General features: G+C 47.7%; 2 protein-coding genes across 3 annotated transcripts; both read right to left on the reverse strand.

Moving 5' to 3' along the window:
- Positions 1-31,055: 31,055 nt before the first annotated feature.
- Positions 31,056-52,151, reverse strand: JPH2 (junctophilin 2). The gene is made up of 2 exons (XM_021689214.1): positions 51,773-52,151; positions 31,056-31,855 (listed from the first exon to the last, which is right to left on the reverse strand). Exons 1-2 carry the CDS (start codon positions 52,149-52,151, stop codon positions 31,056-31,058), a joined length of 1,179 nt encoding a protein of 392 aa, XP_021544889.1.
- Positions 52,152-59,042: 6,891 nt separating this feature from the next.
- Positions 59,043-70,675, reverse strand: OSER1 (oxidative stress responsive serine rich 1). Of its 2 annotated transcripts, none has more exons than XM_021688955.1 (4): positions 70,543-70,675; positions 66,645-66,761; positions 63,643-63,756; positions 59,043-60,274 (listed from the first exon to the last, which is right to left on the reverse strand). In XM_021688955.1, the coding sequence occupies exons 2-4, from the start codon at positions 66,719-66,721 to the stop codon at positions 59,587-59,589; spliced, it is 879 nt and encodes a 292-aa protein (XP_021544630.1). In that variant the 5' UTR covers positions 66,722-66,761; positions 70,543-70,675; the 3' UTR covers positions 59,043-59,586. The 2 variants fall into 2 exon arrangements, with proteins under 2 accessions (XP_021544630.1, XP_021544631.1); XM_021688956.1 differs by lacking the exon at positions 70,543-70,675 and adding an exon at positions 67,646-67,681.
- Between the last annotated feature and the right edge of the window lie 693 nt (positions 70,676-71,368).

A 71,368-nucleotide genomic window follows, 5' to 3' on the forward strand; every position in this document is an offset into this window, starting at 1 on the left:
GGTGGTGATGGTGGTGGAGGAGGAGGTGGTGGTGGTGGTGGTGGAGGAGGAGGTGGTGAGTGGAGGTGATGGTGGTGGAGGAGGAGGAAAAAGAGGAAGATGAGGTTTATGACATCAAGACGGAGTGTGGTACATACATATCATATTTGCCTGCACACAGATGCGTGTGATTCAAAGTCCTACACTTTCCAGAAACAGTTCCCTGGAAACCTGAAACCCCAGGTCGGGGGGAGGAGGAAAAGGGCTGGGCAAACCCTCAAAGGGGGAAAATGTCCTTTTTTGGTAACACCAGCTGGATGGCACTTGCTTGTTTCCTGGCCTGGGAAGCTTGTTGCAGGACTCTTCCTAAGGCCGGAGCAGCAGCCTGCACACAGAGCCCCAGAAGAATTGGGGGGGTCAACTGTGGCCCCCCCAGCCCAGAGCAGCCAGAACAGGGGTGAAGCAAGGGGAGGCCACACAGCCCAAGGCAATGAGGGCTGCTGTGTTCAAAGGAAGCCCACTCCCCTTCCTTGTGTCCGTCAGTCTGGCCGATGGAACCCCTTACCAGCGCTCCCCCAAGTCTCTGGTCTCACAAATGGCTCCCAGCCTTGGAGCCAGGCACCCCAGTGTCCTCCTGCACCCTCCTCCTGGTCTCCTTGCCGCAGCCAAGGCCATGACTCACCAGGTCCCTTCTCCTACTCCTGCTATAGCTCCAGCATCTGCAGCCTCTCCCTCCTTCCGTCACTGCTCCTCCAAGCCCCCGACAGGCTCCCTACAACTGATTGCAGTAGGCGGGGGCTGGCTTTGTCTAGGTGTCCAGCGGCCTCAACTCTTGCTTAAAATCTTTGCAAGGCTTCCTACCACGCTCAAAATCAAGCCCAGGGCACTTAACACAGCCTTCCAGGCTCTCCGGATCCTCGGGCTGGGGCGTCCAGGGCGCAGCCTGGGGCAGCTCACACGGTGAGGGTGGGGGGCCCCCCCCGCTGTTGCCCAGAGGCTCTCCTAGGCCAGGGCCACTCACAGTGTGGCCCATCACCCTCCTGGCCCCTTCATCACCCGGGAGCTAGTCGGAAATGCAGGTTCTCAGGCTCCAGTCCAGACCGGAGTCAGACCCTGGGGGAGGAGCCCAGGAATCTGTGTGTTATAAGCCCTCCCGAGCCGCCCACCCTCCTGGCAGTTTGAGAAGCTTGTGCTAGCAGACAGAGAAACCAGCTCTATGTTGGGCAGCTCCCAGCCTGCCCAGCTCCCGGAGGAGCTTCGAGTGTTTCTCCTCAAGCACCAGGATCCCTCTCTGAGTTCAGGTCCTGCTAGGGAAATGCTCCCTGTGTCCTGGCTGAGGCCGCTGGGGGAGGGTCTCCGAGGATGGCTCTGACCCTCAGGAAAGGAAAGCAGCAGAAACTGGGGCAGTGGGAGGGGCAAGGAGCAGTCACTCTTCTTGATTTCATTCGGATTATCTTTGTCAGCAGGGTTAAAAATAAGGCTGGTGGTTCTGGGCTAGGGGCAGGGTGATAACTGGACAGAACCACTTCTGAGAGCATCCCCCTACCCCAGCCTCTTTCCCCCACCGCCAGGCCCCTAACTGCTGCTTCCAGTGGGGCGAGGGTGGCGTGCTGCCCGGCCCCCTCCACCACACATTGATGGCTTCACGGGCCAAAGGGGATGCCCGCAGGACTTACCCCTGACTCCATGTCTTCACTCGGGCTGTTCCCCCACCTGGAACACTCCTTCCCCTCCGTCCACCCTCCCAGTCTTAAAGGGCCAGCTCAAGACCCACTTCTACATATTGATTCATTCATTTAACAACTTTCTGGAGAGCCTACTGTGTGCTAGGCACTGTTCTGAGTACTGTGGGTACCAGAGCAAACCAAGCATCCAAAAGCCCCTTGCAGAGCTCGCGTTCTAGTGCAGGGGTGGAAACTGCAGCAGCAGGAGGCCAAATCTCGCCCACTGTTCCCTGCTCTATCACGTGAGCTAAGCCTGGGTTATATATTTTTGAATGGTTGAATGAAAAAAAAAACAAGAGTAATATCTTCTGACACATGAAAATTACATGAAATTCAGAGTTCAGTGTCCATATAAATAAAGTTTTATTGGAACCCAGCCACACCCATTTGTTGACACACTGTCTAGAGTAAGTAGTTGCCACATAGACTGTGTGACCTGCAAGGCCAAAAATATTTACCATCTGGTCTTTTACAGAAACAGTTTGCTGACCCCTGTTTTTTTCTTTTTTTAGATTTTATTTGTTCATTTGAGACACAGAGATACAGAGAGAGAGAGAAAGCATGAGCAGGGAGAGAGGCAGAGGGAGAAGCAGGCTCCTCGCTGAGGTGGGAGCCTGATGTGGGGCTTGATCCCAGGACCCTGGGATCATGACCTGAGCTGAAGGCAGATGCTTAACCATCTGAGCCACCCAGGCGCCCCTGCTGACCCCCGTTTTAATGCATTCACTCAATAACTGTCTCTTCTACTACTACTATTAAAACAATATTAATCTGTTATTTGTTGAGTTCTTTGTGCCCAGCTCTGTGTCACCTTAACACAAATGACCTCAGAGAAGTGGAGTCCCTTTTTCAAGGTCACACAGCTAGAAAAGTGAATCGGCCCAAGCTCTTACCCATTACACCAAGCTGTCACCCTCCTCCCACTGACTCTGGGCCAAGTCCTCCATGTGCTGGGACCAGGGATGGCGATGATTAGGACCCAGCAGCCACCCGAGGAACTCAAAGCCTAACGCAGCCCTGCCAAGTCAACCACAGGACATCCCTGAAAACCAGTGATGAACAGCGGCACAGAGCAAAGCCTCAAAACTGCTTGGTAGAGCATCTAAGAGGGGGAAACTCCAGTTGGGTAGCTTGGGTGTGGGGTCCTAGCTCTGCCCCTTACACCCTTCGGCAAGTCTGAGCTCCCTGAACCCCGATCTCCTCATCTGTAACATGAGGGTAATAACAGCACCTACCGGAGAAATGATGTAATGAATGACCAGTCATCTGGCCCTTGGAGCAGGGGCCAGGACACAGGAAGTGCATATAGTGCTTGTTAATAAAATAAATAAGCACACTTTTTTGGAGAAGACTAAAAGTCCTGGATGGACTACATGCCACTGATTTGTTAAATAAAAATTAAAATGATTTTTTCATTTTTAAAAGGAAAACAAAAATCTTCAGAACAAGAAAGCCATGCTGTGTGTGGAGGACAGAGGCGGATAATGAGAGTCCCCAGCTCCAACTTCTGCTAGCCTCTCTGGAGACCGCAGAGATGGCTGACAGGGACAATGCTGCCAAATGTCTTCCTGCGGTGGGGGATGCTTCAGATGCCACTGCCCTGCCCTCTCCCAAAATAGCCCCTCGCCCACAGCTCTGGCTGGCCATGGCCATTTCCTCCAGAACAATCATGGTCAGAGTAATCACGAGCAGGAACCACAGCTGGGGTGTTCAGACTGCCCCCCCCAGAGAGCTCCCTGGAAGAAAGCTCCCCACCCCCCAAGCATGTAGGCAAGGGCACAGTCAGGGAGTCCTGACTGATGGGGGAGCCTCCTCCTGACCCCACCGCCCCCCCCCCCAGGACTTCATTTGGCAAACTGGGCTAAGCGCCTGCTGGGAAGCCCCTCCCCAGAGGGGTTAAGGGCAGACACTCAAGTCCAAATAAGAGTCCCACCACATTCGACGTTATCTGACATCTCCTCCCTGGTCTCAGTTTCCTCAACTGTGAAATGGGGATAATAATACTTCACTATGCTACTGAGAGTCTGAAATGAGCATTTAACAAATATTAGCTTTCATTATCATGGTTTTTGTTACTATTATAACAATGCTGACCAGCAATTCCCTTCGGAATTCTATGGACTGCCCACAAATTGGGATATAAATATGCGTTCTTGTAGAAGGACATGTCATCCGAACCCTGTCTCAAGGTCCACCCATGTGGTAGCACGTGTCCGTCCTTCATTCCTCCCTACTGCCAGACATATTCCACCATGTGCAAAAACCAGACTGAGCTCACCTGTGCCTCAGCTGGGGGACGTTTGGGTTGTTCCCACCGCTTGGTTGCTATGGACATTTGTGCACAAGTTTTTGTGTGGTTGTATGTTTTCATTTCTCTTGGGTGCACACCTAAGAGTAGAATTTCTGGGTCATATGGTAACTCCATGTCCCAGGTGAGGAACTGCCAGGCTGGGTCCAAAGTTCCTGCACCATTTGACATCCCCCCTATAACATATGAAGGCTCCTGTTTCCCCATTAGACCCATCTTTTAAATTTTATTCATACTAGTGGTTTGTGAGGTGCCATCCCAATATGGTTTTGATTTGCACTTCTCAGATGGCTAATGATGTTGAGCATCGATTCATGGGCTTCATGGCCATCTGTATATCTTTTGAGGAGAAATGTCTATTTGGATCCTTTGTCTTTTTTAAATTGGGTTTTTGTATTTTTATTATTGAGTTTTTCCATCTGTAAAATGGGGACACGAATAGCCCTGCCCTCACTGGGTGGTTGGGATTATAGAGTGAATTACTATAGTAAAGCATTTGGAACAGGGATAGCATATAGCAGGCTCTATGCAAGAGTTTGAAAATTTTCGATAAAATGGTTTTGTTCTAGTTGGGGGGGGGGGGCTGTGCCACATCCTCAGGCCCTAGAGAACCTCCCCACCTTGGAAACCCAGCCTGAAATCCCCAGGCCATGGAGGTGACCTCTTCCAGATCACATTTTATAGCGACCTTTCTCCCCTTCTTAAAGGGGAGCCTCCAGGCCTGCTGGAAAGTCTCCTCTACATGTGAGCAGGTGTGTGAGACCTCCCCCCTCCCCCGCCAAAAAGGCAGAGGCAAAGTAGTAAGAGTTGCTGTTTACTGAGTGCTAATTATGTGCCAGACACTTGACCTATGCAGTCGGCTGAATAATGTTCCCAAAGATATCCCAGTCCTAATCCCTGGAACCTGTGAATGTGACCTTATATGGCAAAAGGAGCTTTGCAGATGTGATTAAGGACCTTGAGAAGCGGGGATTATCCTGGATTATCCAGGGAGGCCCTAAATGTGATCATGCGTGTCCTTAGAAGAGGAGGCAGAGGGAAATGGGATGGCGGGAGAGGAGAAGGTGAGGTGATGACAGAAGAAGAGTCTGGTGAGGTGTGATGTGAAAACAGAGGAGGGGCAGGGGCGGCTACTAGAGACTGAAAAAGTCAGGGAATGGGATTAGCCCCTGGAGCCTCCAGAAGGAACCAGCCCTGCTGACCTTGGCTGTAGTGTGGGGAGACTGATTTCAGACTTCTGACCTCCAGAAGCATAAAAGAATAAACCCGTGTTGTCTGAAGGCCCCACATTTGTGGAAGGTTGTTATGGCAGCAACTGGGAACTAAGACAACTTGTGTGATCTCATGTCATCCTCAAGACAACTCACTTTACGGGGGAAGAAACGCAGGCTCAGAAAATCATTTGCCCGAGGCTCATAGCTGGTGAGTGCCAGAGCCAGCTGGAACATGCTACCAGGGCCTTCTGGCAGCAATGCCTTTGCTGACCCACGCGTCCCCTGTGTTGCCTCAGTTCACGCCCACTTTCCAGAAGGGCCCAGTGGCTGCCACCCAGCCTCTTCCCGCAGGGACGGTGTGAGCCCTGCCGTCTGAGAGGGCCCAGGGCTAGTGGTTACGAGCAGTGATAACCCTACTTCCCCAAAGAAAGGCTAGTCTGCCGGGGCCTGGGAACTGCCCAGCTGATTACATATGACTGAAGTCTGGCTGCACTTCGGTGACTAATGCCATGACAGGGCGGGGACCTCAGGCCTCGCACCCCTTCCCCACACAGGACTGCCCTGCAGTCCCACCTGGAGCCTAGTCGCCAGCAGGGAGGCCTCTTCCACATGAGTTGGCAGAGAACTTCAGAACCCCCCTCACAGTCAAAAATCCAAGTATAACTCTGATTCCCCACAAACTTAACTACTAATAGCCTGTGTTGATTGGAAGCCTTACTCATAACATAAACAGTTGATCAACACCTATTTTGTATAGGTGTATATACTGTATTCTTACAATAAAGTAAGCTAGAGAAAAGGAAAGGTTATAATAAAACACATTTACAGTACCATACTGTATCTATTGAAAAGAATCCGTGTATTTAAGTGGACCCATGCAGTTCAAACACATGTTAATCAGGGGCCGACTGTACATATTTAGTCATTCAGATGACCAAAATATATGTCTCTTATATACTTGGCCTTCGTCCTTGGTTCCTGTCTTGCGGTTTCCGGAACTCTTGGAATTTCCTGATAAGAGCAATAGGAGCATCTTTTGTTAGAATATTTGGTCTCTTGGGGCGCCTGGGTGGCTCAGTCGTTAGGCGTCTGCCTTCGGCTCAGGTCATGATCCCAGTGTCCTGGGATCGAACCCCGCATCGGGCTCCCCGCTCAGTGGGAAGCCTGCTTCTCCCTCTCCCACTCCCCCTACTTGTGTTCCTGCTGTCGCCCTCTCTCTGTCAAAAAAAAAAAAAAAAAAAAAAAAAGAATATTTGGTCTCTTGTCCCCAGTTCCTAAAATCACTTCAGAGCCATAAAAACGAAATGGGTGTCTTGATATTCATAACAAACCCCTTTCCAACACAACTGAGTTTATGATAATGAGGTGACTTTGGGAAAGCCCCTAAGGATGGAGGCTGGTTGCCAGGGGAACCGACCGAGAAAGGAGGGTTGGAACTCTCAGTCCCACCCCATGATTTCGGGGGAAGGAAGAGGGGCTGGAGGTTGAATCAATCACCAATGGCCGATGGTTTAATCAATCATGCAGATATGATGAAACCTCCATAAGAACCCAAAAGGACGGTGTTTGGAGAGCTTCTGGGTTGGTGAATAGGTGAGCGTCCAGGAAAAGTGTCACACCTAGAAAGGGCACAGAAGCTGTGCGCCCCTCACCCTATCTTCTCCTACACAGCTCTTCCATCTAGTTGCTTCTGAGTTAGATCCTTTTATAATCAACTAATCATCTAGTAATAAGGAAATGGTTTCTCTGAATTCGGTGAGCCACTCTAGCAAATTAATTGAACTCAGGGGGTTGTTGGAACCTTCTCTCTACAGCTAGCCAGTCAGGAGCCCAGGTGACACTCTGGACTTGCAAATGGCACTGGGGGACCTCTTGTAGGACTGAACCCCTAACTTGTGGGATCTGATGCTATCTCCCAGTAGATAATGTCAGAATTGAGTTGAATTTTCAGACCTCCAGCTGGTGTTGGTGAACTGCTTGGGGCCTTGGGGAAGAACCACAACCCCTCTCCCCCGCCACATGTTGAGATTGGGTGGGGAGACCCCTTACCACCTCCTAGGGTTGCTATGAGAATTCAAGGAGTTCCTACACAGAGCAGCGGCTCACAGAGTGAGTACTAGAGGAGTGTTAGCTTCCGCTACTATAGATTTTTCACTGAAATAATTCTCTGTGTTTCTGTATGTTCGCATTAATCATTTCAAATGGCTCAGCGTTTTCCTTTAGAAATTTGGCATCGACATTTTTTTCTATGCCAGTGATCCCGCTTTGGGGCATCTGGCCAACAGGCTCAAAATGACGCATGTCCAAAGGCATTTATGGCAACACGGTTTGTAATCCCAAGACTGGAGACAACCCCAAAGCTAGCAGTGGGGAACTGGTTAACCTAAGTTATGGTATGGCCAGTTGAAGGACTTGATGCAGCCAGTACTAAGAATGAGATAGATCTTTAGGACAGAGTGAATCCTGATATGCCAAGTTACAGAGCAAGGTGTAAATTACTGGACATTGTATACAACACTCGTGCAGACAAACAAGTGTGTTTGCTCCTCTGTATATGGGCTATTTCTGGATGGATAGGTATGAAATTGGTCATACAGGCTGCCTATTGGGATGGAAACTAGTTGGCTGGGGAGGAGGTGGAAAGGAGGGAGATATCCACACACACCCCCTCTGAGCTGCATGCCCCATCTCCTCCCCCTGCCCCAGCACATCATCCTCCACCCTGCTCCGTGCCCTGGGACTGTCCTCCATGGTCTGCATCCACAGTGCCCTTGCTCTCTGGCTCCCAGCTGGCTCTGGCCCATGGGGGCACCAGCCAAGAGCTGGAGGATGGAGCGGTCAGGGTATTTATTCCCTGTCCCTCTTCCAGAGGGCTCTCTCCTCCACAGCTTGCACCCACTGACTCTAGTATAATACCACTTCCTCCTCTGGCCCTTCAGACCCAGGACACTAGTGGCTTCTCATCATCGCTGGCCCTGGGTAGCTCAACATCCCTTGTTAGTTTGCTGCCCACAGAGTACCAACTTCCAGTTAGAAGATGAATAAGTTCTGGGGACCTAATATACAGCATGGTGATTACAGGTAAGTATACCGTATTATATACTTAAAAGGTACAAAGAGAATAGTCTTAAATATTAACACCACAAAGAACTGGTAATTATGTGACACAAAGGAGGTGTTAGCTAATGCTAGGGTGGTAATCATTTTGTAATATATAAGTGAGTCATATCAACACATTGTACAGAGTGTTATGTGTCAATTACAGCTCAATAAATTAGGGGGGGAAAACCCAGTAGCTTCATGAAACTGTCTGCAATTGAATTCTCTGAATATACCCCTTCATGCCAGGACTCTGACTGATACCCTTTTAGATCTTCCCAATGTGCATATAGCATGCGTATTCCAAGATAAGCAAATAAATGCATTTTTAACAACCTAACATCTATGAGTGCTAGGACTTTTTTTTTTTTTTAAGATTTTATTTATTTATTTGAGAGACAGAATGAGATAGAGAGAGAGCATGAGACAGGGGAGGGTCAGAGGGAGAAGCAGACTCCCTGCCGAGCAGGGAGCCTGATGCGGGACTCGATCCCGGGACTCCAGGATCATGACCTGAGCCGAAGGCAGTCACTTAACCAACTGAGCCACCGAGGCGCCCTATGAGTGCTAGGACTTTTAAAGGTACGATTTAATTTATTCCCGAAAGCAAACCTAAGGGCTGGTACTGTTATGTCCACTAAACAGACAGGGAGCGCCACATAGCCAGAAAGTGCTCTAGACCCCAGGTTGGCCCGATTCCCAAGCCTGTGTCAGCCATGCAGGATGGGCCCTAGTGGGCATTCCAGGCTCCCCTGTGTACCCTGCAGGAAGAGGGCAAGGAATGGATAAGACCCAGGTTTCCTGAGCTGGTCCTGCTCTATCTGATGTTCTCCAGTGCTTTCTTGGAACTGGAAGACTGACTAAGATGTACGCGGCAGAGTGATATTAAACATATGGAGCCACTGCAATAGGGGGTGGGCACCAACCAGCGGAAGCAGCATGCCAGGCGGTTAACCACCGTAGAGTTGCCGGGTCCTGGAGAAGTCCGTCTCCTGGGCAAGAGGCCAGGTGTACAGGGCAGTAAAGGGAGGTGGGGAGCACGTAGGGAGCTCAGGGCAGCTGCTGGTTACAAACTGGTATAAACCAGAATATTTAAAAACTTTAACAACTGGCGTGATGTTCCTGGAGTGTCCAGCTGGATACTAACCTTGAAAGTAAGTTTTCCTTCTTACACCCCACCTGCTTCAGAAAGCCTTCCCCAGAGATTACCCCCAGTAAATGTGATCTTGACCCTCTGCGGAAGCCTCCTCAGTGTCTTTCCCATGCCTGGAGGATAACATCGAAAGGCATTATTACGCTATGCATATGACCTCATGATCTAGCCCCTGCCACCCCTCGGGTCTTAAAGCAAACCAGCCCTCCAGACAGGCAGAAATTTCCAGATCCACATGTGTGCCCTACTATTTCCACCCCCTGGGGCTTGTACCCAGGCTGCTTCCATTCCTGAGAACACTTGCTCCCCCCTTCATCCTTCTTCTCTTCATCTGGTGAACTCCTACTCATCCTTCAGGACCCTTCCTCAGGAAAGCTTACCCTGAATGTCAGCTCTCTGCTCTCGCAGTCCCCTGCACTTAGCTGCCAGGTCACTTTATCTTCCTCCAACCAGCCTGTGAGCCCCCCAAAGGGGGCAGAAGCCTCACTGTTGTGTTCCTACCACAGCAGAAGCAGGCATGGAGCAGGTGCTCAGTAAGTACGCATCGGGTAAATGCGTCTTACGGATTACATATTTGATTGTGAGACTCACGCAGCTGGAAGGACCCTCAGAAAGCATCTCTTCTTATTTAATAACAATACAGTAAGCAGATGGAGAAACTGAGGCCCAGAGAGGCCTATGTGATCCTTTTCAATAATTGAAAATTAATCCTGGTGATTGTTACCTCGGGTGCAGACATGTTAGAAGGGTCACTTACTATGTGACAGGCTCTGGTCTAAGTGCTCACACATATCACACCACTAAACATGAACAACTGGATGGGAAATACTTTATTATTATTCTCCTCGGTGTACAGATGAGAAAACTGGGACTCTGGACATTTCAGGAACTTGCTCAGGGGCACACAGCCGGCAAGGGATGGGAGTCCTGACAGTCTGGCTCCAGGATCTGTGTTTCTCCAACGCTCTGCTCTGCTGCCACTCCCTAGTGTGGCCACAGGCTCCTCGAGGGATGGCAGCAGCGACCAGCCCAGACCTGGGCACACAGTAGGTGCTCACGGAAACCTTGGGCAATCAAGCTGACATGAGGGCATGATTGCGTACTAGGTACTAACAGAGGGGAAAACCCAGACCCCTTCCCGTCTCTTGCTCTGGGAATCTGAAAGTCTTCAGACAGGCTAGGAATGGCTCTCTCCAGAGGGCCATGATCATCACGGCGCTCCAGCAGGGGACAGAGCCTGCTGGGAAATGGCGCCACCTTTTGTTCACTCTGCTTGGGTCCAATCCAGCCAGGAGGATGCTGAATCCCCTGAGACCGATCATCATCACCACATTACTAACAGACAATACATGTTGAGCACCAACTGTGTGCTTACCACGATGCTAAGACATCTGCATGTGTTACTCCACCTAAGCCTCACGATACTCCCCAAGGTAGGTATCACTATCGGTTCCTGTTTTACTGGTGAGAACACTGGAGATGGAAAGGTTGTATAATGGATCCTAACTCACACAGTCAATAAAGGGGGAAAGCCAGGAATCCCAGTGTGGCCGGCACCAAAATAAGAAGGTGGGAACATTAGTTAGTGTTGGAATCAGAGAACCTGGCTTCGAACCCCAGCACCCCTTCTTCCAAGTTTCATGACCTTTGCCAAATCACAGAACCTTTGTAAATCTCAGTCTTACCACCTATAAAATGGGTTAATAATGGCACTTAGCCACCACTAGAATTACTGTAAGGATCAAGTGAATTGTGGCATGTGAAGTGTATATTCACTCAATCATCATAAGTATTTACTAAGCACCAACTGTGTGCCAGACCCTGCACTAGATCTGGAGTGTGGCCATGAATAGGAGAAATTCCCCACCTGGAGCTTACAGACCGGCCTAGCCTAGTGCTCCGTGCATAGTAGGTATCCATGAACGGTAACTGCTATTTTGGGGATTATTACTTAGAGAGTGATTTTTCTCCCCAAGGGTTGGACTTCCCACCGGGATTGCCTGCCCAAGGGCCCACGGACTTGGCTCCAGGAGTGCTCTGCACAACCCCCGCCCCCCCCTCCCCCCCGTGTGGTGAGCCAGCCAGCAATAGCATCCCACAGGCCCGAGTCAGCAGACATCTCCTGCCTAAATAAGGACAAGGCACCCAGGAGGGCTTTCTGTGAGCCTGAGGAATGTGACAGCTGAGGCCTCCCTGCCCAGCACCCTCCCCCACCTCCGGCCCCTCCCCAGGTGGGGCTCGGGCTATGGCATTCCAGCTTTTTCCAGAGCAGCCCCCAGTGTCCCCAACACCCCCCTCATCCTACTCCAGGCTGTTCTGAAAACTGATAAAGAGCCTTGGGAAGGAATTCCAGGCAGCTACAACTGTTCCCGAGGGCTGGCATCTCTGCCACCACAAAGATGAGGAGGAGGGAGGGGCCAAACCCAGCCCCAGAGAATCACATCCCTTGGTTCAAAAAGCATTTCCAGAGATTTTATTTGGTCCAGGCGCTGTGCCAGGCTCCAGAGGGGAATCTGACCCTCTAGCTCTCTTCCTGTGACAAAACTGTGTCACAGCGGTCCTGACTGGGATAAGTCGATGGGGTGGCGCAGGGGGAACACATCCAGCCCAGAGATGGGATCAGGGAAGATCTCTTAGAAAAGTTTGTGCTCACGCAGTGGTTGAGTGGGAACATTCTGGCCACAGATGACCTGGGTTCAAAACCTGGCTCTGCTTCTTCCAAACTGTGACCTTGAGCAAACTCCTTTAATTGCTCTGTGCCTCACTTTCCCCATCTGTGGAAAGGGTGAATAACACCAGTCTCATAGAGTGGGGAGGATGACACGTGTTGGTATGTGCAAAGTGCTTAGAGCAGTGAGAGGAGTCGTGTCCTCAGGCTTTGTTTCGGGTGACTGGAGAGCTTATCCAAACCAGGGAAGCTGAGGGTGAAGGGGAGGCTGCTAATCATTGTACCTAGCATGAACCAGGGCTGGCCCAGGCACTTCAGGCTGTGTGATCGTCCCAGCCTTGACCACACACCAAGGCACCAACTGAGGCTGAAGACTGGCAACCGTGTCTGTCACTCTGTGAGCCCGGCAGCACTGAGCACCATACCCAGCGCACCGTAGGTACACACAAGGGCTGCTGAGGTTTGTTTAGTAGATCTGACCTTCACATTTCCCAGGAAGAAAAAAATCACCCACACAATGAAGGCATTTAAAACCGAGACTTTGTCCAGAATCCAAAGAAAAATCAAGGATTTCTAAGAACTGTTCATTGAGCTTTTCATGTGGTTCCATGCCCGGGCCCTGGGGTGGGGAAAGAGGTGTCTCAAGGGAGCAAAATAAAGAAGCAAAGGATTCCATTCCTGGTGGCCAACCACAGTTGGCCAGACAAGGAGGAAGGATCTGGAGACAAGGCCAGAGACAGAGAAAAAAGGCTGTCAGGGAGGAGTCAGGTTGCAGGTGGCCTGAGGGATGTGTGCACAGGAACAGATCCATTGTGGAGAGGGCACACTGGGAAGGGCATGGGGATCTGCCTGAGCAAAGGCAGAGAGGTTGGGTGGGAAGGGGGCCTGTGGGGAGGGGAGGGCATGTTGTGATGGCTAAGAACCAGGGCCTGGGACCAGATGCCAGGGTCCAAGTCCCATCTCCATCCTCTACGCACGGGCTGACTTTTGGCAACTCCTGCCACTCTACTTCACCTCACTTCCTGCAGCAATAAAATGGAGCTAACTAAGCTTTGCCTTTCAGGCTCGCCGGAAACCGAATGAGATGGTGCCTGGGAGATTCCACTCAGTAGGTGGCATGTTGCAAATATGGGAGCAAGCTCCACAAAGAAGGGATTTTTGTGTGTTTTGTTCATTACTGAATCCCCAGCACCTAGAATAGGGCCAGGCCCAGAGTAGGTGCTTCATAGCACTTTGTGGAACAAATAAACAGCAGCTGTTACTACGATTATCATCCTCATTACTATGCAGCGGTAGGCCTGCCCAGCTAGAGCGGAGGAAGATGAAGGAGCCTTGTGTACAGACGGAGAAACAGGCCCGGCAAGGTGAAGGGGTGTGCCTGCTGTCACACGGCCAGCAAGTCACAGAGCAGGAACTGCCTCCCTGAACGGGCTCTTCAACCCCACCTGTTCTACCCTTCTCTCTGCCCGCCTTCTGGAAACATTTCCTGGGTGCCTCCTAAGTGCGGGCCTCCAACAATGCAACGGGGATACAAAGAGCAGAGCCCCAGCCGTAAGAAGCTTACAGACTAGTAGAGAAGACTGACAGGAAAACAATCTACTTTGGAACTTTCAGGCTTCTAGACTCGGGAGCCCCGAAGAAACAAGGAGCTGACAACAGCTGGGCTACAGCTACACGCAGAGCGAGATGGAGGAATCAAGCCCTGGGTTAGCTGTGCATGGGAGCTGCTCAGCCAAGCTCTCTCTCCAGAGAGCCAACCTTGTCACTGCTCTTCCCAGCTCTGCATTGGGGGACAGCACTTCAGTAGCAGGAAATGGGCCACAGTGGCGGTATTTACACCACAGAGGTTGGCAGGCTCAAGGAAGCAGGTTCCCCACCTCCCCCCACCACCCGCCCCTCCAAGAGCTACTTCATCCGCATGCGACTTCTCGGATTTGACATGAACTATAAAAAAGTTAACTGAGCAGATTCAGACCCTTGCAGTTCACCTCCTCCCCTGGATAATTTCTGTGACCCCCTTTGAAAAACAGGTTACTAGCTTTCTTGACAAAAACTCTTGAAATCTGTCGTCCCTGACTACGGATCCCCTACCTATTGCAGGACAATCCGAGGAGCGGCGCCTTTGTATGAAAGGAAACCTGCAATCTGCTCTATGAAGGAGGTGGGGGAGCGGAAGAGGACCCCTCCAGGCTGTGGACAGGTGTCCCCTCTTCTTCCAGAGTGTAGTCCTTGGAAAATGACAAAGTCTTATTTTCAACTCTGAGGCTGTGGTCTTATTCTCTCTCCACATCCCTGTGAGCTGGTCCATCAGAGAAGACAGGAAAGAAGTCAGAAAAGGCTGTTCTGAATAGAGGGAACTGCAGGAGCCAAGGCACGTGAGCTGTTAAGACACACACACACACACACACACACACACACACACACTGTTTAAGAAACTGAGAAAAGTTGAGCCTGACAATGTCAATGTCATGAGTGAAGGAAGACCTAGGACCGAGGCAGATGATAAAGGACCTTGAATGCTATGGTCACTAAGCATGGCTGAGACCAGTTAGCAGTTCATCAAACCAGTTAGCTCTTCTTCCTGGGCACACACCTGCCTGGACTGTTCCCCAGCCTCCCTTGCAGGAAGGTGTGGCCCTGGGACTGGACTCTGGCCAATGGAAATTGAGAGGACATGACGAGCCCTCCTTCCTGGCCTGGCCAATAAAAACTACCTACTTGCATTTATTCTGGGTGTTTTCCCTTTTCACTGGCTTGATGCAGAAGAGCATGACAACCTTGGAAGCCGAGTGTTGAAGATGGCAGAGCCATAAGACGGAAGGAGGCTGGGCCTCCGAATCGCTTGAGAGAGCATTGCCCACCAATGAGGGCACTGATTTTGAACTTTACATAGTGGGAAGTAAATTTAGGCTTGGTCTGTTCTACAGCTGCGCGCGTGTGTGTGTAGAACATGTGAAGGACTGGCAGAAGTGGAGGCTGGTCCTGAGCCCCTCCCGTCCATCTGGGTGGTTCCTATTCCAGTGCTCCTCCAGCAAGCCTCAGTTGTGAGGTAAACCATTTGCCACATGAGGACAGAGCAAGAGGAAGGCTCTGCTCTTAGACAAGATTCAGGGAGGCACCTGTTCATCTGAATGCCCATCCTTTCTTAAGAGCCCCTCAGGCCCACTAAGACGTCAGTCACTGACAAGCATTTAGTGAGTGCCTACTGAGTGCAAGGTTGTCTTAACTTGGGTGCATCTCACCCAGAGCTCCACAGAATCTAGTTCCTAGAGCACAGACCCTTCGAAATCGGCTTTCCCTCTCTCTTTCTCTGAGGTTCTGGGAGGATGGAGAGGAGAAATCCGTCTCTTTAGGCCAATGTTTGTAACTGTGGAATACTTAGCACTTGGGACCAAAATGACAGGTAATACCGGGACATTCATCAGGTCACACTGTTCTTTTATTTTTTTAAAGATTTTATTTATTCATTTGACAGAGAGAGAGAGAGAGAGCACCCATACAAATTGGCAGAGCTTCAGGCAGAAGGAGAGAGAGTAGCAGACTCCCCGCTGAGCAGAGAGCCAATGTGGGGCTCAATCCCATCACGATCAGACGTTTAACCGACTGGGCCACCTAGGCGCCCCAACACTGTTCTTCTAAAATTAAAATTCAACCATCCTGATTTCATCAATGAGAAAGTCTCCTTTAGGGCTTTTATGTCTTTAATGAGTCTCTTATATTCCATTATTTAGCACAGAGAGAGAGCAGCAAGCAGCGTTGATCTGAGTTTTTAATGAGCAACAATCTGAGGGATGGTTTAATGATGTTTTTTTTTCCTTGTGTATGTGCCTTTTTTTTTCCCCCTAACTTTTTATCTGACACTGGATTTCTATTTATGGTAATGATGTAAAAATTTCCTTTATAAAAATAAATGTAGGTTTAAGAAAGTTAAAAATATTTTTAAGATAGTACAGAGATAAGTAACCCAGGTGGGACGTGGATACAGCATGGCTTAGGAAGGTACATCAGCGACTGGCATTTGGGAAACCCTGCCTCAGCCCATGCTGCCGCATCTCTGTGCCTCTGACCATGGTGGTCCCTCCGCCGGCTCTTCCATGCTGATCTCATCGGGCTGCCGTGGCCTCGGGTGGGGCTGAAATCATCTCCCAAAGGAGCTGTGGCAATAATAGCTGCACGTGGCAGCTGCATGTGGCTGGGGCGTGGGAAAGGCCACACACAAGGAGACGAAGTTCAGTGCTCCAGGAAACAGACACCCCCAGAGGCAGGGACTTGCCCAAGGTCATTCAGCACGGCAGCGGCAGAGGCCTCTCACTCTCGTTTCACGTGGATGGGAAGATAAAATGGGACAAGCACTACAGACAGCCTTTGATATAGTCATTGCCCCTTGGGGACCTTATCCTAGAGATATACTAGCCCACGGATGAAATGATGAGTGTCCAGCTTTATTTAACATACCAAAATTCTGGAAACTACCCTAATGATCATGTTCAGGCAAGAGGGTCCTGATTCAATAAATTATGATCCAGCTATATAATGGAATATGATGCAGGTGTTAAAGAAAAAAAGCTGATAAATGTCTTTACTGGGGAAGATATGGAAAGATCTCCAATGCAGACACAGCAGAGAAGCAAAGTTCAGAATAGTATGTGTAATATGCTACCTTTTGTGTAAGAAAGAGAAAATAGGAATCCAAGTATGCATTTGCTCGTGTTAGGTGGAACTGTATGAAATTGCCATTTTGTAGGTCGGACATGGTCAATTTCATGGGATGCACCTTCATATATATACACAGCGTAACTGGAAGGAAAGGAAAAACTGCCAACAACAGTTGCCCATGGGGTGTGGAGGTGTCCTCACTGGAGGACACGGAGGGGAGGCGGACTCTACATTTTTATAATGGTGGGGTTCTGAACCATAGGAATGTGTAAACTATTTCAAAAAAATAAGGGAAGAAATAATTCGGGCTCCAGGATGGCTTTTCTGCTGCAGGAGGAGCCCAGCGGGGCTGCCCCAGGTTAGCCTCTGATAAATCCCCTAATGGAGGACCCGATCTAAGGCATTTCTGACCCTCTACCAGGTGGGTCTGGCCAGGCTTCTGGCAAGGCTGCAGCAAGTCCTATGGAGTAGAGTTTAGGCAGCGGGCTTCCGTGACCTTGGGGTAATACCCCCCTTCCAGGTAGGGCTGCCCGAGCCAGGGCTGATGGGAACAGCACTCAGCAGTAATGTGATAACCCCCACAAGGGATGTGGCTTGGCCAAAGGTGGCTCCAGAGATGGATTCCACTGCACCCCTCCTTCCCATCTGCGGTGCCACTCCACACCCCTTCTCGAGATGTCAAGAGAGAGGCTCTCCTCGGAGTGACTGCTGGGACTGTGGAAACATCTTGGAGATCCCAGCTGGTGGAAAAGCGGACCAGACCCTCGAAAGCGGAGGCCAGAGGAAGGGCCTGCATCAGCTTAGGTCGGAGCAGAACCGTGAGGTGGCTAAGACAGCTTTTACAGAGCAGACATTGCTAGTTCCTCACCAAATATCCGTTTTCTCCATCTTCCCCACTCACAGAAGGCTAATCTTGTTTAGGAAAACAACATGTCTGGTTAAAAATACTCATCTTCCCCTCTCTCAAATAAATAAATAAAATCTTAAAAAAAAAAAAAATACTCATCTTCCCAGACTCCTCGCATGCGGGGAAGGCCACGCGATCCATCCTGGAGAGTAAAATGTAAATCTCTGGGGTGGGCTTCACTCCCCTATGAAGGGAAGCTGTTGTTTTGTGGTCTCTGCCCTGGGATGAAGAGGTGAAGCTAGGGGTACGGTGGCTGTCTTGGAGAACGACAGAGACCACACTTGCAGGAGAGTAGGAGGGAAAGACAGCTGGAGATGGGTCCCTGCGGGCATCCTGGGGCTGCTGCGACAGCCTGGCACTGCCTCCCTGATCTTACATGAGGTCCGCCCAGGGGTTAAGACACTAGAAGCAGGTTCTGTCGCCTGCAGCTGAGCGCCATTCTAACTAACCCGGTCCTGGAGCTAACTGGGCTAATGGGACCGGTGCTCAGAAGCTGCAGAGAGGCAGAACATTCTTCCGGTTTTAGCAAAGCCAAACGTCAAAGTTGGCCTGGACCTTCTCAGGAGGGGTGTCTCCTATGCCCAGAGATACAGAAGTGGTGACCGCAGGGCCGTCTGGCGTGGCTGGTGGGGAAGGCGCTCTGACGCTGGCTGGGGCTGGACCAAACGGCCTTGCCTGCTTTAATCATACCCACTTTGGGAGGTGAGGAAAGGACCCCAGGATGTGTGCCCAGTTATGTCTGGGCGAGGCCGCTGCCCTTCCATGCCCTGCAAGGCCCTCCCCAGGCACTGTCCTACAGGGCAGTCAGTGAGGGAACAGGTTCCATCTGCACCATCCCGGGGAGGCGGCGGCTTTCGGGCACTGGACACGTGCCTACCCCAACCAAAGAATGGAACTTTCCATTTATTTAATTTCACCTCATTTAAATGTAAATTGCCACATGTGGCCAGTGGCTCCCATGCTGACAGAGGGATCTGCCCCCACCCCAGCCCCACACTCGGTCTGGCCTCTCCCGCTGCCATCAGCCGCGCTGCCCTCCCCGTTGCTCCCAGAGCACGCCAGGCATGCACCCACCTTGGAGCCTTCTCCTCGCTCGGCTCTCTGCTGGGCTGCTCTCCCCCCCAGACATCCCACTGGCTGATTCTTTCAACTGCTTGGTGTCAACTTCTCAGCGAGGCCGACCCTGACCACTTAGGTGAGAAGGCAGCTCGCCCCCTCCCATATGCTCTATCATTTACTTATCCTGTCGGCTGTGTTGTTTGTCTCAACTAGAACTTCAACTCCACGAGGGCCGGAATCTTTAGCTTTTCTTCCCCCAAGAGCCTAGAATCCTACCTGGCCCAGAGGAGGTGCTCAATAAATATTTGCTGAATGTGTGTGAAGGCTTAAGTGAGTCGAATGGAGGGTGCTTCCTATCATGACATGTTTGGAACCTAACGTGACGTCCTGAGCCTCACTCTGTCCTGAGCGCTATGCCAGGCGCTGGTACCTGGCAGTGAACATGGCAGATAGGGTCCATACCCTCAAGGAGTATGCAACCTAGGGAAGACGGGATGAGTAGGGACAATGGCGGGGCACGGGTAGCAGTTGAGGCAGGGGCACCTACCACAGGGAACCCAAACTAGCAGGGAGCTCTGAGGGAGAAACATTTGCGCCGAGTGAGGCCTGACCAACGACAAGGTGTTAGCAAGCTAAAGATTAAAGGAAGACCACTGCAGGCAAATGGAACAGGATGTAGGAAGGACCACAGGCAGAAAAGAAAACAGCCCTTTGGAGGAACTGTGGCTGAAGGTGGGTGATGGGGAGAGTGGCTTGAGATGGCGCTGGTGGGGTAAGCTGGAGCCAGACAGGAAGGGTCTTACGGGCCAAAGTCAGAAATCTGAAATTTCTCCTAGAAGCAGACATCACTGACCCCACGTCACATCTCCTCAGTCTTCTCGTAATCTCACCCACTGCTGTGGAGGCAAGTTCCCCGTATGGTAACGTTCCCCTCGCACTGCTGGTGTCTCATACAGCACGGTCTTCTGCTTTCTGCCCAGAGCCTGCTCTGAGGCTACAGGAGGCCCATTCGGCCCCACCCCAAGTGCAAGCACACCAGGGAGTGGAGGAAGATTTATGTCCCCAGGGGAAGTCTTCAGTGAAGGGGGTACTGGAGTGGGGGTGCGGGATAGGGCTTTGTCCACCCACACTCCATCCTCCAGGTGCACAATCTGGGGGGTGTTCTGTATCAAGGTCCCAGCCCAATCCACTCCCTGCAGCCTACAGTGATGCCTCCATAACATGCACTTAGACTGGCTTTTCCTTCTTCCCTGTTTCTACTCTACCCACTCACCCCCCTCACCTTCTCCTTCCTGCATCACCTCCCACATCAGCTACCTGCACCCAAATCCTTGCCTCAAGCTCTGCTTTCGGGGGAACCCAAACTAAGAGCCCCAGGAAAGTTTTGCTTACCAGAGTGCATGCTCCGGCTTACATTCATAAAAGCTCACTCCAGCTGCTGTGTAGAGGAGAGTACAGGGCAGCAAGAGGAGTGAAGAGCTGCTGAGGGGCCCTTACAGTGGTGCAGCACGAGGGGTTGATGCCAGCACTCGGCTGGTGGCAGTGGAGACAGAGAGAAGGGGCCGGAGACACTTGCATCCCCCTTGGGACCAGAGGCTCGGTGACAAGTTGGGTGATGTGGAGGCTTGGCCTGTGCCTGCCTGGCTGTGAGAACCAGGCCCGCCAAGTTCCATCCCTCAAGTCCAGCCTGGCTCTGGAGCCCAGTTGCAAAGGCACTATTTTTAGAGAGCTGGGTGTTTACTTGAAGGATTTGAAGCCTGGGCTTTATTTTTAACTCCTCTCCCAATGGCAGGACTCACTGGTGTGGACTTAGGAAGTCAAGTGGAAGTTGGATTGGGCTTTGGAAACCCAGGGGAGAAAAGTGGCTCGCACTGGGCTCACCAAGGATGAGCTTGGAGGAAGAGCCTGCTGGCCCCTCCACGTTCCACTTGCCTGAGTTTCTGATGATAAAACAGGCGACAGCCTCTACTCACCAAGCACCTGCTGAGCGCCGAGACCACGCAAGCCCTCTACGCACATCACCTCATGGAATCCTCACTGTAACCCGGGAGGCAAGGCTGACGCTGTCCCCATTCTACAGATGAGGAATGTGAGGCTCAGAAGGACCAAGGACACGCAGCCAAGTAACAACGTGGGATTCGAACCTCAATTTCTCTGTCTCCCCAGCCTATGCTCTCAACTGCCCTGCCGTACAAAAGGACGGCCAGGCACCAAGGTCCAGGCACAGAATATCAGACTGGCAGGATAGTGACGTGAAATGTTCAAGTTGAAGGACTTCTTCTTCCAACTGTGGTTAAGGGGGAGGAGTCTGGATCTGAGAATTCAAAGCCTGGTTGTATCAGTTACGTCGGGCCTTTGGCCTAGTTTCCTCGCCTATGAAATGAGTTGTTTATTACATATAAAGAGCACCTCACTCATGAGGACTAAGTGAGATGACACACATAAAGGGCATCAGCACAGAGCCTGGCACGCGGTGGTGAGAACAGGCCCTGTCCTAAGCACTGTCCTCTCAATGCCTCACGAGGCAGGTGCTCCCATGATCCCATCTTAGAGACACAGAAAGGGGGGTACAGAAAGCTTCAGGGAAGTCACTTGCCCACGAGGCCAGCCAGTGTCTGGGACTAGAACGCAGGCAGCGCATGCCGGAGCTGAGCCCTTGAGCACTCACCTTATGACAGCCCCTGTCATTCTCATTCTGTTACTGTGATTCCAACACCCCGTATCCTGGCCCTTCTGGCACAGACCTACCTCTGAGTCCCTTGTGCTGCTGGAGCTCAGCTCAAGTACCAGGGTCAGGGGCCAAGCACTGGCTTTACGCGGTCGGACTTTCCACTGTGATGTAGGGAAACACTTACATTGACAGAAAGCACCATTTTTCTCCCGAACGTGCAGGCTATTGGCCTATCTATTCTCTGACTTTGCTACTGAGGCTAAAAAATCAAGCTGGAAAGGTTCTGGAGTGGGACCGGAGGCCCAGATTATAGGGCTAAGGGCTAATGCAGAGAGAAAAACATTCCTTTCCATCTTCCAGAGCCCTGTGCCCTTCCTAGCTGATTTATTAAATGTGACCCAGAAGTCCACTGAGGTTTCACCAGAGCCCTCCAGACATGCCCCTCTCTCTGCATGACCCTGGGTGGGTGGCCATCCCTTTCTAGACCTTAGTCCCCCCATCTGTGAAATGAGCACATTGGGCTGCATCTTCCCTGAGGTGCCTTCCAGTTCTGAGCAGCTTTTTCTGAGGAGTGATTGGAGCTCACTGGGTCTTTTCTCGGGTTTTCCACTCTCCAAGCTTGGAAGGTGTGGCTCCCGCAAATACACTGCCCCATAGTTTGAGCATCTTCTTGCTGCCAGGGGCCCAGGCAAGGTCTCCTCTCTCCCCAGACCACTCAGCTCAGAGACTGGCCTTGGAGTCACAGCTGGCTCTTGTATGTCACAAGAGTCCGACTCTGACAACTCAGGACATTCCATTCACCCTGGTCTTCATTCTCTGGGAGCAAAGGGATTTTGTCCACTGGCCACTCTCCAAGGAGGGATGTGATGGAGGGCAGGAACCGAGGGTCAGGGGCCTCTCCAACATTTCAAGGCCATCCTGGGGAGTTTAATGCCCCTCAATGGAACCCCATATCCAGGTCCAGGAGGAACCAGGAGGCAAGCCAAGGACAAGCTTTTGCCTCTATGAGCATGGGCAGTTGACGGTGGTCACTGGGTTTATGGAACACCTGAATGTCCTCAAATAATTAGGCAAAGATGCAAAAGACTAATACATGGTGTTGGTGAGAGTGTGAGGAAAGCCATCCTCCTGGGTACTACTGGTGTGAGCAGAAGGTATAAATTTGGTGCAACCCTTTAGGAGGTTAACTGGGGTTCTGGTAATAATGAAAACGCACATTCTTTTTGACTTGGCAATTCCACTTCCAGGAATTTAACCCACAGATGTAGATCTGTGCGAGCAAGGACAGGCAACAGGCTAAGGATCTGGCCCCCCTTGCAACAATTGTGGTGGGGGGACATTAGACAGGGGTGGCTTGGATTTCTACTTGTTTGTGTTAATCCATTCAAAGGTACTTGAGTACTTGAGTACTGGAGGAGAGAGACCACCAATTTACCTTTTGACAGTGAATACCAAGAGTCAGTCCCTTGCAAAGACCCAGGTGGACTGGCATCCTATTTCCAATGCATTCCAAGGATGGTCGGACGTCGCTGATGGAATAAGGTGCCGCTGAGCCATTCCTTTCACCAGCATACTCTTCTGTGAGCAAGAGTATGTGTCCAAGGATGTTCACTGCAGCTTTTTTGTAATCGTGAAAGCATGAAATGGTTTTAATCTCCATCAAGATAGATCTGGTTAAATAAATCATGATACTTCCAAACTATGGAACAGTATGCACCTGTTAAGAACAGGGCAGATACATGTGCATAAGACAAAAAAAAATCTCAAAACATATGAAGTCAAAAAAGTAAGCTAAAGTATATTATGTAGGTAACCCTAGTTACAAAAGAAAAGAAAATCAAAACCTCAGAATGGATAAGCAGAAGAGGGCTGTAAGTGAGTTCTTAACGTGGTTACACCAGAGCTATGGCTGAAACCGGAGTAGGAGAGGAGTTTGATTACTTATCTTTTATTATTCTGAATTTCATTGAATTTAACAAGTATGTTGCACTGAACAATGGAAAAAGAGAAAAAGAAGAAAAAAAAGGAAAGAAACGAGAGAGAGAGAGAGAGAGAGAAGCTCGCTGTATGTGTAGCAGCAGACTGTAGTGGCTGAGAACGCAGACTCTGGGGCCAGACTCTCAGCCCAGCACGGACTAGCTGTGTGACATGGAGCATGTTAAAGAAGTCTCTGTGCCATCATTAGAATGAGCTGAGAGAACGCAGCCAGGCACCTAGAACAGTGCCCGCACACAGTACGTCTGACACTCCTCAAGCTGGCATTCACAGCCCGTCCTAGCCTGGCCCTCGGCGGCCTTCCCAGCCTTATCTCTACTCTCTTCCCCACCCGCTCCGGCTCTCCATGACTCACTGCTCCCAAAATACACCACACACATGCCTCCCGCCATGCCTCTACCTGGAACGACCTTTCTTTCCCTCTCGTCCACCTGGCAAACCCCCAACCAGCATCACCCACCACTGCAGGGAGCTTTCCCAGACCACCCCTGGGGCAGCTGGTTGTTCCTTCCTTGGGCCTCTCTGCCCCCCATCATGGGCTGTGTTGAAGCCCTGTCTGTCTTTTTGCCGCTAAGCTCCGAGTCCCCGGAGGATGCTGACCACACCGATGGGCTGTGTGCCGCGTGCCCCGGCACATGCCTGGCACAGAGTAAGTGCTCATTGGTTTGTGACAGAAAACCTGCCAAAGGTCAGACAATGGTCAAGAGCATTCTAGAACCAGGTCCCCCAACTCTGCCATTACTCAGCTGAATTATTTGAGATACTTAACCTAGCTGTGCCTTGGTTTCCTCATCTGTCAAGCGGTAATAATTTTACCTTTGTCACAGGGTTGTTTTGAGGATGAACTAAGTTACTACATGTAAGAAACTTAGAATCTTGCCTGGCTCCCAGAAATAAGGACTATATGGATGTCTGTCAAATGAAAATCAAAGAAACAGGTTCAAACATGGGCAACTGCTACGATCCCCACTCACACCTTGTCCAAAGCCAGGCCCTTCTCCCCCTGGCTGGTCTGCATACCCTGGTGGGGCTGGAAATGAGGGTTGGCAGTGCAAAGCCCCAGCTTAAAACAGCGCCAGACCCCTTCTTCTTGTTGGTTGAGGACAAACCTCGGCCAGGTGCATATAGGTCTTTCATACCTGGCAATCTCTTGCCAATGTCTCTTTTTAACAAAAAGAGAGCAGATTTTGGGTTTAGAACCTTTGGCATTAACAGTCTGACTTCTGTTTCAGAACATGATACAGGTTTCCCACTTTCAACAGTGATTAGAAAGTCCTCCTTTTCAATAAATGTGCATAAGTACTTTTTTTTTTTTTAAAGATTTTATTTATTTATTTGAGACAGAGAGAATGAGAGAGAGAGAGAGAGCACATGAGAGGAGGGAGGGTCAGAGGGAGAAGCAGGCTCTCTGCCGAGCAGGGAGCCTGATGCGGGACTCGATCCCGGGACTCCAGGATCATGACCTGAGCCGAAGGCAGTCGCTTAACCAACTGAGCCACCCAGGCGCCCTGTGCATAAGTACTTTTAAGTAAGTTGATTTAAAGATAGAGACTAAGAAAGTAAGTAGAGGGAGTACGTGATGTAGCAAGAATTGGGAGGTGGCATGCAGAAGAGGCAAGTTTGGGAAACACAGTTGTAAGGACTGTGAGAGAAGACAGGTCTTCCCTCTGGGCAATTTCATTCTCAGGGCAGATTCTTAGATCCCTATAGATAAAGGATAGAGTAACATATACAGTACACTACACAGGCCCTTTATGTGAGCTGGTGCTTTTTTTTTTTTTTTTTAACTCTCTTCAACACCACTTTGAAGAAGGAATTAATTTAATTCTCATTTGACTGAAGAGGAATGTGAGGCTCAGAGAGGTGAAGTAAGTTGCCTAGGGTCACACAGCTTATAGGAAGTTGAACCCAGATTCAAACCTGGGTCCACCCAACACCAGAGCCCAAGCTCTTAGCTAATGTAACACACACTCCTGCCCACCTGAGAAATCACTTCCCAGTAACCTGCAAAGCCAACTCTAACCCTACACTCAAGTTGGGAATTTCCAGGGCCAGTCTAAGGAGGAAATGGGGAATGGGGAGGTAGAGGAGCAGAAGACAGACCAATTCAGTGGGTCCTGTTTTCAGGGCCAAAGGATGCCATGCTGGCATGAAACCTGAGATGCTCCAAACCTCAGGCCCTGGGGCAGCTGAGAACTCCTGCAGGCCAGCCCTGGCCTCTGCTGTGTGGACATGACAACAGAAATACTACAATGACAACAGCAGCTAACATTTACTGAATCCTTGCTGCTTCTAGCCCTGTGCTGAGTGCTTCACGTGCAGTTTCTGATTTATCCCTTGTCATATCGTTATTTTCCTTTCAGAGAGGAGAGAACTGAAGTCTGGAGATAAGACAAGATATGGCAAGCAAAAGGCAAGGCCAAAGCAGCACTCTTAACCACTCCCTGTGCTCCTTATGGAAGGGAGCCATTTATCATCACAGTGTTGGCCTGACAACCAGAAACATTCAGGCACTCCCCAAACATCCAGCTTCCCTCCACCAGGATCCATGACCTTAAAAGGCATCACAGAAAGAGTTTTTAGCCACAAAATCAGAAGACCTGAGGCTAGCTCCCCCTCAACCACTTAGTGGCTATGATATGTCTTTGTCCCTTTCTGTATTTCCATTTTCCCATCTGGTTGGGGAAGGAATCAGACTATCTCCTAGAGCCCTGGATGGGTCCAGAGCAACACTGCCCCATAAAAATACAGTATGAGCCACATGTATAATTTTTAAATTTTCTAATGGCTACATTCAGAAAAGTAAAAAACACAGATGAAATTAATTTAATAACTATGTTATTAATATTATTAATTTAACAATTATGTAATGATGTTTTATCCAGCTCAACACATCTGAAACATAATCATTTCAACATGTAATCAATATAAAAAAATCAATGTAAAGTTCACAGGTTCCTTTACACTTTTTTCTTACTAAGTCTTGGAAATCCAGTGTGTGTTTCACACTTAACAGCACATCTCAGTTCAGATCAGCCCCATTTCAAGAGCTCGGCAGCCACTGAACGGCTACCATATTGGACATTGCAGGTCTAGAATCTTTTTTAGGCCACAGCCCATTTTAGGGGGATATGATGCCTCGGCTTTCTCTCTTCCCCCTGGGAAAGCTCTCCTGATCCTAGACTCTGAGCTGACAAATTCCATGGAAGCCCAGGACCAGGAGATTGAGGCCACAATGAAGAGAAACCCCAGGTCTGCCTGAGCCAAGGAGGCTGGTGGCTGCTAGGAAGGCTCCCTGTTCCTCTGCAGCTTGATTACTCACCAAAACTCCTGCAAGGGAGACAATCCTGCTTTTCCTCCTAACCCAAAGATTCCCTTAATTGGAAAATCAGTCTGAGCTTAAAACCGAGCCAGGGAGCTGCCCCTCACATGGTAAGAGCCCTGCAGGCATACAGGACGTGTTCCTTAGGCAAACGAGGAATCCAAATCTCCCCTGCGCTCCCCTCCTGGCAGATCTTGTGGAGGAAGCTGGACAACACCTTCTCACTCCAGAGATTCAGGTCCCAGCTATGGGCCTGGCAGCCTTCTCAAACGGAGCTCAACATCGGCGTGTTCAAGGGCACAGGCCTTGGTGGCAAGGACAAGGAGGTCAGGGAAAGCAAGGGGGCGGAGAGGGGCAAGATTTTGCCCCCACCAGGTGAGAGCCTGGGGAAATAAATCCCTCCTTCTTCCCAAGCTTCTATTTCCTCACCTTAAAATTGAACAGGTTAGATGATGACAATGACTGCTTTTGCTGCACCAGGCATTTCCTAGGCATTAATTCATCTACTCCTCAAAACAACCCTAGGAGGAAAGAAGATCCAGGGTTCAGAGTGGTGAAGCCCCTTGGTCACACAGAGGAGCAAGAACTCTAACTCATGATCTTCTGAATCAAGAGGCTAAGCTCTTACCTGTTGTAAGCTCTGCCATGTCCCAGGGTGGCCCAGGACAGTCCGGGCTTATGCCTGTCACAATGATAGACACTTGGCCTACTAGTGAAAAATGTTCCCTTTGGAAGAAGGGACAAATCTTCCTTCCAGAAGAATTCCAGCTAATGTATGTTGATACTCCTCCCTCTGGAGCTTAATTCCAGACCTTTCTCCCTCTTAAGTGTGGACTGAACTTAGTGTCTGGATTCCAAAGAACAGAGTATGGGAAAGGGGAAATGGTAACTTTATAGCAGAGAAACCTGGCAGATACCAGGTGTTCAAGGTTAACGTCATCCGTGATGAGTCATGTTAAGACCACGTGCCCTAATATGATATATGATATATGATATGATATGATATGATATGATATGGCATCTTACCTCCTGTGGTCTTCTTCCCCCAAACCTATAACCTCAGTGTAACAATGAGACAAACATCAGACAAACTGAGGGACATTCTACAAAATGCCTGGCCAGTTCTCAAAACTGTCAAGGTCATGAAAGACAAGGGAAGGCTGAAAAACTGTCCCAGACCAGAGAAGACTAAGGAGACATGACCAGTGCATGCAATGTGGGATACCGGATGGAATCTGAAACAGGAAATGGACAGAGGTGGGAAAACTAGTACAATTCAGTCGAAGTCTGGAGTTAACAGTAATGTACCAGTGTTGGCTGAGACCAGTGTATTATGGTAACGTAAGAACTTAACGCTAGGGGAAACTGGGCCATCTTAATGACACTAACTGCTCACACATTCACACCATTTTAAGGTTTACAAAGTTCAGAGATAGCAAGATGTGCTGGTTAAAGCTTCAGAATCAGAAATTTAGGAGCTGGAGCCTTGGTTCTCCCACTTGCTTGCCAGGTGGTCTCAGGGGATATTACGTTCTTTCTCTGGGCCTCAGTTTCCACATCTGTATAATGAATTCACTGAATGACAACAATGACTAGTAATGCTTATTGAGCCTTTGCTAGGTGTCCAGCACTGTAGCGGGTACTGTGATGTGCCCCCCCAGTTTCCTCTTCAGGACCCAAAGACTTATTTCTCCTCTCCTCCTCCCCCAGCTGGTCAGAGGGGCACCACCTATCAGCCTTGCCCAGGGGTGGCCCGTGGCTGAAGAAAACCATCCAGCCCCAGGTCACACTCCTTTCTGGAGGGTAGCTGCAGCCAGAGCAGACGGTATAAAGATTCAGTGCCCTCTCCTCAACTAGGGACGACTGTGAAGGTCATCTCCACCGCAGCATACCTCTTGTGGTTGGCTGAGGCCCTTGTGGAGACTGCAGCCCAGCGTCTCCCTCTGCCCAACCCAGCTTCCTTCCCTTCCCCACAAATGTTGCTCCTGAGTGTTCCCCATAAACTCACCTCATGACAGGACTGTAAACCCCGGGACCTGTACTACCTTTCTTCACCCTCAGACTAACCCTATTTTTATAGATGACACAACTGATATTGAAGACGAAAACTGATTTGGCCAAGAACATATAACTAAGAAATGGAGGTGCCCCAGGTCTAAAGGCTGGACAGGCAAACTGATCTTCCCAGGTCTCTGAGCAAACAGACGATAGAACCAAGATTTGGTCCTATGTCTGCTTTACCCTGAAGACCACGGTGCCACAGCCTCCAGCCCAGGCCATTTAGAGCCCCCAGCAGGATTGCTATGGGCACCAGAACAGACGAGTGCTTTTCACCCCTGTCCCACCACACCTGCTGCCCTCCCTGCAGCTCACTCCACATTCGCAAGATGGGAATAATAACAGTACCTACCTTTGTTGAGATGTTGTAAAGATTAAGTGAGTTAATTTATGTAAAGGCCTCAGAACAGTGGGGCACAAAAAACCCTTTATAAATAGCAGGTCGAAAACAAATCACATAAGCAGCATTAAGGTTGAAATGTGAGACATTGTAAGAAAATGTCCATGCAATCCAGTGAGGTCAGCCTGTAACAGGGGGCTGGGCTCCATCAGCTCCCTCAGGGAGTCAGGCTTTACCTGAGCTCTGAAAGAGGAGTAGGAATTAAATGGGCAGCAAGGGGGAGGGAGAGCAGTCTAGGCGAAGAACCAGGAGGAACAAAAGCTCTCCGGCAGAAGGAACTAAAGGATGATAAAAGGCCAGCATGACTAGTTCAGAGAATAAAATTCAGGTCCAGGGCAAGAATGGTAGAAAATGAGGCAGAATAGGAGTGTAGGAACCAGATTATGAAGGGCCATTCACTACCTGGGTGATTTGGGACAAGTCACTTTATATCTCTAAGCCTCATTTAACCCGTGTGTAAAATGGAAATAAAACCAGAACGGATCTTATAAGGAAATTAAATGAGTCAATATTTGTAAACTACTAAAACAGTGCCATGTACACAGTGAGAACTATAAACGTTTGCAGACAACATTAAGACTTTTTCTGAAGTACAATGATAAGACATGGAGGGGTCTGAATATGGACAAAAGCGTGGGTGCTGAATGGATAGGAAGGTGGATGGACACAGGGCTAGTAGGTGGATGGGTGACAGTAGCTGAGTGAGTGGAAGAGAAGAGGGATTGTTGAATGGAAGTTATGGTTGGGCTCTAGAGGTGGCTGGCTGGCTGGATGATAGATGGGTGCTTGCATGAGTGGGTAGGTGGGTGGAAGCGTGTTGTTTCAGTTGATGGAAGCATGGGTGATGGGAGATGGGAGTGACTGGGTAAATGGAGGAGACTGGGTGAATGGAAGTGGTTAGGTGAATGAATGCATGGATGGATGTTAAGACTTGGTAGATGGAAGAAGTAGTTGAGTGAATGTGGGTGGTTAGTGAATAAGGGGATGGGTGGGTAGTTGAATGGCTGTCTGGATGGGTGTCTAAGTGGTTGGGTGGATAGGTGGGTAACTGGAGGGTTGGGTGGGTAGAAGGGTGGAAAGTTGGATGGGTGGATGGGGGTGGATGAGGTTGTGGCTGGATGCATGGGTGGTTGTCCAGGTAGATGTCAGAGAGGCTGAGTGACGAGGTTGTTGTCCTCACGGAGGGGTTATTCAGGAGGTTAGTGGAGAAGTTAGGTGAACAAGGGACTGGGTGAAGGAATGGATGACTGGGTGGCTGGACCGGTGTCTGGAGGATGAATGGGTAAACAGAAAGTGGAGTGGGTAGGTGGGGTGAAGAGATGGTTGTTCAGGTGGCTATTAGAAAGCCTGGATGGGGCACCTGGGTGGCTCAGATGGTTAAGCGTCCGCCTTCGGCTCAGGTCATGATCCCAGGGTCCTGGGATCGAGCCCCGCGTCGGGCTCCTGGCTCAGCAAGGAGCCTGCTTCTCCCTCTCCTTCTGCCTCTCTCCCTGCTCATACTTTCTCTCTCTCTCTCTCTATCCCTGTGTCTCAAATGAATAAATAAAATCTTAAAAAAAAAAAAAAAGAAAGAAAGAAAAAGAAAAAGCCTGGATGAATGGAAGGGTTAAGTGAATGGAGGGTTGGGTGAATGGGTGGACAGGAGTAGTTGAGTGGATGGATGAGTGGACAGGTGGATGGATGGACAGGGACCAAAAGTGCCTCCAGTTAACTCTCTAAAGGTCAGGGGGTACCCCTGATGGTGAAAGAAGCAGAACAGGCTCAGAGCCTGGGCCTCCCGGGTCGCCCTGCCCGGAACCCCTACCCCAGCAAGGCCCACCCCGCCTGCGCCCAGCCCGGGGCCTACCTGGAGGCGGCGATCTCGGCCTTCTGGCGCGCGATGGCGGCGGCGCGCTGGGCGCCCTCCACGCTGTGCTCCACCTTCTGGCGGACCTTGTTGCTCTTGAGCGGCAGCACGCGGCGCTTGGTGCCCTTGACCAGCACGTTGTGGCGGTACTTGCCCTCCTCGCGGTGGCCGTCGGGCAGCGTGGTGCAGCCGTAGCCGTGGCGCAGGTTGTCCAGCCACTCGCCCTCGTAGCGGAGGCCGCTGGAGCGCTCGCTCACGCCGAAGCCCGAGCGCTTGTCGTTCTTCCACTCGCCCATGTAGGTCTCGGTGGTGGTGGCGTCGATGTCGGCCTCGAACGGCGCGGCCTCGTCGGCGCCCTCCGCGCCCTCGGCGCCCTCGCCCAGGCTGGCGGTGGACGCGGCGTCGCTGGCGCCCGAGCTGAGGTCGCTCTTGAGGAAGCTGACGCGGCTGCGCTGGCTGCCCAGCGACGTGCGCGACTCGGCGCGCCTCAGCCGGCCCAGCAGCGCGCCCCGCTGGAAGAGGCCGCCGCCCTTGGGCGCCCGCGCCGTCTCGGCGTTGGCCAGCAGGCTGAGCGCGAAGCCGCCGCGCGGGATGGCGGCGGGGGGCAGCGTGGGGCCGTCGGGGGCGGGCGAGGCGGGCGAGTCCGGGGCCACCGTGCCGTTGCTGTGCTCGCTGCGCAGGGACGAGAGCGACGTGCGCAGCGGCGAGCGCACCACCACGGCCATCCCGTAGGGCACGCTCTGGCGCACGCCGTAGCCGTGGCGCATGCCGTTGGTGAACTGGCCCTGGTAGGTCCCTGCGGGCGAGGAGAGGGCGCGTCAGTGGCCGGCTCGCGGGCCCTGCGGGCGCGGGGCGGCGGACCGGGCGAGCAGCGCGCAGGTGGGAGGGCCGGCGAGGCTGGGGTGGGGAGGGGGGCCGTCCGTGACGGTGCGAGGACGTCAGTGGGCAAGCCGGGAGGCGATCACGCAGGGGTGTGAATACTCCCGGCGGTGGGAACGCACAAGGTCACCGTGGGCGAGGCAGAGTGAGGTCGTGCGAGTCCTGTCAGTGTGTGAAGCTGTGTGAGCAGGCAAGACCCTGGAGTGCATGCGGCTAAACGAGTGTGGGAGGACACAAGTGGACGGCCAGGAGTTTGCGCGCGATGGTGTGAATATTTCCGGTGGTGGCCACATGGCCGGGTCACAGTGGGCGAGACAGAGTGAGGTCGTGTGAGTCATATCAGTGTGTGAAGCTGTGTGAGCTCCCAGAGTGCATGCCGTTAAACAAGTGTTCCAGGACATGAGTGGGTGGCCAGAAGCAGTTTGCACAATGGTGTGAATATTTCTGTTGGTAGGAACACAGCTAGGTCACAAGTGTGCAAAATAGGATCTGTCAGTTTTAAAGTGTGAAGTTGTCCAACCAGGCGAGGTTTGGTGAGTGTGAATTTGGGTGAGTGCACAGATTTTGAAACACCCAGGAGAGACTGAACATGCAAGAGAGTGACTGGGCAAGACAGTGAGTTTGTGTGGTAGGGTGAATATTTGCATGTGTGGGAGTGTGCAAGGTAGTGGGAGCATGTTGAATCATGAGTGTGCAAGGCAGTGTGCACACAGAGCGTGACTGAGATCACATGAGTGTGACATAATGGATGTACCATAAGGTCATGAGAGTATTTGAGGTCTTGAGTGTGTAAGGAAAGGCAAAGTTGAGTGAGGGTGCAAAACCATTAGAAATTCAAAGAGTGTGGAGTGGTGTAAGCAGCCACATCTGTTGGTATGTGAGGTTAAATGCATGTGCACAGTCATCCTATTGTGCAAGGTGATGTGCATGTTCAAGCTCATGAAAGGATAAGACAGTGAGTTCACAGAGTAGTGTGAATGCTAGAGAGCATAGGACTGTTGGAAAGCATGTGAGAGTGTGTATCTGTGCAAGGCCATGTGTATAGAAGACTTTTATGGACGTGCATGTCAGTGTCTTTTGATTATACGAGATCATGAGTGTGCAATACAGTGTGTACACAGTGGGGTAAGTGTCCAAGTTCCTGGAGGTGACATTATGGGTGTGTGGGAGGTTCTGAGTGTGCAAAGCTCTCTCAGTGTTAAAGCACAGAGTAATATGTAGCACTTGAGGCTGAGTGTATGAGGTTGTGGGCATTAGGGAAACCGAGACTGTGTGAGACCATGTGTGTGCAGGATAGTGTTGTGTACAAGGAGATACCCGCAGTGGAGGCCCTGTGTGTCCGTTAGTGTGAGCACGTGAGCTCCTGGGAACAACAGTCTGTGTAAGTAGTCCACTGAAAGCCAGGTCCCTGCCTTTGTTCAGCCTAGAACAGTGCCTGCCATAATGTTCACTGAGTTGAGGGAGGAAATTCAGAGCCTTTGTTTTAAACACAAGCTTCTGCTTTACCCTAGTTAACCAAAAAAAACCCAAATGGCCTTCTTCCCAGCAAATGCCCAGCATGGGTAGGGAACTGAAACAGTGAGCCAGGTAAGGGAATTCCTAAGCTCCGCCCAACAGGTGTGCTTTCGGGCCTTTGCACCGGCTGTTCCCTCTCCTTGGAACTCTTTTCCTCCAGATCTGCCTGCACTTCCACAAGCACCCAGGTATTCCCCGATCTACTTCTGTTTTCTATAGTATGTATCCTTTTCTAACATATCATATGACTTAATTATTATATTCATTGCTTTCCTTTCCCCACTAGAAGAGAAGCTCCATGAGGGCAGGGATCTTTCCTGTTTTGGTCTCCAGTGCAGCCCCAACAGCTGGAATAGGGCCTGGCACATAGGGGTGCTCCATAAATAATTTGCTGATTGATTGGCTGAACTTGTCTGGAAACTCCATCTCATTGTGTGACCTTGGGCAACTCTCTTCCCTTCTTAAGGCCTTAATTGCCCTGTCTGTCAATGACGTGTTGGATATGAAACTTTCTAAAGTTTGGCCTAACTTTGAAATGCTGGCTTTCTAGGAATTGGGCACCGTGACTCTGCAGGTCAAGGAGAGTGCGTCCACGTGACTCCACATGCCCGGTCCCTCCCGGCACAGGCTGCTCCAGCTCAGGCCTCCAGTCCTGTCCTTCCCCCAGCCCCTTCTGCATGAAGAAACCCCATTAAGAGTCATGTAGAGTGCCCAGGGCTCATTGAAACCTCTCAAAGGTCCTATCAGGTGGGTCCCAGTGATGATGCTTATTTATGGAAGAGGAAGATGGTGGTCTGAGAGGTTAACTGACTTGGGCAAGGAAGCAGAATCCAAACCCAAATCTGTCTGATGGCCAAAGCTCACGCTCTGAGCCCACAGTTCTCTATCCTGGCTGCCCTTCAGAAGCTCTAAAAAATACCAATTTCCGGACCTCACCCCCAGAAAATCTGGTTTAATTTGCTGGGGAGGGTCCCCAGTTCTTGCAGTCTCTCTGTACAGCAGGCAGGAGCAGCCAGTGGGGAGAGGGACATCAGAACTCCCTTCAATGTCCAGCCATGAAAAACCAATGACCATAGAATATGAACTGTAAAAGGGCCAAAGAGAAGTGGAGAGAGACAGAGAAAGGCAGTATCACTGGGCATTATCTCATAGAGGAAGATATAATTATGATCTCCATTTCACAGGTGGAATGGTTCAGAGAGGTTATGTGACTTGTCCAAAGTCACCCAGTAAGGAAGGAGCAGAACTGGATTTGAAACCAGTTCAAATGGGCATGTGTGGCAATTGCAAAGAATAGAGAAATGAGAGCATGGTGCAGGGGATGATCAAATGGGGAGATGGATAGATGGAAAACTAATATGTTCCCATTTCCAAGCTCATTCCCATGTGGTCACATTGTATGGGAGGCAGGGGGACAGATAAAGATGTGAAGTCCAAGACAAACTGATTTCAGACATCATCTAATCTGGAGAACCTTGAACAAGTTACTTCTGATTCTCAATTTGCTTATCTGGAAAATGGAAAAATAATACCCACTTTTTAGAGTCCAGGGGAAGATTAAAAAGGAGACCACAACAACAAAATAAAAACAACCCAAATGTCCATCATCTGGTAAATGGATGGACAGGTAGTCAGCCACACAGTGGAATACTGGTCAGCATTAAAAAGGAATAGACTGATTGTACAGCATGGATCTCAAAAACACGCTAAGCGAATAAAGCCAGAGATGAACGAATACAAACTGTGTGATTCCAATTACATCAAAGGCTGGTAAAAGCTAATGTAGAGTGAAAGAAAGCAGATCTGTGGTTACCAGGGCTGTGGGTAGGAGGGATCCACTGCAAAGGGACATACGGGAACTTCCTGAATTGACAGAAATGTTCTATACCTTGATGTGCTGGTGGTTACACAGGTGTATGCATTTGTCAAGACTGTACACTTGAAATACATTTTATTGCATGAGAACTATACTGTGATTTAATAATTAATTAATTAATTAATTAACTTTTAAGGAGGAAAAAAAACACCAAAACACAAACACCCCAGTACAGCATTCTGCAAATACCCATCAGGAAATCCTGTCAACTCTCCTTTCCAAGTGCATCTGAAATCCAGCCACTTCTCACCACCCTCACTGCTACTAGATGGTAGCCCAAGCCACCCTTGTCTCTCGCCGGGATTTTCATAATGGTGGGCACGATGGTCTGTTTCCACCCTGTGCTCCTCTATCCATTCCTAGCACACCTATCATGGGGATTCAGTTCAACTGTAATAAAGTCAAAATCACAACACTGCTCTGCCTCTTCTCATTCAGAGGAAAAGCTGAAGTCCTTAGTGATCCATGGACCCTACCTGATCGCATCCCCCTCACTGCTCTGTCCTCATTCACCTCCCTCAGTTCTCCCCTTTCCCTCAGTCCACTGTAGCCACAAAGGCCTCCTTGCTGTTCCTCCCACACATTAGCCACGGTCCTGCCTCGGGGCCTTTCTGTTTGCTGCTCCCTCTGCCTGGAATGTTCTTCCTCCAGAAATCTGCATGGCTCACTCCCAGAGAGGTATTTAATGGTTCCTATAAGACTCACTCAAGGCAACACAGTTAATAAATACACCAAAACTCACATCCATGTTTAGCTGTGCTCCTTCCGCTGTGCTCAGAAGAAAGAAGAAAAAAAAATCTGTGAAAGGAGAAAGTGAACAAGAGTAGAACAGAGAAGATGGTAAACTGGGAGAAAGCAGAAGACATCTAATCTCTGGATTAGACAAGTTTGTGAAATTAAATCAGCCAATCTACCTTTAGCTTAAAGTTGGCATGAGATGGGCTGACATGGTCCCTTTAAGCCCAAGAAAAATTGAGATTGCAACAGGAGAGCGGCTCTTGGCCACCAGTTGGGGAGGAAACGGCCAGGCTATATTAGGAAACTTACAAGCAAGTGGCAAGAGGCACAGACACCCAGGGGAGGCTGGGAGTGATGGGGCCCTGGGAAGGGGGAAAAGCCAAGTGCTGGGCCATCCCCAGCCTGACTCTCTCTAAGACAGGACAGTTCTCCCTGGGGACAGGAAGAATGCATCCGCATCTGAAGAGAGGGAGCAGAAGGACCCCGCCCACAGCCATCTGGCTGAGAGGAGCTTTCTGTGGAAGGAAGTGCCTCCTGATAACCTTTGGGCTGGCCCCCTCACTTGGCCTTATAGACTCTGTGAGACTTCCCACTGCCCACTCAGGGTGAGGGGCAAGATTCTCAGCAGGCTTCAAGGCCTGGTGTGGCTGCCCCTGACCACCTCTCCTGACTCATCTTGAACAACTCTCCAGTCACACTTGCCTTTCCACCTCAGGACCTTTGCACATGCCCCCCCCCCCCCCCAGCATCTTCTCCTCTCTTCCCTTGGCCAACTTCTATTGATATTTCAAGCTTCAGCTTAAATGTGACGTCATCTGGGAGGATTTCTTGAGCCCTACCCCCTGAGTACTGCTACGTGATGTCATGTCGCCCTGTACTTCTTCTTGGTACTTCTCCCAATTGCAGTTAAATAATTACTAAGATCATCTGTTCACTATAAGCCTTTCCCACTGGACTTTGGTTTCCAAGAGGGAGGGAGCCATATCCAGCTTACTCCTGCTACGATTCCAGCTTTTGGCATAGTTCCAGGCCCAAGGAAGCCCACAGTAAATGTCTGATGAATCTGCGTCTTCTCCTCAGTGACACCTTCCCATTCTTCCAGGGGCAGGAACCACATTTTCTTTTTTCCCTCATGCCTCAGCACGTGATAGGTGACTCAGTAGTGACTGGCTGTTCAGGTCTAGATTTAGCAGCCCAAACCCCAGGAATTATTGGGGTACATGTAAAAGTCTTGTGAAGGCCATAACAAAGTTCTGTCCCTCACAGCAGGCTCCTAAATTTTATAAAACCTGAATATCACCTTCTTGCTGCGGTTGCCCTTCTGGTTTAGTATACAATACCCTGGGGTTTTTTTGTTTTGTTTTGTTTTTATTTATTTATTTGACAGAAAGAGACACAGTGAGAGAGGGAACACAAGCAGGGGGAGTGGGAGAGGGAGAAGCAGGCTTCCTGCGGGTCAGAGAGCCCGATGTGGGGCTCGATCCCAGGACCCCGGGATCATGACCTGAGCCGAAGGCAGACGCTTAATGACTGAGCCACCCAGGCGCCCCCAATACCCTGGGTTTTAACCTTCACTCTGACACCAAATAGTTCTAGAACATGCGTGAACTATTTAAGCCTACTGAGCCTCCGTTTGTCCTTCTGAAGATGGAGGTAATGGTATCTATTTCAGATTATTGTTCACTCTTTTATTCGAATTCAGTATTTGCTGTGGATGCTGCATTCTTGGTGTTAGATGCTGGGACACAGTGGTAAATAAGACACACGATCTCTGCCCTCAAGGGGCTTGGAGTCGAGTGCCAGAGAGACTGGATTTAATTGACCATCAGAAATAAATGTGTACCTTGGCCGGTGGGGGAGGATTGGCTGACCACAGACTAAGTGAACCATATGTGAGGATGCTGGCACGCAGTAAGCGCTCCATAAACGTTAGCTTTTTGCCAGGCCAGAATCTTTGCTCAGAAACCTGGCCCAGACAGGATTAACTGGAGAGATGAAAAGGAGCCAGGGAGGACAGAAAGAACTCAGAGGGAGAGAATGAGACCAGCTCCATTTCCCGCCTTGGTCTGCTTGCTTGTGAGAAAGCAGGCTTCTCCCCTGGAATGCCCAGGCTTGGCTGACTTGGCCACCTCTCTGACTCGGGACGCCTTAAAGCTTCTGTCCTTGGGAGGAAGAGAATTTGGGAAGTCTGTTCATCAGCGAGACCTACTTCCACCCTCTAAACACACATGACAGAGTAGCTTATGGAAGCCACATCTATAGCACAAGATCCACCCTCCTGGCCAGAGAGTATGATTTAAATGATGTGGATGCTGGAGTTTTTATAAAGCACCTCTGATGGTTTTAATATGCAACTTGAGTAAGAGCTGTGAAACCTCTCCGCTGACCTCCAGTTAACCAGTGGGCTCCGTTCCTTCGGTCAAACCTGTAACTTTCTGTGCCTGGCAGGTGTTGTGATCCTGGTTGTTACCCAACTGCAGACCTCTCCTGTGCTGATGGAACCTCATTCTGTTCTGCAACCCAGCCTTCCTCCCTGGGCCTTAGAGAAAGGCTCCCTATGCAGGGGTAGATCCTGACTGCTCTCAGCCAGACTTCCTATCTACTCACCTTGCCAATGATCAGATTCAATGTGAGCATTTGATGAAATCCAGCATCAAGACCAGAGGGGCAGCAGAAAAGAGCTCCTCTTTCTTATAAAGAGAAACATGCAGAAACATAGTCTTCTGCTGCTGGGTGTCGCTGCATGTGGAGGTGACCCCTGGAGCTGTGGTAGTCGACTTGGTACCATGCGGGGAGCTACTGAGAACAGAGCTGACGCGATGGATGGCAGAGCAAAATGTGGCAGGAATCTGGGCCCTTGTTGACACTGTTGAAGCTCCAAGTCAACCAAGCCTGAGACTGCCCTACCTCTGGATTCTTCTTTACATGAGATCATAAATATCCTTATTGTTTTAGTCATGCTGTCCAGTATGGTAGCCACCAGACGTAGGTGGCCATTGAACACCAGATTGCAAAGAATTAGTACCCCCCCAAAAAGAATGTAAAATATCTCACTAATAATTATATATTGATTACATGTAGAGATGATAATATTTTGGGTAATGGGTTAAATAAAATATATTATTAAAATTAATTTCACCTTTTTAAATACGGCTACTAGCAAAGTTTAAATTGCATATGTAGCCCACATTATATTTCTATAGAAAGTACTTGTTTAACTCACTTGGGGTTAGGATTTTCTATTACCTGCAGACAAAAAAATATATCCTAACAAGTATAGGTGTCATCATTCTGATTTCATAGTTGGAATAATTCAAACTAAGAATTTAAATGACTTAGTTTGAAAGGTTTGAAAACCCTCACCCAAACCTCATCTCTGAAGGAAGCCAACCATTTCAGAAGCCCAAGGGAAGTCTAGGAGATCCAGAGTCCACTTTGAAATAGAGAAGAGACATGTGGGCCAGATCAGGGATTCTGCCTCCAAATACAGAATGGACACTGAGAACACCACCCCCTCTGGCCAGTGACACCTGCCTATTTCTAGAAGACTGTCTAAAATCTGAACATCAATATCCCTGGAGGACTGAACAGAGATGGAGAGAGAAGAATCATGACTAGCTCCTCTCCGGGGGTGGAGTGGGGGGTCCCTGCTGCCTATGTAAGTCCTGACCTGATAGTCCAGTGTCTTCATGACCTGGTCCCAAGTCACCCTCCTAGTTTTGTCTTCCCAAATCCACCAAAGCCCAGCTTCAAAGCCACCTCCTTCAGGAAACCTTCCTGGGCTATCTTCCTTCCTCCATACTCTCATTGCTTGAGACATTTGTCACTTCTTACCTCCTATGATAGCTATCTTGTCTCTATCTCATCTATTTGGGCTAATAGCCATCCCTAGTCCTTCTCTAAGTTCTCTCACATAGGGTCAGATCTTAGGACAAGATCTTTGGACAGGACCATAGAAGTGTCATCAGCAGATTTCAGACAGGGTTTCAGATGGAGAATGGCAGGTAGGGGACTGATCACCAGAGAGTCCAGGGGTCAGTGGCTCTTGTCCAGGTACACCAGAATTGGACCAGGTAAACCAATACACTTGGTGGTGAACAGGCATGCCCATATGCCACAGATACCTATATATAGATATATAGATGCTCCCGAGTATAGGGGACCCACCCCAGCTTGGCTCTAACCCACCTTGATAAAGACCATGGACCCAGTGTCCCTGAGAAAGCAAGCCAGGCCTAAGACGTCTTTGGGGGCAGCAGAATAATGGAAATTGTTTGGGCTTTGGAAACAGACAGGCCTGACTCTGAATATTGCTTTAATTTCCCCCACTTCTCTTTATCTCCAACTCATCCATCTGGTCCGGGCTGCGCAATTCTCCCTGGTTTACTATAAGAGCATCTTCCCTGATCTCTCACCTCCCCTGATACTTCAGTCCACCCTTTGCTGCTGCCAGAGTCATCTCTTTAATAAGATGTGGATCTGACCAGGTGATCCCACCTAAAACCCTGCAGTGGCTTCTGAGTGCCTTGAGGATGGTCTTGGGTCCTCAAGCAAAGATTGTATGTGAATGATTTGGGGGGAATGCTCTTGGGATGAACATCTATGAGGAAGCAGGATTCAACAGCAGAGGAAGTTGAACTGTTGCAACCAAGGCTTCCACTGAGTCCATGGGGATCTCTGGAGCTGCTATGGCCCTTCAGAGTTGTCCAAGGAGGCTGGGTCTTTGAACTCCTGTATCAAGCACTCATTAGCTATGGGTTGCCCACAGAGCTAGGCAACTCCTTTTGACAGACAACAGTGCCCCACTATGAGCCATCAGCAACCAGCACTCCTGGCAGCAGGTTGGGGGGAAGGAGGATCCTGCTCTGGAGCAGTATCTGAGGGTGTCCGGCAGTATCTACCATAAGGATGAGATCAAACTCTGCACTGTGACCCACAAAGCCCTCATGATCTGGGCCCTGCCAACCCTCCAGCCTCACTGACTCCACTCTTTCTCAGTCTCTGTGCTCCTGCCTTTTCTTGAACACAACAGCCTTTTCTTGTGCCCACCTCCAAGCCTTTGTCCTCACTCCTATTGTCTGGCACTGTGTAGCTCCTGTTACCCAGCTATCCCCTGTTCATCCGTCAGATCTTAGCCATGACACTACTTCCTCAAGGAAGCCTTCCGTGATTAGCAGACCAGATCATGTTCCCATTACACCCATCCACTCTTCTGCTTTCCCTTCAAATTGCTTATCCCACTTGTAATTAACTAGCTGTCCAATGCTGATCTCTGCTGTTAGAACACAAGCTTCTGAGGGCAGGGACCAAGACTGCCATACTCACCAAAGCATCCCAAGCACTCAATGCAATGACTGACACATAGAAGGCATTCAGCAGATACTATCAGATGAGTGCACATGTTCATGGCCTTGGGCACGTTCTCTTTAAGTCTATCTCTGGTCAGTAAAGTAAGCAGTGCAAGTTTACTTTGCAGGGTTGCTGGAGGGTTTACATGGGTTCTCTAGCAGAGATACCAGATTCTCAACAAATGTTGGCTCCCTTCACTTCATGGGAGAGAATTGCAAGGTGACCTAGTTTGCCTTAGATTGAAAGGCTTCCCAAGACATAGGACTTTCAGTACTAAAACCAGGACAGTTCCCAGGCAAAGCAGAATGGTTGGTTACCCTCAATCTGGATGAGAAGGAAAAAATGGGCATTTCATATTAGTACAATGTTCAGTGGTATGCTAGTAGAATAGCTCTTTGGAAAAATAAACAAACAACCCTAATTTGTAGTGCTAGCCAAGTTCCATCATGTAAATATACCCACAGTGGCTAGTCAGGCCACAGTTGAACAGCTAGCTTGCAAAATTTCTGAAAATATAGGGATGGGCTCTCATGAGATGGTAGCAGCTGGTGCCAGACCCCACATGTAATACAGACTGTCATGTTCCCTCCCAATATCTGCAAATGTGTAACACGTTTATAGACAACCTCAACTCGGGGTAAGTGAGACTATTTCAATCCCGAGGTCACAGGTTGGAGTGGCCTTCCAAGACCATCTAGTTCAAGGCAACAAGTAATCTGTCATATGGGCCATCTCTTACCCACCCTGTGACCACAACAGACATTGCTAATCAATCATGATACTGAATCCTAATGCCTTGCTCTCTGGCTTGCCTGCGAGGTGGCACCATAGTCCCTTCCCATGGCTCCCAAATGCTGCTACCTATCAAAGTTCCACTGTCCCTGATTTCCCAGGATCGCTGAGAAGTAACCCAGAGCAGAGTAGTTAGCAGTGTTTGTGACTAGCTCCTGGGAGCAAGGTCAGGTTACAGCGGGTATATGACAAGTCCCCATAGCCTGCAGGGCTCCACCACCCCCACATCCAGAGGCTGCTACCCCAGATGACACCCCACAGCTCATACAAGAAATGGGATTAAACAAGTGACATCACCTGGGTGCTGCCAGTCCTGGGGACCTGTGGCCTGGGTGGAAGTCCCTTCACCAGGCTCTGAGTCAGCTCAATAATCCTGAGAGCCTTGGGAATCAGAAATAATTGGGTGTAGGGCGCCTGGGTGGCTCAGCTGGTTAAGCAACTGCTTTCGGCTCAGGTCATGATCTTGGGAGTCCCTGGATCGAGTCCCGCATCAGGCTCCCTGCTCGGTAGGGAGCCTGCTTCTCCCTCTGACCCTCCCCCCTCTCATGTGCTCTCTCTCTCTCATTCTCTCTGTCTCAAATAAATAAAATCTTTAAAAAAAAAAAAAGAAATAATTGGGTGTAGGAGAGGTAAAAGAAATCAAGGGGAGAGAGTCTGGGTTCAAAGGACCCCACACGGGTCACTCAGGCCTCCTTTCTATGCTCAGGCCTGCCCACAGCCCTCATGCCCACATGGCATGTGCAACAGGCATCTCTCACCCGTAATGTCCAACACCAAGCTCCTGACCTTCCCTCTTTGAACACTTGGCCCATCTCAGGTCAGGGCAATGTCATCCTTCCATGGCTTAGGCCAAAGCCTTGACTCCTCTTTCTCTCACTCCCTCAGTCCAGTCTATCAGCAAAATTTAATGACTCTACCTTCAACACAGATCCAGGATTTACTTCCTTCTCCCCACCTCCGCTGCTACAAGGTGGTGGCCCAAGCCTGTATTCTCACCCGTAAGATTGCAATAATTCGCTTCCCTGCTTCTACCCTTTTTGTATCACCTCCTCTTCCCCAAACAGTCTCTCAACACAGTAGCCAGAGGAATCCCTTTAAACAAGGTCGATCATGTCACTTTTATAGGCCTCATTTTTCTCAGAGGAAAAGCCAGAGTCTTACGATGGCCTACAGGTCTCTGCATACACGGCCCGCTCTCCACACCTTCTCGGCAGGAATAGTGGATGTTGTGCGCTTTTCCCATCAAGGGCCTATACTGTAAGGCTGTCCTGTCATCAACGATGTGAAATTTGATCACTTTGTTAAGATGGTATATCCATAAAGGATTCAAATTAAAAATAAAAGTCATGGGGGCACTTGGGAGGTTCAGTCGGTTGAGTGTCCCACTCTTGGTTTCGGCTCAGGTTGTGATGTCAGCGTTGTGAGATCGAGCCCCGCATCAGTCTCCGCGCTCAGCGCGGATCTGCTTGGAACACTCTCTCCCTCTCCCTCTGCCCCTCCCACCCTGCACTCTTGTACTCTCTCTCTCTCAAATAAATAAATCTTTAAAAAATAGATTAAATAAATTAAAAAATAAAAGTCATAGGGACGCCTGGGTGGTGCAGTCGGTTGAGTGCGGTCCTGACTTCAGCTCAGGTCATGATCTCGGGGTCCTGGGATTGAGCCTGATGTTGGGCTCCCCGCTCAACGGGGAGTCTGCATGAGCGTTCTCTCCCTCTTTCTCCCTCTGCCCCTCCCCCTGCTCATGCTCGCTCACTCTCTCTCTAAAATAAATAAAACTTTAAAAAAATGAAAGTAATAAAAACATTGTATATACCAAACAGAACATTTCCTGCAGGCTGTCTGCAGCCCTCAGGCCTCAGTGTGTCACCCCCAGTATATACTGTCCATATGACAGTCGGCAGCATATGCTTGAATACATCCAGGCACAAGGTGCTCTCTACTTGTCTGGAGGGAAGGGGGTTCTAGAGTTCCCACAGCCCCTGGATCATTCTATGGATTTTGCCAGGTGGGTCTGGGTCAGTCAAGTCTCAGTTATAGAGGAACAAGTAGGGGTCCTGGATGCTTCACTTGTGACCAGACCTAACTGTCCACCTACTCTGTGGCTCTGGCTTCGGAAGGGATAGGAGAGGACAAGGACAGCCCTCTGGCCTACGGCAGGAAGCAACTCTGTCCCGCTCAGCCTGCACCCCAACCTCAACCAGGGCCCTCAGAAAATGAGACTCAACATTCCTCACAAGGGTGTGGCAGCAAGGGCTGGTCCAGGGAACAGTTGCTGGGACCACAGAATTAGCAGTCTCTGGAAACAAGCAAGCTTGATGAATCGCAAGGGCCTGGCCTTGGACAGGAGCATGTGTGCAGAGATTTGGCCAATTGGACACACGCATCACAGAAGGCAAGGCTGCAGAGAAGAAAGACTAATTGTGTCCACTTCCCTGTCTTGCTGAGGGTCCGCTCTGCTCCCCTGGGGTCCCAGATAAAGCCAAGAAGCTGCCGTGACAGCAACTCAGCCGGCTGTCATGCTGGCCCCCTGGCTGTGAACTGGGACATGAGATTTTCAAGATGAGGTTAAATTATGCTGATTCTACATTCGAAATGGAATCGTGCCTGGCATGAGTTCCATCTACACTGGCAGGACTCAAGGCAGAACTAATCGAATCAAAGTCTTAGCTTATTAACTGCTCCAAAGCCAAAAGCTAGTTTCTGTGCTGAAACAGTCTCCCCAAAACAGCTGTGGTTCAGGCCATCCTGAATTAACTCACCCTCTAGACTGTGAAGGAAATGCAGAAAGGGGAATAGTTTTAGCACTTTCTAGGTGCCAGGCGGTATGTGAAATGCTTTTTATGTATTATCTCATTTCATTGTTTCAACCATATTTTGAAGATTTTGACATCTCTAATGAAAAAAAGGAAATGGGAGCTCAGAGAGGTTACGTATGTGCCCACATTCATAGAATTAAGAAGTGGCACAGCTGGGATTTGAACCCAGATCTGGCTACTGTAAGCTGCGAGTGCCCCTGTCAGACTCTCTTAGGACTTCCACACTTGGTTTTTAATAGCAATCAAGAAATTTTAAATTAAAATATGTTCCTTTTAAATCCAAAAAAGAAGAAAAATCCCACTAGAACTAAGAAATTAATTTAGCAGTGTAAAAGGATTCAAAGTCAATGTACAAAAATAATTGCATTTCTATAACCTAGCAATGAACAATTGGAAAAGTGAAATTTAAAATTCCACTTACAGTATCATTTTAAAAACTTATGAATTTTATTCAACAAAACAGATGTGCAAAACACTGAAAACTCCAAAACATTGCTAAGTGAAATTAAAGACCAAATAAATAGGGATATATACCATGTCCATGAATTGGAAGGCTCATTGCCATTAAGTTGTCCTTTCTCTGCAAATTGATAAATGGGTCTAATGCATTATTAATCAAATTCCCATTGGGCTTTTTAGTAGAAATCAATAAGCTGATTTTGTAATGTATATGGAAATGGAAATGACCTAGAAGAACCCAATTGAAAAAAGCGAAGTTGGAGGATTTACTCTGATTTTAAAATTTACTATAAAGCTCTAATAACAAAGGCAGTGTGATCCTGGCATAAAGGTAGACAAACAGATCAATAGAAAAGATACTCCTTTGGAGAATGAATGAGTGAATGAGTGAATGGACGGATGAATGAATGAATGAATGAAGTTGCTTCAGGGAACACATATCCCAGGCCCAGATAATGTGACACTAGGTATTGCGCAGGCCCCTATCCTGGCAAATTCATTTTGCTCCCATGTTCACAGTCAGTTGGGTTAAAATGAGCTTAAGTCATCAGCTTTGGGCAAGAGAAAGAAAATTGGATCCAGAGAGCAGAGCCTTGGGTTTTTTACCCAATTGTCACAGTTAAACATAAAAATACCAACTTTTCAGCATTTAAAAATAATAAAAGCACTAACCACATGGCAAGCCCTATCGTAAGTGCTTTATTCTATCAGGGCAGCATTTAATTCTCTCGACAAGATAGAATAAAAGAAAAAATAGCAAGCACTGCATATAGGAAGGGAAATATTATTTTGTGAGGATTTATTTCAGTTTTACATTTTTGTGTGTGTATGTACAGAATTACGATGTGAAATATCTAATTTATAGCAGGTTGCAACTGCAAAGATTTGAATGCCACTAGTGTAGTCAATGAGTTATTAAGAAGCCTGAATAATATAAGGCATGTAAGATTCTTAGCACAGAGCCTGGTATAGAGTAAAGACACGAGAAGTGGTAGATGCGGTTGTGACCACTGTCAAGGCCCGCCTCACTAGCATCCCCCACCTTTGTCGTTGCTCAGGGCTCTGTGCTTCGAAGGCCCTGCGCTTGGTTTAATGCTCTGCTGTCATTACCTTGAAATTCTTCATGATTTTGAAGAGAGGGTCCTGCATCTTCATTTTGTACTGGGTCTCACAAATCATGTAGCCAGTCTTACTTTGTATAGTTGTTTATCACTTATTAAAATAATGACTTATACTATGAACTATTTTTTAAAGATTTTTATTTATTTGAGAGAGAGGGACAGAGTGAATGAGAGGGAGACGGAGAGAGAATTTGAAGCAGACTCCGCACTGAGCACAGAGCCCAATACGAAGCTGGATCCCACAATCATGACATCATAACCTGAGCTGCAACCAAGAGTCTGATGCTTAACCAACTGAGCCACCTGGGTGCCCCATATACTATGAACTTTTAAATTATTACTTATTACCATCAAATTCAATCTCTGCCTCTTACTAGTTAGAGGACAGTAAGAGAGAATACAGTACGGGGCTCCATCCCAGGACCCTGGGATCATGACTTGAGCCAAAGGCAGATGCTTAACTGACTGAGCCACCCAGGCGCCCCAGTTGTGAAGGTTTAAATAACACATGTTCCATGCCAAGAGTAACACCTGGCACATAGTAAGCACACCAAAAATCAACTATTATTATTATTATTATTATTATTATTATTATTATTACTGGCTTTACGAACAAAGTCCATCTTGGGCCTGGTTTTGTTTTTTGTTTGTTTGTTTGTTTGCTTTTGAGAGAGAGAGAGCAAGGGGTGGGCAGAGGGAGAGGCAAAGAGAGCATCTTAAGCAGGCTCCACACCCAGCATGGAACCTGACGCAGGGCTCGATCTCACCACCCACGAGATTATGACCTGAGCCAAAATCAAGAGCCCTGGACGCTTAACCGAGTGAGCCACCCAGGCACCCCTGGGCCTGGTTTTTCCATTGCACATTTTGGGGAAGGGATTACTGACTAGCTGAGTGCTTCTGGAACTTAACACCAGAGTACTTTGAGAATCCCATGGCTATCTGAGGAAAAACACAGACAGTCCATGCACATAGGCACACATATTGCCTACACGCTGATGGGCCTCTGCCGCCAAGGCCAGGGCTCCAGGTCAAGGACCTCGGAAAGCAAAGATCACCAGTGGCCCTTCCAGGCCTGGAGTCTGTGGGTCTCTGGGGTGGGAACAGCTAGGCAGCCAAAGGAGCATTACTACTTAAGGCCGGGCTGTATGCTTGCTTTGGCGATTTAGGCCCGCAGCTATTTTTACTTTGGCTATATATGGCCAGGGCAGGAAGAGGGCTATAGGCGGGGGAGGGGTGCCAGGCGGCTTACAGCAGGGTTCGGGAGCTTGGGAGTGGGAGCTCCTTGCCTTCACCACCTTCCCCTCCCAGGGGAGAGCTGGAGAGCGGAGGAGAGGGAGAGGCTGCGGCCGTAGGAGTGGCAGTGGCTTCATGAAGTCACTTTAGAACAGTGATTTTCAAACTTTTTTGACCATGACCTGCAGTAAGAAATACATTTATACACCATGTAAGAAACACACGATGCATGTACACACACACATTATGTATGTATATGTATCTTCAGCTGAGCAAACAATACTCTTATGCTCTGTGAAACACTCTGCCTTTTCTGTTCTTGTTCTTTCATTTTTAAAAATGCAGGTCATGACCCACTAAATTGAGGTTACCACCTGTTAATGGGACAATACCTCCGGTTTGGAAAACTGCTGTTTCCTTTGGCTGCAAGGTAAGGTGGGGAGTGGAGGAATGGGACATATTGTCCCTTTGATCAGTACTTCCTAAAACTGGTGATAAGATGCAAGTTTCAGCTTTATCTCCTGGCTGGCAGCACATTCTAGACTTCCTGGCTTTCGTGCACTCTGTTCTCTCAACCTGGAACACTCATCCTCCACCCTTGTCACCTGCCTCACTCCGTACTTCAGAGCCCAGCTTGCCACTTACTCCAAGAAGCCTCCCTGATTGCCTTAGTCTGGTTAGTTGCCCGCCTCTTCATCCCTTAGTCCCCAGTACTTTCCTGCGTAGCACCCGACACCCTATAGTATGATTTCTTGTAGATTGAATGGAAGGTAGGGACCCTTTCCATTCTGTTCATTTCTACACTCCTCCCTCCAGCACTATACTGCTTGCTTCATAATAATCACTCAGTACATATTTATTGAGCAAATTCTTGAGAGTTAATAGTAACTATAGCAACTACCGTTTATTGAGTACCCATTTTTCCCATGAGAAATCTTAGGAGAGATTAGCATAAGTCCATTTTATTGGTGAGGAAACTAAGGCTCCACAATATGCAATAATAGGATAGGCCAAGGTAATAACCCACGGCTGCCCGACTCCCAGCCGTTTCTAATCACAGGATCTTATTTGTCTACATTCTCTTCAGCACTACTCAGGATGGGGCAAAGGGCAGGTCCTTAACAAACCCTCAGGGGACTGATGACAGGTTGATTAAAGAGATTTTCCGAAGCAGTGGCCACATCTAATTTTGGAGAGTTGCACCTTGTGTGTGGCTTGGGAGAGATCTGTGAGAGTTCCAGGGCCCCTGGATGTGGGACTGTCTCATTTGGAAGAAGAGTCTGGGCCTCTGACAAACCAGAGGAGCAAGTCTTCCAGTTAACCTGGCCTGAAGACCTCCCATGCACACCCAGAGTCAAACCCAGGGCTCTGCAAAGCCTACGTGATCTGGCTCACACCCACAGCTCCAACATCAGCCCCTGCCTGTTCCCTTCATCCACTCCATTCCTGCCACCCTGGCGGTCCTGCAGTTCCTCAAGCATGCCAAGTCCAGGTCTGCCTCAGGGCCTTTGCAACTGCCATTCCCTCCCCGCCTGGAAGGTGTTACGCTCTCCGGAGGCCTCCCATCCTGCTTCCCAGACCACGCTATCCAAAAAGTCATCCTCTTCCTTCTCTATTTTTTTCGTACCTTTGCTTGCTCACTGCCCTGGCTCCTGGAACTTGCTGTGGGATGGTGCCTCACACATAGTTGGTGCTCCATAATATTGGTTGCGTGAATGAATGAATGAGTGAATGAATAGGTTTCCCCCCTTTAAGACATATTGGGAAATCAGTCCATAGTTTCTCAGAAATGTGTCTCTATGACTCACACCCAGGCCCCCAACACACACCTTGGTTTGGAGAGAGGAAAGAGGGAAGGAAGGAACATTTGGCCTACTTTGGTACCACTTTGCATAGGTAATTGACACCCCAAAGCACTCAAGGATCATCTCCGTGTTCTAGCCAGAGAAACTGGGGCCTGCTCCCTACTTGTTCCCAGTGCTCAGCGCAGTGTCCAGCATAAACATCCAGGGAATTGAGTTGCACCGAACTGTAGAGGTTCAGCAAACGGCTGAAGGTCACCGAATTAGGAAGTGTGGAGCCAGAATTTGTCCTCAGCGCTGTCCGATCCCAGCCAAGGCTGTGTCGCTTCCACTGTGCCCACAGAAACTCCGGGACACAACCTCACCCACATTCAGACACATTTGAGGGTAGGCCCTTGCCAGACAACCCCCCAGCGGACAGCCCAGTTGGGAGCCCATGCTGTACCTGAGGCCCCTCTGGATAGGCCCACAGGCCTCAGCTTGAGCATAACGTCCCCCGTGGGCTGGTTCATGCTCCTTCCTTCCTGCTCCAGCACAAACCCACTCCCAGCCTGCCCGCTTCCTGCCCTCTGTCCTAAAGAGGGGAGACGAGCGGCAGATACACTATGAATGCCTTCAGACAGACGCCAAAATATTTTCTTTAAAGCAGCTATAGTTTTTGAGTTATCTGTGTCAGCTCCTCTTCCCAGTGGGGCATGTTAAGGAGACTTCAGAGAAGCATCCTGAGCTGGAAGGAAACTGAATGACCATTTAAAGCAGAGCCAGCCAACGTTCCTGTAAATAGATGAATAGTAAATATTATAGGCTTTGTGGGCCAAAAGGATATTATGTAGGGACTTCCATATAATTTCCACATGTCACAAAGTAGAGTTCTACTTTTGATTTTTTCCAAATATTTCAAAATGTAAAACCACTTCCAGCTTATAAGCTGTACGAAAACAGGCATCAGGCCGGTTTGGCCGGCTAAGCTATAGTTTGCAAGTGCCTGATTTAAAGCAATGCTTCTTAAACGTTAATGTATATAAAATTTTCCAGGGGAGCTTGTTAAAACAAATGCCTGGGCCTACCCTTAGAGATTCTGATTCAGATTCAGGTCTAGGTGGGGTCCCTGAGTTTGCTTTTTTAACTGATGGACAGATGATGTTGATACTGCCTGTCTAGTGACGGTATTTTGAGCAGCACCTGACATTCTAAAGCCCATTTTGTGGATGAGGAAACTGAGGCCCAACTAAGTGATATATGCAAAGTCATGCTCAGTGGATGAGGTGATGATATCTTTTCTGCCACTTCCCACAGCTGTTTTGCCACAGAAAATTCCTCTTCATCTCCTTAACCCCCTGGGCACGCTCATGATTTTGAGCTTCTTACTCATTTCTCTCCCCACTCACACCCTCTCTAAAGCAATTTTCCCAACAAGATCCAGCTCAGATGTCACCTGTTCTAAAGCAGTCCCTGACCTCCTCAAATCTAACTTCTCTGCCCCAGCACTCTGTACCTACTTGTGTATGATTGTTTGTCTACGAGTCTATCTTTGAAGCCTTGGGCTGTATCTTATTCCTCTTCAAATCTAACTCTTTTTATGACCTGGCAAATAGGAGGTACCACAGAAATATGCTCTAAACAAAACAATGGATGGATGGATGGATGGATGGATGAGTAGATGGGTGGGTGAATGGATAGATGGGTGGATGGATGGATGAGATGGGTGGGTGGATGGATGGATGGGTGAATGAATAAATACTTCATGATCTATTGCTTGAAAATAATTTTCATGGCAAAGTTGAGATTAGAACCAAATTCTTCTAGAGCACAAGCCAGGGTATATTCCATGGCTGTTTGTCATCCTAGCATGCAGACAGTAGTAGTTAGGTTTTACTGAATGTGTGTTGAGTGTGTTACAGCAGGTCTTGTCCTGAACACTGCTCAACGGCCCTGTTATTAGCCCCACCTTTACTAACGAGGAAATGGATGCTGAGAGAGGCAGGCAGCTTGCCCAACGCCACACAGCAAAGAGCATCCTGGCTTTTCTGATTCTGTGTCACCTTGCCCCTCCCTCTTCCCACCCTCCACCAGTCTTCCCCACTGGTCTGGCTCCTACTAGCTCTGCCGGCCCCAGGCTGGGCTCACCTCCATCTGCATAGGTCTCGGTGCCATAGCCGTCCTGCAGGCCATTGTTCCAAGTGCCTTCATACTTGGCCCCGCTGCTGCCACTCTGCCGAGTTCCGTAGCGTCCCTTGAAGCCGTGCGTCCACTCGCCCTTATAGAGCCAGCGCCCCTTGGTCTCTATGCCCAGCCCATGCCGTTTGCCCTGGCTCCAGTATCCCTCGAAGGTGTTCCCACTGGGCCAGGTGTAGACGCCCGCCACTTCGAAGCCAAAGTTCCAGGAGCCCGAGTATTCGCCCTGGCCCTTGGGGCCCGTGCACAGTCCATGTCCGTGGGCCTTTCCCCCCTCCCAGCCCCCACAGTATGCCCCGCCATCATCAAAGTCAAAGCGGCCCCCACTCATCTCATCGTAGCCCCTGACAGCCTCACCGTCCTCCAGCTTGGGGGAGAGAGGGCGATGGGGGGTGCCAGCGACACGCTCCAAGCACACTCAGGGCTGGGCGCCCCTGACTCACCACTGTGCCCCAGGAGGGAGAAAGCAAGATGCCACCAGAGGCTGAATGAGCCCAGGAGCCAAGTCAGCACTGGGTCGGCTGGTCAGTGCCATGCCTGGGAGGCCCCCACTCAACCAGCCAGAGGAAGGCTGCCAGTTGGGAAGGAAGCAGGAGGGAAAGATTCAAAGTCTCCATAGAGTGTCCCAAGTCTGGCTTCCCTGGAGTCAAAGGAAAAACGGTGTGATCCCTTTAAGAAGCACAGTGAAAGGGGTGGGGTGGAGGGGTCCCCAGACTGTTTCGAAGAGGGTAAATTCTTCCTTGGTGACAGCCCCCAGCCTGAGGCTGAATTCCTGCAGCCGGCTGGCCCCCTTCTCCACCCAGTGGGTGTGCGGGGCTGTCGATCTCCCTGCCGCTGCCCCGCCCCTCTGGATCCTGCCCTCCTCCTGGGATGGAAAGGTCATTGTTGCCCTAACAAGGCCATTGGATCTCAGAAGCTGCTCCCAAAATAACCCCCTGGCTAGCCCAGCCTCCTTCAAAGCGGGAGGGGTGTTTCAAACCGGGCTAGTGCTTCAGACCCAGGGAGTAGCTGGAGGGGCGAGGAAGGGCAGCTGAGAACTAAGTGTAGGCAGCTGGGGCAATTGGATGGGTTTTCTTCCCCCTGGGTAGGAGCTCCCTTCCACCTTCGGGGTCCCCTGAGTCCGCAGGAGGGGAAAGGGCAGAAGGGTCAGGGAGGGGAGGGAAAAGGAGGACTAGCAGAACAGCTAGTCCTGGAACACTTAAAATCCCCCAGAGCGTAGAGGTTGGCAAATCTCAGCCCCACCACCACTCACATGCCCTAACAGGACCTGGGGCTATACCCGCTGCCAGTCCCGTAAAGGAATCTGGTGACCTAAAGAGAAAGGAATGGGCATGGTTTCACATACGCTTTTGAAGGCAGAGGAGGGAACTCAGGAAGAGAAGTGAGGTTCTGAAAACAGAGTCTGGAAGATAGAGAAAACCGAGTCCAGCGCTCATGCACAACCCCCAATCCCTCTCCATACCCCCGGGAAAACCCTGGAAAGAGCCTGCAGAAGGCACTGAATGCTCCCTGGCTCTCTCCTCTGAGGGGCGAGGAGCCTGTCCTTCTTTATCTCTGAGACACAGGGTTGCTGGTTATTTGGAATGAGGTGGTCTCCGCCATACTCGAGGACCGTGATTTTTAAAAAAATATCCCCTTTCCAAGTTTTCTTTTTCTCTGGTGTCTTCAGAGCCTGTGAGGCCAAACTTCAGAAAGCTTTTGGGGCAGGGTCAGGAGTGAAGGGCCTGGGTGGGTTCCCAGCACTCAGGTTCCCACCAAACTTCAGGGAAAGGGAAAAATAAATCTCTATGACATGAAGCTGTGGCCAGGACTATTGACTGGAAATCTCAACTGAGCCCAGGGTTAACAGGAGCATAGAGTAATTCTGGGAAAGGTAGGAGCCATCAAGAACAGGAAGCTGCTGTGGGGGGTGGGGAGCGGAGATGGAGAGATACGGAGGAGGGGAAGGATAGAAATCACTAAAAAAGCAAGCGCAGAAGGCACTTGAGAACTATTGGACTATTATCTGACTTCAAACTTAATCTGACATACTCCAAATCCCATGATGACTCAGGCTCCTTGAAGTCACCGCAGAAGATTTGTTCTTGTTTTAGAAATGGACAGAAAATGTTCTCTCCCTTCATCCAGCAGACTCCCAGTCCTTCCTGGTTCCTTCGCTGTTAAAGAGCCCCTTCTGGGTCCACGTTTCACCCCCAGGCAGAAACACGCAGCCTCTGAGCTCACTATCGCTGGCTGTTCGCCGAGGGGACAGGCAGCAAGTAGCCCCGGATAAACACTGCATCGTCTAGGTTTGGACTCACCATCCGGCCAGGTGGACGGACTGAACTGCTTATACAAATTCACTTCTAAGATTGCCTCGCTGCCTACCCCAGAGAGCTCTGCTTTTGCCACTTCTCACCGAGGTCTCTGGAGAGTCACATGTTTCTTTCCAGCTCTGCTCCCAAGAGGAGAGGAAAGCAACATCTCCACATGGAAGTTAGAGGAGTTTGAATTGCCCAAGTTCAATAGGCTTTGTAGTTAAATGCTGGACGAATCACCATAATCCTGTCCTAAGGCGGGATGGCGGTTGTGTCCTTCTGAGCTTTTCCACCTGATAAATTTAGCCACTGTGCATCCGTGCAGCTCCCTATGGTGGTTCCCTACCAAGGGTGGGTACACATAAGACTTAAGTTCAACACCTGTTGAACTTCAACACATAAAAAGATTCCAGATTCCAGAGCTCCCCCCACCCCAAACCAATGAATAGATTGTACCCGGAAAAGGCTTGGGCAGTTGTATTCTTTTTAAAAGCTCCTCAGACGAATCTGACTCATTCCTGGTTAAGAACCACTGTATGTTTTCAAATTAAGAAACTTTTTTTTTTTTAAGATTTTATTTATTTATTTGACAGAGAGAGACACAGCTCCACGGCTACCTACGCTACCCAGCCTATGGTCCATGGATTCATGAAGGTGTAGCACAGGCTGGGTAGGGTAGGGTAGCTGTGGAGTTAGACCACAGGGGTGGTCACCAAGGGGTGACCCTGGACCAACTGTTAATTTCCCTAAGCCACAAATTCTTCAACTGTAAAAGTACCTACCTCAAAGGATTATTAGTATTCAGGATAACAGTATCTTCTTTATATGGTTGGGTAACTTCATACCGTAAAAAGGCTTAGGACACACTAAACACCTAATAAATATTAGCTATTATTAATATTATGCTCACATGATAAGTTGCTCTTCAAACTAGAATGCTTAATAAGATAGTCACCAAAGAGGTAAGTCAGAATCACCCCCTAAATACTAAATATCTTGACACCGAAATACTCCTTAATCTTCACAATACATGTTGACTCAACATTGCCCTGTGGTTTTTCACTTTTTAAGCTGATAAACTATGTTATTGGTGAAGGGACATTTTGATTTCTTAAAAGTTTAAATTTTTTGCCAAATTTGGTACTGGCCTTAGGTGACCAGTGCTGAACTTTTCGAGAGAGGCTTTTGCCTCTGTTAAACCAATGCATTCCAGGGAAAGGGAGGCCTCTGGAGGCCATCTGCGCGTTACAGCAACTTTTCCTTAGGAAAACCCAGTTCCCCGAAGAGAGGGGAATTTACTAAACTTGGAATGAATTCGAAACCACTTTTTAAAGAGCTATCCCATTCTTGCTTTTTCCCAGGTCTTTTCTTTGTCTGTCGTTCTGTTCTTTGATCAGAAAGGGTAGTCATTTGCTCCGTTTGTTTCTCATTTCTCAGGCGTGGATTGCTTCCTAGGGAGCCTAGAGGGGAGGGACCCAAAAAATCCAGAACAGAGAGAAGGCCTGCACACAGAAACCCACTTGAGTACTTCTCAGCCACTGAGGACTCAGCTGAAGAAGCCCCGCCTCCCCAGACGAGTTTTCCTGGCTGGGTTAGGTGCCTTTGCACATGTGGGCTCTTTCTCCAACTGTGCGTTGTTTGAAGCAAGGATTATCATTATTCCAAATAAAAAGCATGAACGCATACTAAGTGCCTGGTGCTCCGGCTCACGCTTGTATGCCCAGTGCCTGCACATTGTGGGTGCTCACCTTTCCTTCTCTGCACCATTTGGCAGCTTTCAAGTCCCTTCTTAATTAAACGCTTTTTCACTTGACCGATAGGACTGTTCTCTTGATTCTGCGCCCGCCTCACGGGCTGCTCCTACCTAGGGCTTTGGCTGGTTCCTCTTCATTCCGCTGACCTCTCGACCGTGGGAATGTCTCAGAGCTTGGTCCTCTGTCTGGGTCTTTACCTACATTCACGTCCTAGGTGGTCTCCTCCAGTCTGAGCTTTAAGTAACACCCATATCCTTACGGCTCCTACATTTGTGCCTCCAGCCTGTACCTCCCCACTGATCTTCCATATAGGTCCACCACCACCGTCGCCACAGGGGGTCTCAGAAGCACCTCACACTTGGTAAGAGCAAAACCAGACTCCCAACTCTCCTCCCATATGTGCTCCTCCAGCCAGCTTCAGCTTCTGATTTGGAGTCCTTAATTGCAGTTTTTCTCTCACACCCTGTATCCAATCCATCAGCAAATCCCCTCAGCTGTACCTCTAAACTAGTTCCAGAATACATCTTTTCCTCTGCACTGCCAAGCGTCCAAGCCACCAAAGCCCATTGCCTGATTTACTGCAGTGACCTCCCAACCGCCTCCTTGCCTCCCCTTCTCCTGCTCCCCTGAGTCCACACAGAACAGCCAGTGCTCTTGGTAAAGGCCAGTCTGATAGGCCTCGCCTCTCCTCCAACCCCCCCCCCCCAAATGGCCCCTTACCTTAGTCAGGAATCACAGCCCTTAAAATGGCCTGCAAGGCCCTCCATGATCTGCCCCCTGCCCCACGCTTCCGTGACCTCGCCTGCTTCAAGCTGCATTGACATCTTTGCTGGGTCTCAGCTCAAATGTCACCGACCTCATCACAGAAGCTTCTCTGACCACCCAAATAAAAGAACCACCCTGTCCCCAGCCCCAGCCCTTACGATACTGGAATCCTCCTCTTTCCATTGAGTACAAGGATGTCATTCTGCTTGCTGTTCTATTCCCAGCACCTAGTATGGTTGCGGGCACTCCAGGTGTATTTGCTGAATAAATGGATGAATGAATGTTCTATGAATAGTTAATAAAGGCACATGTCAGGATGCTTTTTCAAAACATCAGAGTAAAATTTCTCAATCCATAATCTGAATCCATCTCCCAAGGTGCATTCAAGAAAGATAAATTGCACTCACAAAAGGTCAAATGTTCCAGTGAGGGACATTCATATTAAAGTTGGCCCAACTGGGTCTGAGCAGAGTAACTTTTAGCTTCAAGATTCATGTTTTGAGATTTTGACTGAGATGTAAATACTTAAAACTTATTCCCATGGATCTGGAATGCTTAGCTGCCACCCAAGTTTGGATTTCTTCAACAGGTTACTCAGCCATTGGAACTTTGTCCCGACACCCCTGCTCATGACAACTTTTGTTTGGAAGGAAGGCGCATCTTACTTCTCTGATGACTGTTGTGTTAGCATACAGAATTAAGTAAATAACCAGACTACAGGACTTAAAAGCTAAAAAGGACTTAAAAGACTGAGGAACCATCTTTATTCAAATACCACACTAAGCCCGAATTGCTCCACTCTCGCCAGTACAAAAGGTGAAGCAAGACACTAGTTGTGGAGATGAGGGGGTGGGTGGTAGGTGCCTTTACAGTAGAAACTCTAATGGCCTACTCAGTGGTTCTTAAAGTGTGGTCTGGGATCTACGCTTTCAGGGGATCTGTGAGGTCAAAGCGACTTTTGTGATATTAACGTATTAACTGCCTTTTTCATGCTCATTCCCCCACAAGTGTACAGAATTTTCTAGAGGTCACACGACACACAATGTTCACAAGAGGTTGAATGCAGAAGCAGGTATGAGTACTAGTTGTCTTCTATTAAGGCAAACATTAAAGAAATTTGCAAAACTGTAAAACAACGCCACTCTTTTCACTAAAATATTTTGTTAATTTTTCAATTAAAAATGTTAACATGTAATAAAATAATTTTTAAATCAAGTAATACACATTTTAAAAATTTCTGTTTTAATTTCTAATATGGCAAATATTTATAAGTATAATCCACAAAAACAAAAGCTTTGGCATCCTTAATTTGTAAATGAGTTGTGAGACCAAAAGGTTTCACAACTGTTGCCTTAGGTATATGCAATAGCATTCCTTCTGGTAGCATTATTAAGAAATCTCTCCGCTGGGGCACCTGGGTGGCTCAGTTGTTAAGCATCTGCTTTCGGCTCAGGTCATGATCCCAGGGTACTGGGATCGAGCCCTGCATCAGGCTCCCTGCTCGGCGGGAAGCCTGCTTCTCCCTCTCCCACTCCCCCTGCTTGTGTTCCTGCTCTCGCTATTTCTGTCAAATAAATAAAATCTTTACAAAAAAAAAAGAAATCTCTCCACTTCCAGTGTTGTGATGGCAAGGTATTGTGCCCCCTTGCTCAAACCACAACCCGCAGATGTCACTAAATCCACACTACACTAGTAACTAGCAGAGATCTCCCACTACTTATGTTCAGGGCTTTTCCGGGGAATATCCTTCCCACCTCTCCCAAGTACAAATCACATTATGTGGGAAGTCCAGACCCCACTGTCATGAACCAACTCCAATAAGTGGGATGTTTTAGTAAAGAATTAAAGCTTATTTTGTAATCTAAATAAAAGTTAAACTTTCTGTTAACATGACGTTAAAATGGTGGGACAAGTTTTCACTGAATTTGATGGGAACACTTAGGATGATGGTCTGAATTAAAATACGTTATGTGGTATGTGTAAAATTCACTTTGGAGCCACCTGAAAAAGACAGGGATTTGTCCTCCAGCTGAAACAGAGGAGAGATTTTTTTTTTTCTCCACCAAACTTCGGAGGGAATTTTTGGATGGCCAACCAGAAATACAAGATACAGCATGTATAAAATTCTGTGTTGGGTTGGCTGGGGTAGGAGGGCAGTGCAGAGATAATATCCATCCAGAACATTTGAAACTGAGGTATGAGATCTACATTACAATGGACTGAAACATGCCACATGTGTTAAAATGCCATAGATGGAGAAGATGCACGCTAGTTTCAAATATTACACCCCCTCTTTCCAACTGAAGCAGCCCGCTCCACGCTGCTTCTTACCCGAGAAACTTCACATACCAAGTGCCAGCAGGGGTTTGTTTGGTGATGGTTAATGATTCTTTCAAACAATATAGGGCAGGCCAGCTAGTTTATTCACATTGAATCTAAACCTTAGATTTCTGGCTTAACAATAACATAAGGAACCCTGAAAGACACAATAAGCTTGTGTTAAATCAGAGACGCTTCAAATCAGTCATAGAACTTCTAAGATTCTGGGCTGGCAACTACAGCATGACGAATGTTCAGTCCAGTTACAAAACGTTTCATTTTCCCGGGCCAACAAATCTTAAACAGATCTGAAAAATGCACTGCTTTACAAAGCCTTTTACCATATACCCATTGCTCCCAGTCAAGTAATTACGGTTTCTTCAACTCCCAGAAACTTTTTCTAAAGAAGAGGGATTTTCCTTTGATCTGCTTGCTTTGGTGCGTATGTAAGAACGCAGAGAGTAAGTTTAAAGAACGAAGATGAACGGAGATGCCAAGAAAAGTTTTTATTGCAAGCACAGTGAGCAGAAGGAGATGTCTTCTCACATAACGTGGCCGCAAGGTCTGCCATTAACTAAATCTCTCTGACAACCCTTCATTGGTTTAAAGCATATTACTTAGCTTCTTGCTATCAGGTGTACATCATTTCTGCCATGTGGGACATTTTCTTGGGAATATACAAGTAATATTCCATGTAGCCTGACAGGTCCTCAATGGTCACATCATCCACATAGACTCGAGCTTGCTCAGAACAGGAGCGGGGGGAGCCAGACAGAGTTCTGGTGTGGAGCGACTGAGAGTAGTCCTCAAGCATGGATCTTCGTTCTGGGGCCAAGGGAGGGACACTCTGCAGGCCTGAAAAGGAATACACTTCCATATCATGCCATCTCTTACACTGGCACTCCTTGCCTATGCATGCACATGGCTTGCCCTGGTTTAGCTTGGAAACGGATCGAAAGTCAGAGAGATCATTGGCCTTGAGACTTGCTTGGGAGACTTGGGTAGCATCAGAGGAGTCTTCCTTCTTACTCTCTGATGGGAGCCTGGGAACCGAAGTTCTCAAAGGCTCAACGACTGCCCCTGTGTGATTAGTATCGAGAGAAGTAGAGCATTCTCCTGCAGTGAACTCTTTAGGGGTGGAAATTCCCAGCCCACTGCTGCTATCAGGGGAGTCAGTCTGGCTTTTGTGCTTGAGCTGGCTGCTGGAAGAAGAAGCTATTGTACTGCAATGTATAAACTTTGGAGGATGAAGGACAGGAGACTTAGAACGTCGACGACGCTGAGTTCTTACTGCTCCTCGTGAAGACTTCCTTGTAGACCTAAGAGGAAAACAGTGCACAAAAAGATGTTGGGACACACAGCTGTCCTAAGCAGATTCTTTGTGATAGCTGGAAATTTACTTCCTCTCCTCTTGAGTCTGAGGTCCTAAAGTCTCCCCCAAAGAGATGTGCCTACCTCTGTTTTCAAGCTGCCTAAGTCTGCATCTCAAACTTCAACATCTCCTTATTAGCAAGCTATAGAAACAGGAGAGGTAAAGGGGAGGTTCTAATTGCATTTCTTGGGCCAAACATTGGGTGCAGAACGTGCCCGCCCCAAACCACTTGATGCTGTGAAGCCCAACTGTTGTGCTCTGTGCTCCGAACATAGCAGCTTCCATACCACTGTTTGTGGCTGATGATGCCAATGGCCACTATGTCATGATGTCATGATTGCCACACAGAGCAGCAGGCTTAAGATTCATTTCTACCACTAGTAACAGCTGACAAATAAATTCAGACTCCCTCAAGTTTTTATGGATATTGGGAATTACCAGACGCTCTACATAACTTTTAATAAAACATTTAAATAAATAAAAGAGCTGAGCAAAGGAAATAAGAAAAAGAGAGAGACTCAAAACTGCCAAGCAAAACTGAAAACAGAAATAAAAAGAACTTTAAAAACAACAACAACAACAACAACTGTATTGGACATTAAATGGCTGGGACAAGCAGCAGAATAGAGCTAAGGAAAGAAATACTGAACTGGAAGCTAAATCTGAATTATCGGTAACACAGTCCAGCCAACTGCAGTCTGTGGGTCCACACTGGCTCTTTTCATACAGCCCATAGGGACTGCCCCTGTGGGCTAGCACTGTGAGCCTCCCTGTGCCTGCCTTCCTGGCCATCCAGATGTGTCACACCACTGCAGTGGTCCCACGCTGGCCCCATCTACAGGCTGGGGCTCTGCTGTCAGCAACTGCCAGCACCTGAGGGGTGGAATCTCAGTTCAAGAGTCTGGCTTGTGCGGGGCTCTCTGGAGGAAAGAAGGGCACGCTGGCATCTGGGTGCCATTGGGGCACAGGGTAAAACTGACTCCAGTACAGCCACCCATCCCCCCCTCCACCTGGCTAATCATTTCATCCTGAAACCAAGCAACTGAACCCAAAATGTGTCCACCAGCCAGAATGGTGTGCATCAAGCAAATGGGGCAGGGCAGGAATTTTCTCGCTTATATACGTACCTACATAATATCCTTGAATCTCACCTCTTGGCCTCCAAAGCCTAAAATATTTACCATCTGGCCCTTTACAAAAAAGTTTGCCTCCCACTGACCTAAAAGGTGAGTACAGAGACCTGGAGGAAACTTGGAAAAATGTAAAAGTTAAAAAAATATGTAAAATAGAATAAGAAATCTGGAGTTTCCCAAGGAAAGAATATAGAGCATGGAGGACAAGTGATTTTTGAAGAGATAAGGGCTGATAAATTTTCTGAATTGATGAAAGAGATCTACAGATAGAGGCAGCACCCTGAAACAGGACAAATAAAGAGCAATCCACATCTAGACCCACTGTAGCAAAACTGCAGATTCTCCAAAACCGGAACATCTTAAAAACAGCCAGAGACTAGACAGATTATTCCCAAAAAGAAGAACAGTAAGGGTAGACTTTTCAACATCAATAATGAAGCCAGAAGACAATGAGTATCTTCCAGAGCTATGAGAAAATAACTCAATCTAGAACTAGGACTTCAGGCATATTAAATCAGGTGTATCTTTCAAGAACAAGGATGAAACAAAGACATTTTCAGATAAATCAAAGTATATTTACAACAGAACATGATGTTATACAAGGAGGGGGCATCATTCAAATTCATTCTATGGGGAGTTCTACAAGAGACCCTATTTACTAACAACAGACCTTTGCTAAAGGAATTTCTGAAGAAAGTACTTTAGGAAGAAAGAAAGGCAAGGCATCGTATATGGAAGGTCTGAGATGCAAGAATGGTGAGCAAAGAAATTGTAAATGAGATAGACAAACACTGTTTATTTAAATAATAAGCGAGAAAACTAAAATATTGGGCAACTACACATGGAAGTCAGGAGGTCTAAGTAAAAAGATTGTACGGAGGATTAAAATACCGCTGATGCTTGAACAAGAAGGGTTTGAAGGGCCCGCTTACGCGCGTGGATTTTCTACGGTACTTACAAATGTAATTTTTCTTCCCAATTTTCTTAATGTTTTTTCTATCTTATTGTAAGAATACACTATATAATACATAAAACATATAAAATATGTGTTAATTGACTATGGTATCTGTAAGGCTTCTGGTCAACAGTGGGCTACTAGTAGTAAAGTCTGGGGAAGTCAAAAGTTATATATGGATTTTTGACCTGCACAGAGGTTAGCACCCCTAACCCTCGTGTAGTTCAAGGGTCAGTGGATTAACTTTTGTCTTTGTTAATAAGCACGTACAGTGGAATTTCAAGGCTAACTACTGAAAGAATAGAAACACAGCATATAATTTCCAAGCCAATAGAAGGAAAAGTGGTGGGGGGCAAAAAAAAAACAAACCCATTTCAAACCATTTTTTAAAATGAGGGAGAAGAAGAGGGAAGGTAGGAAGAGTAAAAAAACAAATAACAAACACAAAGAAGTAGGACAAATAGCATAAAGTAAAATGCTAGAAACAAGTCTAAATATATCAATCAATAATCAAAATAAATGTAAATGCACTGAACTCAGTTTAAAAAATTATCAGAATGAATAAAACAAAATAAGCCATATATATTTATGAGACACATCTAAAATTTTAAAACACACAATGGTTGAAAATAAAAGATAAAAAAAAATACAACAGGCAAATACCAACCAAAAGACAACTGCATTAATTATATCAATTCTGGAAAAAACAGACTTTAAGACAAGAGCCATTATGAGGAATTAAGAATGTCACTTACATCATTAAAAATCTCAATTCATTAGGAAGAAAACAGTCTAAACTGGTATGAACCTAGACTGTATAAACCTAACAAAATGGCTTCAAAATACATAAAATTAAAATATGGAACTTAAAGGGAAAACAAACAAATTCACTCCCATAGGGAAGATTTCAACATACATCTCTCAATTATTGATAGATTGAAAAAAGATTCAAATAATACATTTAAAAGCTTGATTTAATAGACATAAAGAAACCCAAGAATGATTAGAGAAGACTCAGTCTTCTCAAACACACATAGGACATTTATAAAAACTATGAACCAAGCCACACAGCAAGTCTCAGCGTATTCTCAACTGAAAAGAATGGCTCATCTCTAATCATTGGGTTTGGGGTTCTGTATCTAACATACTCTTTTCTGGATACTCAGGAAAGTCCAATAGTAATTTAAAGTATTGGGATAAAAATCATCTGTAGTAAGCAGCTCTTACCCATGCCAACTGTCTTTAGGTGCACATGAGGTTTTCGGTTTGGTCTCATCTGCTGATGTTCTGACTGATGCTCTGACATTTGTGCCTTCTCCAACAGACAGAGATGCTATGGACCTGAAGAAAACAACGAAGTTTACTGCTTACAGAAAACTGAAAGGAAGAGAACTTACTGCTCTCACCAACTCAAACACAATTTGTATTAATACCTTTCTCTGTCATTTGAGTTTCTCAAAAAATTGCTCACCTTTTAAATTTTCCTCCAAAACCAAATTTAGGGGATCCCTAAAAGCCCATGGTTGCAGAATCATAAGCCAAAGAGTAATTCTGAAGTATGACCAGCAGCAGGATATAAATAGACTTTTAGGCTGTTTATCTGGGGCAGATAAGGTCTTACGTCCACAGAGAACCCTAATGACACTGACCACTTATTTTATGTGGGCAAATCAGAGCCATGAGAACTAAGCTGAGGAGCAAAAACTTCAGGAGACTCATTCTAACTTGAAAATGAGTATTTCTGACAACTAATAAACTTGAAATATTACTGGAAGTTAAATCTTTGCAATTTAAAATTACAGAAGTCATACAGGTTTCCCAGGAAAGAAGATGAAAAAATTTGAGAGAAAAAAAGAACGTCTATAATCTCACAACCCAGAGATTTACAACATTAACATTTTGGTATAAATCCTTCCAGATCTCTTCAATATATACATATACACACACACTGGGCTCCTACTATACATGCTGTGGTATTAGTAACAATCCTTTAGAAAGAAACATAAATCTACTAAGTAAAAGGATGCTCACTGAAATTAATTTAAAATAAAAAGTAACAGGAATAACCTAAATGTCCAGTAGAAAACAGAAAATACTACATTATATTAATGACACATCTATTCAATGGAATATTAGGACTTTATTACAAATTAAGTGTACAAAGAACTTGAATGACACAAGAGAATGCTTATAACTTAACATTAAGAGAAACAGAATGAGATAAACAACTATACATATATTATGATCTCAACTATGTCAAAAAATTGTATGGTGTTAAGTATAGATGGTCTAGATTGTTAATAGCAGGCATGGTAAATTGAGATTTTTACTTCCTTTTTGTTTCTGTGAATTTTTCTATAATAAGCATGTATTACCTTATAATCAGATAAAAAGGATTATGTTGTTTTCTAATAAATAAATAGAGATTTATCCTGATAAGACAAATACCATTGGGAATGGAAACCTGTTGAACAGGATCACGCTACATTCCTGGCAAGGCTTGGTTAGTTTATGAGTCAGTACCTCAGATGTCCCATTTGTAAATCAGCAACAATATGAAACAACTAGAACCATATGATACATTACACAAGTCTTATTCTGCTTAGTCATGGTAATGACTCACCCCCTCTACTCTTACTCAGTTTTCTCAAATGTTCTCCACTGCTCCTTCCCTTTCTACAATTTTACTCCAAGCAGATCACAGACTATAAAGATGCAATAACTGACCATAGCTTGTATGGTCAGATATTAAATCTTCAAAGGTGTTGTTGTTTTTAATGTTCCAGGTATTTTTAGCGGTATGGAAATAGCTTAATTTTATGTTCCAACTTCTTAAAACACCAGGAAAGAAATCTGTGTATGAAGAGTTACTCATATGAATTTATATACATTAAGGGATTTATATATGTGTGTGTATGTGTATACACATTCCTAGCATTTTCCTGACTAAAAAACTTATTTCTATACCAGAAATCACAAAGGAATGTGACCATAATCTGGAACTATCTATTTCTCTGCTTTGTTTTTATTTCCCAAAATGACTTAAAAATTACTGATCAATTTAAATGGCAAATATGACCATATGAGAAAAGCCACTGCGAGGAGAAGATATTTATTTGTAGTATCATGGAAGCAAATGGGAGCACTATTAACAGTTCCTGTGCAAACCCATTAGTATAAATCTTCTCACCTGGTAGACCAAAAAAAAAGTACTAGCAATAAACAAACAGCTATAACAACTACTATTTAATTTTTACTATGTGCCAAGTACTGTGTGCAACTCTTCATGTTGTCTTCAAGGTATCATATAAAGGAATGGTTAAGAGCACAGGTTCTGGAGGCAAATTGGGCTCAAATCCTTACTCTACCACTTCTCACCAATGTGACCTTTAGCAAGTGACTTAATTCATCTGTAGCTCCTCTGTAAACTGGAATAACTATAGTATCTATCTTCTAAGTTGGTAGTGAGAAATAATGTGTATAGATACTTAAGCCAGTGTCTAGGGCATAGAAAGTGAGTAATAAATCTCAGTGATTATTACTTGTTGTGAAGTGTTCTACTCTGAGCTTCTAGGGTTTATTTTCCATTCATGAAAAGAAATATTCCTCTATCTATCAAAGATTTGAGATTTCTTCTGGCCTGGAGTGAAGAATGGGGATGAAAAGAGTCCTGCACAGAACATTTTGCAAAGGGCGAAATATTAACATGCAGACAGCAGCTGGTCTGCAGGTGCTCTAATTAGTTTGGCTAAAGGGTCCAAGATTATTGATCTCAGTGACAGAACCCTAATGAATAGAGGTTTCCATAGTGATAGACTCAGCAATCAGAGCATATGAAATCGAGAATGTCTGTGGATTTCTATGGAGCCAATTCACTTTTAGGGAAAAACACAGTGATTCCCTAGAGATGCATGAGGAAATTCCTGATGGGACACTGCTTGATAATTCTGATTCAAGAGCGAGGTGGGGAACCCTCCTCAAAACTAAGGGAAACCAAAACACCCAACTTGGGAGTACATATGAGTTGTTACTTTTCAAAATTTAACATTAAGAGTTCCTTTTATAAGTAAAATAATGCTGTGCACAATTTGGTAGAATGCCACACTATTAACATTTTAATCTTTTATGAATAATGAGAAATTTTAGAAGAGAATGAGATCTTCTTCAGTGAAAAGGGCTATTTAAATCTAGTAAGCAATTCCCAAATAATATATTATATATTTAATTACCCTGATGCATCCACTCTTAATTTCTTGAAAGCAGTTTGTAGACTCTCCTCTTCTCCATCCTTGGCTTCAGATTTCATTGTGAAAGTTTTTACACTACTATGGATGTTGCCGTTAATACTAAAAAATAAAAATAAAATGAGCAAAGTGAAAACAGGTAGGTTCAAAAGTATACCTTTTGTTAAAATCTATATTCCTGATACTATTACTACTTGTTAGCGGGAAAAAAGCAAATTTCTATTTCTAAAAGAAATTTTCAGTGCAGTTGGGGACTGTAGGTTTTATTTCTTAAGAAAAGACAAATGAAGTGATATAGAAACATGTATTTATTATAACAGATTTTTTTACTGAAGTATAATTGACGTGTTATATTAGTTTCAGATGTACAACATAGTGATTCAACAATTCTGTATCTTAATTATTATGATAGAATTTAAACTGTCCAAATACTTGATGCCAATATCTTGTTACACAGCTTTGGAAACTAGATCACCTGAAATCTATGTTTAAGTATACCTTTTAACAGGGTAAAAAAATTTGTCCGCTTGTAGAGGTCTAGAAACCTACAGACAAAATGACCTTTGTACCAAAAATAAAAGGAAAAAGATCAACCTACAACACTCTGATCCTTTAAAATGATACTGAGTATTTGTGTAGTCCAACCCTAACATTTCCCGTTAACTTCATGACACATGATAGCATTTCTCTAAAGCAATCCTGACCCAGATATCAATATTCACATAAATATTCATACTCAGATATCAAGATGTTACCATTGTTAAAGCAGGATTACAAATATGTTTCAATGATTACTGATTATTCCACACTCTTACCAATAAGGTTGATACCTTCATTTTTTTTAGCTTTAAATTATTTTAATTATTATACAAGATAGAAAATAAATGAACTATGCATGCAACTTGAAAAGATAAATAGAACAAACCTTCCCAAAAGAAAAAGGTGGAAAGTAAATATATATATAAATTATTTTTCTGTAGATGCACCTTTAAATGATCTCCACTTAACCAGTTTGATTAATGAAACTTCTCCATTCTTCCACCTTGGTTTTTATATTTAAACAAAGAAAAGGGGAACAGGGGCCAATCAAAGCAGTAAGAGACACAACAGAGAAGCAGAGAAGTCTGTCAATAAATCCTTTGAAATCTAGTTTCCTGATTGTTTTCACTAAGGTAATAAATTAGTTAACATCAAATCTGAACAAAAAATAAGTCAGTATCTATGAACATATCACAGGGACTCAGAAAGAAAAAAGGTAAAACAAAAAATAGAAGATGGCGGATTTGGGAAGCAAAGGATTAACTTTACCTTTTCCTTATTTCTAACTTGCTAACCCCATCTAACCCCCTTCCCCCCGCCCCGCCAGGCACTCTCAGAAGGAGCAGTGCCTCTCTGTGGACCCTTCTAACTTCTCTGATTCCTTATCTGCTCATTTTTCAGGGGTGAGTTTGAGGTTATTGTGAGACCTCTAATATTCCAAAGGTCACAGTGTCATAATATGTTTGATATAATGTAATCATATAGTACCAGTGGCAGAATAAGGAAGCAAGGAATTAACACTATTCGTTTGATTTATTTACTTACATGAAGAAGAAGGTATTTTAGGCAGATCTCTCTGGCAAACACTGAAAACAGTCTCCAAAGAATTTAGCTAGCTTTTACTGCAACTTCTTAAATCAAAAAATCTGAACACACTCCCCACATATATCTTGCTGGTTTATTTAACCAGTACGTGAACTTGAGGAAACATTATTAATTCCATATTTTGCTGGTTTCTAATGCTTTTGGATTTAGAGGGGGATCCTCCCCCAGATACACATTAATGTCCTATATATCTGGGGAGAGAGGTGAGCAAAGATCACATATCCTAATATTTTTGAAGCTCCACAGCACCTAAAGAGTGCTACTGTAAATTATAAACAAATTCTTCCTGCTGGCAGAACTAAAGTTTGGCTTATACTTTTCCTCAATTACTTTATGACCAGTCAGTCAAATGCTCAGACTATTTGCCCTTACAGAGTTAAACAATCTGAAGACAGTCTCCCCATCCCTGAAGACCCTACACAAACCCTTTTCCAGGACTCTCTGGAAATCAGTACACATCACATCTAAATATACACTGCTGAATTCTATAGACAGAAATTCACTCCATCCACAAATATTTACAGAATTCTTACCATGTGCTTTAGCACTAGACTGGATGTTAGGGATAGAAGGATAAACCTGACACATACTAGGACTGTGAACCCTATTCCTGTAAGACCTGGAGTCTCATTCCTGCCCTAACACTGTGCTAAGAAGCTTTGCACCCAGATATGTAATTTTTAATTATATAGTCCTAACTTAATTGCACTGCAGGTGACCTCTAGATGTTTATACAAACTTAGTTAACATTCTTGTTGACACACCAAAAGATCTATTATTTGAAAACCAAAATAGACCAAAATAAAAACTGGCTATAGACTAAAACTTTAGGAATGAAGTTCTGTCTAAACTATTTTCAGACTTCCAATATTCTGATTACGCACATTTTCCCTCTGTTATATTAACCCAGGGAAAAGGCGAGTCTTAGACATGACCTTAAGAGCTAAATCAGAGCATTTTTGTAAGTAATTACAACAGACTTAATATGCCCCTCTGTATTCCTGGCTTCCCATTCACTCAAATCAAGAGCTGTACAACTAACTCTGGGAAACATATAATTGGTTTGCCCTTTTTCATTAATATTAAATTTGTGGAGACATTTCTTTCCATTTTCACTGCACTGACTTCTTGAAAATGGAACAATTCCCAAAGAGATGAAAGTTTAAAAGCCTATTAGAAGTTACTCTGTATTGTTCTAAGTTAAATCACAAGGGGCAATTTATCTTTGCCTCGGATTTTCCCAACTTTTCAAAAATGACAAGTAAAATTCTACTAAGTTCCTCCATCAAAAGGGCAAATTCCTGGTTTTCTCCGAGTTTCAACGAATAGCATGTGTCACAATCTTACTTATATCTTGTAGTTTTAACCATGACCTCTTTTAACCTCAAGCCTAGATCCAAATTTCCAGGACCCTGAAAAGACCTGAGATCGATCAATAAAGGATCCCCGCGTAAGCGTGTCATCACAATGTTATTTAGAAACTTTCCCAGCCTCCCAGGAAGCGCGGAGTGCGGGAAAGAAAGTCCTGTCCTGCAACCCCCTAAGACACAAACAAGTCTAGGTTGAAACTATTGGCCCCCAGACCAAAACACATTCACATCTCTCTCTACACACTTTCTCACTCCCTACACTCTCGACGTAGAGCTAAAGCACCGCGTTAATTCTATCCCCACCCCCCGAATCTGGATCGGTCGCGATTAAACGAGAAAAGGTCAGAATCGGGGGGCGGGGGGGTTTACTCAGAGAGTGGAGAGCTGTCTAAGGCCCCAGCTCTGCCCGTCCAGGGTCTCCAGCTGGAAGGTGCCTCTGCTGGATGCTCCCCCGGCCAGAATGAGAGGCTGGAGTTATGCCGATGCAGGAGAAGGCGGGAGCGGAGCCGAAGAGGCAGCCAACGAGGCTGGGGCTCGGAAACAAGAGGGAAAGGGCGGGAAGGGGCAAAGGGCGGCCAAGGAAGGCGAAAAGGGGAAGCAACAGCCGGGCAGGAGCGGGCGGAGGGGCGGGACGCGGCGGGGACCGCGGGGGCGCGGGAACGGAAAAGAGAGCAGAGCTTGGGCCGACCCAGGCCGCGGCTGCCGAGGGGGCGCGGAGAGGCCCAGGCCCGGCCCGGCCCAGGCAGTCAGCGCCGGGGGACGACGCGACGAGAGGCGGGCGAGCCCGGGAGAAGCCGCCCGAGGCCAGGCCGGGCCGGCAGGTCGAAACGCGATGCCACGGCCTATCCCCGTCACGTCAAGGCACTCACCTCCTCGCAGCTGGGGCGCTCCGGGAATCCAGTCCCGTCAGTTCAGATCGTCTCTCCCGGATCGCAGCGCCTGACTGACCCGGATCCAAACCCGCGGAGGGGCCAGCCCGCGCCTCCGAAGTCGCACTGCGCCTGCGTCACTCAGCCACGCGCCCCGCCCCCTGCTCATGCTCCTCCCATCCCAGTGACTCGGCAGCGCGGCAGGCGGTGGCTGCGCAGGCGCGGGGCACCAGCCTTGCCTCTCGAAAGCCCTGTACCCGCCCCTCTCGGAAGCACGTGCGTCTACGTCATTTCCTGTTATTCTCCTCGCTTAGTCCTCGGTCCTCCGTGGGTTCGCTCGGGACCTGCGTTTGGGGCGTGTCCGCTTCCTCTCTGTCAGGTGAGTGAGTAGGGGCTGTTCTTCGCAGTCGCCCCGCCGCCTCACTTCCCAAGGCCTCTCTGGGCCTGGTGCTCGCCCTGGAGTCACCATGGCAACGGAAATTCCGGGGGCCGAGGCCGGGGTGGGGGAATCTTCGCGGCACCGGAGCCCCGCTGAGCTCTTGGCCCGAGTCTCCTTGGTGCGAAGGAACCGGACGGCCTGCACCATCTCCAGAGCTCGGACGCAAGCCCTTGTTTCCTGGCCTGCAGAGACGCGGGGGAGGTTATCAATCACGGCCAGGGCCATGAATGAGGCCAGAATTGGAATGGCTATAATGCCTCTGTCTGACTTGAGACGGCTGTTTTTACCTGTCCGGGCCACAGTTTCTCCAGCTGTTCAGTGAGGAAGTGGACTGTATCAGCGAATCTCGTTTTTTTTTTTTCCAGGCACGGACTCCTTGGAAAATCT

The sequence above is a fragment of the Neomonachus schauinslandi genome, chromosome 10, assembly GCF_002201575.2.
Source record: "Neomonachus schauinslandi chromosome 10, ASM220157v2, whole genome shotgun sequence".
NCBI classification, from domain to species: domain Eukaryota; kingdom Metazoa; phylum Chordata; class Mammalia; order Carnivora; family Phocidae; genus Neomonachus; species Neomonachus schauinslandi.

Coding starts and splice junctions, on each gene's coding strand:
- JPH2 (XM_021689214.1), bottom strand. CDS start 52,151: ATGAGTGGGGGCCGCTTTGACTTTGATGATGGCGGGGCATACTGTGGG. Junction 31,856..51,772: donor CGAGACCTATGCAGATGGAG/GTGAGCCCAGCC, acceptor CCTCGCCCGCAG/GGACCTACCAGGGCCAGTTC.
- OSER1 (XM_021688955.1), bottom strand. CDS start 66,721: ATGAAATCTGAAGCCAAGGATGGAGAAGAGGAGAGTCTACAAACTGCT. Junction 63,757..66,644: donor TTAAGAGTGGATGCATCAGG/GTAATTAAATAT, acceptor TGTTTTCTTCAG/GTCCATAGCATCTCTGTCTG. Junction 60,275..63,642: donor CCTAAAGACAGTTGGCATGG/GTAAGAGCTGCT, acceptor TTTTCCTCTTAG/GTCTACAAGGAAGTCTTCAC.